Raw genomic sequence first — 72089 nt, 5'->3', positions numbered from 1 at the left:
AGCGAAGGACAGTAAAAACACTAGAGTATCACAGAACATAAAACTAGCATTGAAAGTTAAAACATTGGATTTAAAGAAGACAATACAACATAAAACCGGGGCTATAGATCGCCAACAACTGAAGTAGATCACCATACTAAGGTCCATGGGGACTTACATTACTTCTGCTACCTGCATGAAACCTAGCTGGATTTACACCACCCCTTCAGCTATTGGCGATTATCCTGAAATTTAGCCATGACTTAAAAACAACAAATATTCTACGATTAAAAACTAGTAGTAGATTTAAATTGACTATGAGAGTATTGGACTTACGTACACTCTCAGGAGGACAATAATTTTACAATACTTCAACCCCCGTTGAGGGTACAGCCACTAACAATCTAAGTTACTAATTTAAACTACCAATCATTAAAATACAACTATCTACAGAACATATCAATTACAATTCAATAAGAAAATCAATTTCTTTTAAAAATCCAAGAATTAAATGAGTACTAACTGTGCTAAAAAGATCCTTCATTGTTTTGACATTGAAATATATAGTTATCCCTTATGATGGAGAATTCAACAGTCAAGCAGGATATGCTTGACCGTGGTTCTCTCATCACAAGGGATACAAAACGGAGGATCATCACCTTTTAGTAAATAACTGTGGGTGTAACGCGTATGGCCAATGCGACCTCTTCAAATCTGGACTGACAGCCCAAGTGAGTGTAACCAATATAAGGTTTTATGGCATGTAATTTATTTATTCCAACTTGGGTGTCCCACTTCTTTTGCATCAGATCACGAATGTAAGTTCTAATGCTAGCTTTATAGTCACTGCATGGAATAAGTCGTGGTGTCACAGATTTGTTGAGTGCAGCCTTAGCAGCAAGATCGGCCATTGCATTCCCAGAAATACCGACATGGCTGGGTAACCAACAAAAGATGTCGCACTGCCAGTTGTAAGATCATTATACAATTCAATTATGTCAATTAAAAGTGGATGTTTACAAGACAAATTTTTAATAGCCTGAAGGCAAGAAAGAGAATCAGAAAAAATTATATACTGTACATGATTAGGATGTCTTTGAATATATTGAAGAGCCGTTAATATTGCGTTAGCTTCTGCAGTGAAAATGGAGCTGTTATCAGGTAATCGAGAAGATATTGTTCTGGATCCAATGACAGTGGCACAAGCAACTGTGCAACCATCCTTGGAACCATCTGTAAATAAGGATTTGTATGTACTATAATTATTTTTTAATTGCATAAACTCTTGTTTATATTGTAATTCGTTTGTGTCTGATTTTTTAAACTTTGTTAATGTGAGGTCAACTTGTGGCCTCACTAATTGCCAAGGAGGAGAAGACGAGAAGGCGCTATACTTTTCAGCTCAATGCCGGCAGCAGAAATGAATGGTTTAATTCTGTGCCCAAAAGGTGGAACAAGAGAAGACTTTTTGATGTATAAATGCTCATAAAGAGGATCGAAAACACAGTTAAAAGCAGGGTTGGATTCGTTAGAGTATAGTTTTGTAATATATTGTAGAGCTAATTTGATACGGCGCTGTGTAAGAGATGGTTCATCGGCTTCGACATAGAGACTGTCAATAGGAGAAGTTCGGAACGACCAAAGACAAAGTCTCAGACCTTGGTGGTGGATAGAATCAAGGAGTTTTAGATTGCTTTTACAGGCTCCACCATAAATGATGGAGCCATAATCAAGCTTCGAACGGACAAGTGCACGGTATAGGTGCAGGAGAGTAGCTTGATCCCCTCCCCATTTTGAATTTGACACAACTTTCAATAGATCAAGTGCCTTCAGGCATTTAGTTTTCAAGTATTTGATATGCGGAAGAAAAGTTAAATGAGAGTCGAAAATCAAACCTAAGAACTTGGCCTCCTTAACGACTTTGATAGGAGTGCCATTTAAAAATAATTCTGGGTCCTTATGTGGTTTATACTTACGGCAGAAATGGAAGCAATTAGTTTTTGTCTTAGAAAATTTAAAACCATTCTCAAGACACCATTTATTTATTTTGTTTAAACATAATTGCAGTTGCCGTTCAATAGTATGCATATTCTTACCGCGACAGGAAATATTAAAATCATCCACGAAAAGTGATCCATCTATTGAATCGTTTAAAACCTTGGATAAACTGTTGATCTTGATACTAAATAAGGTCACAGACAAAATGCTGCCTTGCGGAACACCCTGATGCTGATTGTAATGATCAGACAGGGTAGAACCTACTCGGACTTGAAATTGCCTGCCTTGTAAAAATTGCGATATAAACAGAGGTAAACGACCCCTTAAACCGAAACCATGTAAATCCTTTAAAATGCCATGCTTCCAGGTGGTATCGTATGCTTTCTCGAGATCAAAAAAAGATCGGTACAGCATGTTGCTTATTGATAAATGCATTTTTTACAAAGGATTCTAAACGTACCAAATGATCAATGGTACTACGATTCTTCCTGAAACCACACTGAATATTTGTGATAAGGTTGTTAGTTTCAAGAAACCATGTTAATCGACTGTTTACCATACGCTCCATGGTTTTACAGACACAACTCGTTTAAGAACTTGGTCTGTAATTCGACGGATCAGTATGATCCCGGCCAGGTTTTGGAATAGGATCTACAATAGCATTACGCCAAGAAGACGGGAATTTTCCCTAAGTCCATATTGAATCAAAAATATTGAGCATTGTTTCCAAACATGATTTGGGCAAATGTTTCAGGAGCTGATAGTGAATATAGTCAGCTCCTGACGCTGTATCATGAGCTTGCTCAAGGGCAGTGTGTAGCTCATGTAATGAAAATAATTCATTATAGTCTTCGCCATTGTCTGAGGTAAAATTTATTCTCTTCTTCTCCTGCTGTTTCTGGTAGTGTTTAAATTCAGGTACGTAATTGGACGAAGAAGAATGTTTGGCGAGAGTTTCACCAAGCTTGTTGGCAATATCAGATTTATCAGTTAATACCCGGTCACCATCCTTCAGATGATGAACAGTAGATCTGGAACCTTTGCCCGTAATTCTTTGTATCATATTCCACACCTTAGACATGGGTGTACGGGAATTAATTTTGGAGACATAGTTCCTCAAAGACAGGCGTTTACTCTGTTTAAAAGTGCGTCGAGCCTTGGCATTTAAAATTTTTACTCTATCTAAATTATGTACTGTAGGGTGGCGGCGAAAATACTTTTCCGCTTTCCTCCTACTCTTTCTGGCCTGTTAACAGTCATTAGTAAACCATGGTTTGCGAACATGTGGAATTGCAGAGGACTTGGGGATAGTTTGGTCAGCAATGTTATTGATTATATCTGAAAACAGCTGTATAGGATCTTCGCTGTTTACAAAAACATCAGGTTTTAAATGATCAATACAAAGTGTTTTATATAAGGACCAGTCAGCCTTCTTGAAGTTCCGTCTGGATAAGGGTGGATCATCCCCAGGGATAATGCCTTTAAGAATAGTTGGGAAGTGATCACTCCCACACAGGTCATCATGCACCTCCCATTCGAATTCATTACACAAATTTGAGTCGGCAAATGATATATCCAGGGAAGAATATGTTCCCGTAGCTGGATGTAGGTAAGTAGCTGAATCGTCATTGAAAATACATAAGTTATTATCAGATATGAAATCCTCGATGATTTACCCTTCCTATTTGTGTTGACACTTCCCCAAAGTGGGTTGTGTCCGTTAAGATCGCCCGTGATTAAACATGGCTTCGGGAGTTGATCATATAAATTTTGAAGATCTGATTTGTGAATATTTGAAGAGGGCGGTATGTACAAACTGCACAATGTCAGCGCCATGTGCAAAGTAATACGAACAGCTACAGTTTGCAATGGTGTATTTAGAGCGACAGGGCTATGGATGACGTTGTGATGTACTAAAATAGAAGCTCCTCCAGTTGCACGATCCCTCTGAGGAGAAAAAGAATGGTAAGCATCATACTGTCTCAATTTAAAATTATCTGTATCTTTAAGATATGTCTCTTGGATACAGAATGCCGACGGTTGATGATCTTGTACGAGTAACTGTAACTCGTTAAAGTTATTTTTAATCCCTCTGCAGTTCCATTGAATTATATTGGCCAGCTGAGTCATGGTGGCTCAATGGGCGATCTTTCGCGAGAACGTGACGGGGGTAAGCACCTCCGCTCGTCCTGTGAGTATGGGGTCACCTCCATGTCTAGAGGCCCAAAAGTATTTTGTAGAGGAACAACATGTGTTTCTGTCATATGTAATTTTTTACCTTTCTGCTTTTTCACTGGAATAGTGGGTGGTTGTGATGTGGCTAGTGGCGAAGCAGTCAATTGTGATGACTCAGACTGAATTTCTGTCTGAGACTCAGACGTTATTTGAGTGACTGGGGCAGTAGATTCTTTCGGTTCAGAAGCAGGTTTGTTAGATGAAAACACAGATTTTTCTGATTTGACCCAGGTCAAGTCAGTTTGACATGCAGCTGAGGACATTGCTAGAGAACGGGTAACTGCAGCAGAATATGTTATATTTGATGGGGTTGAGGACTGAGTGGTGAAAAGTTTTTTGGCTTCAAAATAAGAGAGATTTTTTTCACATTTTATTTTCATTATCTTCGATTCCCTTTGATATATAGGGCATGACCTTGAAGAAGCAGCATGAGTCTCTTTGCAGTTAACACACTTGAGATCATTCTCGCAACCTGTGCCATCATGAGGATCGCCACAGCGATAACATACTGCAGGATTACGACATGAGTAAGTCCCATGACCAAACTGTTGACATTTATAACACCGGAGTGGATTGGGGACAATACACATCCACCCCGATGTTAAGATATCCTGCCTTAATTGACTGTGGTAAAGAAGGTCTGGCAAATGTTAGAAGATATATATTTGTTTTAGTTACAATTCCATCCTTTTTAATGGTGAAACGTTTCACTGCTGTAACCCCCTGATCTTCAAGCTCAGCTGCAATATCCTCTTCACTCATATCATACAGAGAGCGTGCCCTGTCACGTATGATACCACGGCACGAATTAAGAGTTTTGTGCACGGACACGGCAACTTCTATATTGGCAAATGTTTTAACAGACATAAGATTTAGAGATTGCTGTCTCCGTGCGCACTCAACTAACAGTGAACCATTACGGAGACGGGTGACATTTTTCACCTCCCCACAGATCCCATAGATAGCTTTTGACACGGCAAATGGGTTGAGTTTGTTAGGCAGAAAATCAGTTGCTTCGATTAGCCCAGGAATCAGTGGTTGAATTTGTGTCGGATGGACGATCTAGTTCGTCCAGACGTCGTTTTTTGTCATGTCGAGTTGAACCAGCTTGTTGGAAAGTCATGGCGAAAGGAAAATCATTCACCATCCCTGCTCCCCACCCACCATGGAGTGTCAACAAGGACGGTGTCTATTAGCAACGGGTATCCAAGATGCTGACACCAGGGATACAGGGATAGTATACTCCAGCGAATATGACACGAATAGCTGTATTTGTCGACCAATTCAATGCCAGACTGGTTCGGCCCTAGACAAGAAATTAGAGACATACATCATTCGGAGGTCAACATCACTAGATTGGCCCATGAGCCACCGCCTTCTGGCATAGGACTCTAGGCAAATTATTATAGTATAGAGTATGATAATAACAAACGCTCATTGTCACAAATGTACAAACATGCACAATAATTGCTGAGGAAGTTTGTCCATGCACAGGGCATGGCGTGACCAGCCGATTGATAGAACCGGGCCAGTTCTACCACCCGTCTAGGTGAAGTCAGGGCCAAAGTGGTGTGTTGAGTAACAGGAACGTCGTTCGAGGCCCCCATTACCCTCAACCACCAGGATCCCCTCCTCCACCGACACAGGGACGCAACCCACGGCCAACGGATTGGTGGACCAAATATGCCCCCGGATCCACACGGGGGGTTGGCGAGCACTTAGCGTTACCCAGCACCCACCACGAGGAGGTGGCTCGCCATGGGTGCTTATTTTATAGAGACATTAAAATAGACTTTTCTCCCTACGACAAGGAAGTACTGGATTTGAGAGTACACTGGATTCATGGTGTAGTATCCAATGAATTCCTGGATTCCTACTTTAGGAGATTTGGGAAGGTGCTGAGCATAACTCCTGAAACTATGTTAATTGGGGGATCCCCTGTTCAGACTGGTGTGAGAACTGTCCAGTTGCAAGTTGACAGTGGAAAAGCTGAAGATATTCCATATATTGTTAGACTGGGTGACAGAATGTCCATGCTAGTCACTGCACCGGGTCGGTTGCCAGTGTGTCTAAGGTGTTATCACCTGGGCAAATCTACTGTGTGCAATGTCATGGCTTTGTCTAAATTTTGGTATCGAGGGGCTGTAACAATATTTTCAAAACATTATGTCGACCTTTTTCAGAGGGAGACTTTTCGTTTTATTTGACAGTCCACTGCTAAGCCTATTCGGAGGTCTGTGTGCTATAAACCTATTTTGGATGGGGGTTTGGGTGTAGTTCACATCCAATCAAAATTATATTCTTTTTATTTAAAGCACATTCAAAATCTTTTGCATAATTCTTCAACTAAGTGGACATTTTTTGCAAAATATTGGTTAGGAATGTCTTTACGTCACTATTGTCCTACTTTTGCTTCACTATTATTTCCTCATTCTGAGACGATGCCATTATTGTATCAGACGTGTTTATTGGCTTTAAGACAGTTTGAAGCTGTCAATTCAAATTATTTGATAGATATGTTTCGGTTTACATCAAAACAGTACTATGCTTGTTTATTACAAACTGTTGTGGAAAATAAAGTTGAAACGTTGTATCCACGTATTCCTTTTCAGCAGGTTTGGCTTAATCTACACAATTCCTTCGTGGATCCACTTTCGAAATCGGTCAATTATCGTCTCATCTATGATTCTCTCCCCTTGGGGTATACACTTTATACTCGGGGAATGTCTATCACTCCTAACTGTCCACTCTGTCGTATAGCAATAGAAACTTCTGACAATCTTTTCATCTATTGCTCGTGTGTTGATGTTTTGTGGGATATCGTTTTCCAGTGGTTAGATCAATTGTCTTTTGGCTTATTGGAAAGATCTAACGAAGTCATTCGGTTTAATTTGGTTCCTAAAATTCCAAATTCTTATAAAAAATCATTATGCATTTACCTTTTAACTTTGGCAAAATATACAATTTTGCTTATTCGGAATTCAAATAAATTTGAGCACAGAAAATTAAATGGAAATGATATCATGTTGCGTTTTCTATGTTTCCTTAGGACACGTGTCAAGGTTGACTTTTGTCGCTTTCCGCTATCTGTCTTTTCCTGGTACTGGCTTTCAACTTCAGTATTTGGTAAAATCAATCCCGATCATTTATTAGAATTACATATTTAACTTAATAGATAAATATATGCACATACTTTTGCTCTAACTGACTGACACTTTGTAGCCATAATGTGGCATAAAAGTTTGTGAATCTATCTATATATTATGTACGCTTCATTTGAGTTTATTGGTTTACGTACGCTTCATTTACCCTTGTTTCCTTTTCGAATGCTTCATTTATGCTCGCTTCATTCAGTTCATACTTCATTTGATCTTTATATTGTAAATATGTATTGTGCATGTAGCCAGGTTTTGGCATGTGTAGCATTTTACATAGTGATGTTGTGCATGTATATTGTTTGTATAGTGTGATGTATATAGTATGTGCATGTTGATGATTCTTTATATATATATATGGTTTGATTGGTTGTCAGTTAGAATATGGCATGTTTGTTTGTATTTCTCGTTTGTTAATATATATTATGTATGCTTCATTTACGTGTGTTTCATCTAGATCTATCTTCATTTGATGTATATAGTGTGAATGTGTATTGCATGTAGCCAGGTTTGGCAATTTCCTCTTTTAGTTCTTTAGTTGTTAGCGCTGCAGGGCAAAACTTCTTTTTTGTGATATACTTTTAGGCCGAGCTTGTAAATTTGTTATATGCATTAAATTTTATCAAAAAGAAAAAAAAAGTATCTGTTCTTATCAGCTTAATATCTGATACGTGTCCTATTGGAGACATCGATATTAAACTGATTTTTGCAACGGGATGAGGTGCCACGGAGCTTGCTCCGCCCTCATCACGGGTTGACCCGGTATTGCAGTACCTCCGGGAATGGCTCACCACTCATAATACAATTCAAAAAATAGAACGCTTAACTTAGCCCTCTCTTTTCCACATATCATTTCCCTTTTTTAATCTCACTTTGCCTACCTTTTCGCGCGTCCGTTTCACTGGAGGCACCATGCAACCACTTCCAAACTGAAGAAATGGACCCATCCACTCAACCACATTGTACTCCGACCAAACCAAGCCCCGGGAAGTTCCTCAAAGTGATTTATTTTCCACTTGCAGTTTGTCTGTCCCAGTATCCAAGGACGTTGGCCATGGTGTCGCACGCCGGTAATAACGTCGTAGATTCTCACACCCTCACAACCACATTCTGCCCGATAACACACGTCTTAAGAGCCAGCTAACCCCTAGTAAGTGTTTTCAAGTGGTAAGGAGATACCAGAAACTTCGGCGCGTTTCCCCTGGATCAGTTTACATTGAAATTTCAAAATGTCTTTAACTTTCATTATATTTTTTAAATAAAACAACATTTGTGACTAAAGTTCACGTATCCTACCATTGTTTTGATACTTGCACTGTATTTAAGTTTAGTGGATTTAGTCCACGCGGTCAGTTGCACTGTTTGTTTACGCTTGTCTGGGGGTGACTGCACAAACTCCTCCAAGTGCTGTGTCCCCGCGCCTCGTTAATTAAGCGCCAATCCACCGGCTCATGGCGCTAGCTGCAGGATGCTTTTCCTACGTCGCCCCGACGTTTTAGCGCCTGCACTCTGTGTATTCAAAGGAATAAATAAGGTTATTTTAACATTTTGTTGCCTTCACAAAAATTGTCATATTTCATGTGACCTCTGGGTCTACCCCCATTGTTCTTAAGGACCATGGCCTATCATGCTGCAGTTGTGGAACCTGCTGTGCCGACCCGTTTCCTGGATCGGAGGACGATACATCAGACGGTTCGTATGAAATCTGCAATTAGAAATTTTGACAGGGAAAATGTGTTTGATATTATTCAACATGCAACCAATTCTTTCAATATGGAAACCAAAGGCGAATGGCACTTGGTTTGTGACGTTTAAGAACGAAAATAGAGTGCGATTACTGCTTTCAGTGGGCTCAGTATTTTATAGAGTGAGTGAGTGAGTGAGTTAACATTTAACGTCACATCGGCAATATTGCAGCCATATCGTGACGAGAACAAAATAAGTTATAGTAATGTTAGGATGAGAAAAGAGAAAAAGTAAAACCTGTCAGCGAAGGACAGTAAAAACACTAGAGTATCACAGAACATAAAACTAGCATTGAAAGTTAAAACATTGGATTTAAAGAAGACAATACAACATAAAACCGGGGCTATAGATCGCCAACAACTGAAGTAGATCACCATACTAAGGTCCATGGGGACTTACATTACTTCTGCTACCTGCATGAAACCTAGCTGGATTTACACCACCCCTTCAGCTATTGGCGATTATCCTGAAATTTAGCCATGACTTAAAAACAACAAATATTCTACGATTAAAAACTAGTAGTAGATTTAAATTGACTATGAGAGTATTGGACTTACGTACCCTCTCAGGAGGACAATAATTTTACAATACTTCAACCCCCGTTGAGGGTACAGCCACTAACAATCTAAGTTACTAATTTAAACTACCAATCATTAAAATACAACTATCTACAGAACATATCAATTACAATTCAATAAGAAAATCAATTTCTTTTAAAAATCCAAGAATTAAATGAGTACTAACTGTGCTAAAAAGATCCTTCATTGTTTTGACATTGAAATATATAGTTATCCCTTATGATGGAGAATTCAACAGTCAAGCAGGATATGCTTGACCGTGGTTCTCTCATCACAAGGGATACAAAACGGAGGATCATCACCTTTTAGTAAATAACTGTGGGTGTAACGCGTATGGCCAATGCGACCTCTTCAAATCTGGACTGACAGCCCAAGTGAGTGTAACCAATATAAGGTTTTATGGCATGTAATTTATTTATTCCAACTTGGGTGTCCCACTTCTTTTGCATCAGATCACGAATGTAAGTTCTAATGCTAGCTTTATAGTCACTGCATGGAATAAGTCGTGGTGTCACAGATTTGTTGAGTGCAGCCTTAGCAGCAAGATCGGCCATTGCATTCCCAGAAATACCGACATGGCTGGGTAACCAACAAAAGATGTCGCACTGCCAGTTGTAAGATCATTATACAATTCAATTATGTCAATTAAAAGTGGATGTTTACAAGACAAATTTTTAATAGCCTGAAGGCAAGAAAGAGAATCAGAAAAAATTATATACTGTACATGATTAGGATGTCTTTGAATATATTGAAGAGCCGTTAATATTGCGTTAGCTTCTGCAGTGAAAATGGAGCTGTTATCAGGTAATCGAGAAGATATTGTTCTGGATCCAATGACAGTGGCACAAGCAACTGTGCAACCATCCTTGGAACCATCTGTAAATAAGGATTTGTATGTACTATAATTATTTTTTAATTGCATAAACTCTTGTTTATATTGTAATTCGTTTGTGTCTGATTTTTTAAACTTTGTTAATGTGAGGTCAACTTGTGGCCTCACTAATTGCCAAGGAGGAGAAGACGAGAAGGCGCTATACTTTTCAGCTCAATGCCGGCAGCAGAAATGAATGGTTTAATTCTGTGCCCAAAAGGTGGAACAAGAGAAGACTTTTTGATGTATAAATGCTCATAAAGAGGATCGAAAACACAGTTAAAAGCAGGGTTGGATTCGTTAGAGTATAGTTTTGTAATATATTGTAGAGCTAATTTGATACGGCGCTGTGTGAGAGATGGTTCATCGGCTTCGACATAGAGACTGTCAATAGGAGAAGTTCGGAACGACCAAAGACAAAGTCTCAGACCTTGGTGGTGGATAGAATCAAGGAGTTTTAGATTGCTTTTACAGGCTCCACCATAAATGATGGAGCCATAATCAAGCTTCGAACGGACAAGTGCACGGTATAGGTGCAGGAGAGTAGCTTGATCCCCTCCCCATTTTGAATTTGACACAACTTTCAATAGATCAAGTGCCTTCAGGCATTTAGTTTTCAAGTATTTGATATGCGGAAGAAAAGTTAAATGAGAGTCGAAAATCAAACCTAAGAACTTGGCCTCCTTAACGACTTTGATAGGAGTGCCATTTAAAAATAATTCTGGGTCCTTATGTGGTTTATACTTACGGCAGAAATGGAAGCAATTAGTTTTTGTCTTAGAAAATTTAAAACCATTCTCAAGACACCATTTATTTATTTTGTTTAAACATAATTGCAGTTGCCGTTCAATAGTATGCATATTCTTACCGCGACAGGAAATATTAAAATCATCCACGAAAAGTGATCCATCTATTGAATCGTTTAAAACCTTGGATAAACTGTTGATCTTGATACTAAATAAGGTCACAGACAAAATGCTGCCTTGCGGAACACCCTGATGCTGATTGTAATGATCAGACAGGGTAGAACCTACTCGGACTTGAAATTGCCTGCCTTGTAAAAATTGCGATATAAACAGAGGTAAACGACCCCTTAAACCGAAACCATGTAAATCCTTTAAAATGCCATGCTTCCAGGTGGTATCGTATGCTTTCTCGAGATCAAAAAAAGATCGGTACAGCATGTTGCTTATTGATAAATGCATTTTTTACAAAGGATTCTAAACGTACCAAATGATCAATGGTACTACGATTCTTCCTGAAACCACACTGAATATTTGTGATAAGGTTGTTAGTTTCAAGAAACCATGTTAATCGACTGTTTACCATACGCTCCATGGTTTTACAGACACAACTCGTTTAAGAACTTGGTCTGTAATTCGACGGATCAGTATGATCCCGGCCAGGTTTTGGAATAGGATCTACAATAGCATTACGCCAAGAAGACGGGAATTTTCCCTAAGTCCATATTGAATCAAAAATATTGAGCATTGTTTCCAAACATGATTTGGGCAAATGTTTCAGGAGCTGATAGTGAATATAGTCAGCTCCTGACGCTGTATCATGAGCTTGCTCAAGGGCAGTGTGTAGCTCATGTAATGAAAATAATTCATTATAGTCTTCGCCATTGTCTGAGGTAAAATTTATTCTCTTCTTCTCCTGCTGTTTCTGGTAGTGTTTAAATTCAGGTACGTAATTGGACGAAGAAGAATGTTTGGCGAGAGTTTCACCAAGCTTGTTGGCAATATCAGATTTATCAGTTAATACCCGGTCACCATCCTTCAGATGATGAACAGTAGATCTGGAACCTTTGCCCGTAATTCTTTGTATCATATTCCACACCTTAGACATGGGTGTACGGGAATTAATTTTGGAGACATAGTTCCTCAAAGACAGGCGTTTACTCTGTTTAAAAGTGCGTCGAGCCTTGGCATTTAAAATTTTTACTCTATCTAAATTATGTACTGTAGGGTGGCGGCGAAAATACTTTTCCGCTTTCCTCCTACTCTTTCTGGCCTGTTAACAGTCATTAGTAAACCATGGTTTGCGAACATGTGGAATTGCAGAGGACTTGGGGATAGTTTGGTCAGCAATGTTATTGATTATATCTGAAAACAGCTGTATAGGATCTTCGCTGTTTACAAAAACATCAGGTTTTAAATGATCAATACAAAGTGTTTTATATAAGGACCAGTCAGCCTTCTTGAAGTTCCGTCTGGATAAGGGTGGATCATCCCCAGGGATAATGCCTTTAAGAATAGTTGGGAAGTGATCACTCCCACACAGGTCATCATGCACCTCCCATTCGAATTCATTACACAAATTTGAGTCGGCAAATGATATATCCAGGGAAGAATATGTTCCCGTAGCTGGATGTAGGTAAGTAGCTGAATCGTCATTGAAAATACATAAGTTATTATCAGATATGAAATCCTCGATGATTTACCCTTCCTATTTGTGTTGACACTTCCCCAAAGTGGGTTGTGTCCGTTAAGATCGCCCGTGATTAAACATGGCTTCGGGAGTTGATCGTATAAATTTTGAAGATCTGATTTGTGAATATTTGAAGAGGGCGGTATGTACAAACTGCACAATGTCAGCGCCATGTGCAAAGTAATACGAACAGCTACAGTTTGCAATTGTGTATTTAGAGCGACAGGGCTATGGATGACGTTGTGATGTACTAAAATAGAAGCTCCTCCAGTTGCACGATCCCTCTGAGGAGAAAAAGAATGGTAAGCATCATACTGTCTCAATTTAAAATTATCTGTATCTTTAAGATATGTCTCTTGGATACAGAATGCCGACGGTTGATGATCTTGTACGAGTAACTGTAACTCGTTAAAGTTATTTTTAATCCCTCTGCAGTTCCATTGAATTATATTGGCCAGCTGAGTCATGGTGGCTCAATGGGCGATCTTTCGCGAGAACGTGACGGGGGTAAGCACCTCCGCTCGTCCTGTGAGTATGGGGTCACCTCCATGTCTAGAGGCCCAAAAGTATTTTGTAGAGGAACAACATGTGTTTCTGTCATATGTAATTTTTTACCTTTCTGCTTTTTCACTGGAATAGTGGGTGGTTGTGATGTGGCTAGTGGCGAAGCAGTCAATTGTGATGACTCAGACTGAATTTCTGTCTGAGACTCAGACGTTATTTGAGTGACTGGGGCAGTAGATTCTTTCGGTTCAGAAGCAGGTTTGTTAGATGAAAACACAGATTTTTCTGATTTGACCCAGGTCAAGTCAGTTTGACATGCAGCTGAGGACATTGCTACAGAACGGGTAACTGCAGCAGAATATGTTATATTTGATGGGGTTGAGGACTGAGTGGTGAAAAGTTTTTTGGCTTCAAAATAAGAGAGATTTTTTTCACATTTTATTTTCATTATCTTCGATTCCCTTTGATATATAGGGCATGACCTTGAAGAAGCAGCATGAGTCTCTTTGCAGTTAACACACTTGAGATCATTCTCGCAACCTGTGCCATCATGAGGATCGCCACAGCGATAACATACTGCAGGATTACGACATGAGTAAGTCCCATGACCAAACTGTTGACATTTATAACACCGGAGTGGATTGGGGACAATACACATCCACCCCGATGTTAAGATATCCTGCCTTAATTGACTGTGGTAAAGAAGGTCTGGCAAATGTTAGAAGATATATATTTGTTTTAGTTACAATTCCATCCTTTTTAATGGTGAAACGTTTCACTGCTGTAACCCCCTGATCTTCAAGCTCAGCTGCAATATCCTCTTCACTCATATCATACAGAGAGCGTGCCCTGTCACGTATGATACCACGGCACGAATTAAGAGTTTTGTGCACGGACACGGCAACTTCTATATTGGCAAATGTTTTAACAGACATAAGATTTAGAGATTGCTGTCTCCGTGCGCACTCAACTAACAGTGAACCATTACGGAGACGGGTGACATTTTTCACCTCCCCACAGATCCCATAGATAGCTTTTGACACGGCAAATGGGTTGAGTTTGTTAGGCAGAAAATCAGTTGCTTCGATTAGCCCAGGAATCAGTGGTTGAATTTGTGTCGGATGGACGATCTAGTTCGTCCAGACGTCGTTTTTTGTCATGTCGAGTTGAACCAGCTTGTTGGAAAGTCATGGCGAAAGGAAAATCATTCACCATCCCTGCTCCCCACCCACCATGGAGTGTCAACAAGGACGGTGTCTATTAGCAACGGGTATCCAAGATGCTGACACCAGGGATACAGGGATAGTATACTCCAGCGAATATGACACGAATAGCTGTATTTGTCGACCAATTCAATGCCAGACTGGTTCGGCCCTAGACAAGAAATTAGAGACATACATCATTCGGAGGTCAACATCACTAGATTGGCCCATGAGCCACCGCCTTCTGGCATAGGACTCTAGGCAAATTATTATAGTATAGAGTATGATAATAACAAACGCTCATTGTCACAAATGTACAAACATGCACAATAATTGCTGAGGAAGTTTGTCCATGCACAGGGCATGGCGTGACCAGCCGATTGATAGAACCGGGCCAGTTCTACCACCCGTCTAGGTGAAGTCAGGGCCAAAGTGGTGTGTTGAGTAACAGGAACGTCGTTCGAGGCCCCCATTACCCTCAACCACCAGGATCCCCTCCTCCACCGACACAGGGACGCAACCCACGGCCAACGGATTGGTGGACCAAATATGCCCCCGGATCCACACGGGGGGTTGGCGAGCACTTAGCGTTACCCAGCACCCACCACGAGGAGGTGGCTCGCCATGGGTGCTTATTTTATAGAGACATTAAAATAGACTTTTCTCCCTACGACAAGGAAGTACTGGATTTGAGAGTACACTGGATTCATGGTGTAGTATCCAATGAATTCCTGGATTCCTACTTTAGGAGATTTGGGAAGGTGCTGAGCATAACTCCTGAAACTATGTTAATTGGGGGATCCCCTGTTCAGACTGGTGTGAGAACTGTCCAGTTGCAAGTTGACAGTGGAAAAGCTGAAGATATTCCATATATTGTTAGACTGGGTGACAGAATGTCCATGCTAGTCACTGCCCCGGGTCGGTTGCCAGTGTGTCTAAGGTGTTATCACCTGGGCAAATCTACTGTGTGCAATGTCATGGCTTTGTCTAAATTTTGGTATCGAGGGGCTGTAACAATATTTTCAAAACATTATGTCGACCTTTTTCAGAGGGAGACTTTTCGTTTTATTTGACAGTCCACTGCTAAGCCTATTCGGAGGTCTGTGTGCTATAAACCTATTTTGGATGGGGGTTTGGGTGTAGTTCACATCCAATCAAAATTATATTCTTTTTATTTAAAGCACATTCAAAATCTTTTGCATAATTCTTCAACTAAGTGGACATTTTTTGCAAAATATTGGTTAGGAATGTCTTTACGTCACTATTGTCCTACTTTTGCTTCACTATTATTTCCTCATTCTGAGACGATGCCATTATTGTATCAGACGTGTTTATTGGCTTTAAGACAGTTTGAAGCTGTCAATTCAAATTATTTGATAGATATGTTTCGGTTTACATCAAAACAGTACTATGCTTGTTTATTACAAACTGTTGTGGAAAATAAAGTTGAAACGTTGTATCCACGTATTCCTTTTCAGCAGGTTTGGCTTAATCTACACAATTCCTTCGTGGATCCACTTTCGAAATCGGTCAATTATCGTCTCATCTATGATTCTCTCCCCTTAGGGTATACACTTTATACTCGGGGAATGTCTATCACTCCTAACTGTCCACTCTGTCGTATAGCAATAGAAACTTCTGACAATCTTTTCATCTATTGCTCGTGTGTTGATGTTTTGTGGGATATCGTTTTCCAGTGGTTAGATCAATTGTCTTTTGGCTTATTGGAAAGATCTAACGAAGTCATTCGGTTTAATTTGGTTCCTAAAATTCCAAATTCTTATAAAAAATCATTATGCATTTACCTTTTAACTTTGGCAAAATATACAATTTTGCTTATTCGGAATTCAAATAAATTTGAGCACAGAAAATTAAATGGAAATGATATCATGTTGCGTTTTCTATGTTTCCTTAGGACACGTGTCAAGGTTGACTTTTGTCGCTTTCCGCTATCTGTCTTTTCCTGGTACTGGCTTTCAACTTCAGTATTTGGTAAAATCAATCCCGATCATTTATTAGAATTACATATTTAACTTAATAGATAAATATATGCACATACTTTTGCTCTAACTGACTGACACTTTGTAGCCATAATGTGGCATAAAAGTTTGTGAATCTATCTATATATTATGTACGCTTCATTTGAGTTTATTGGTTTACGTACGCTTCATTTACCCTTGTTTCCTTTTCGAATGCTTCATTTATGCTCGCTTCATTCAGTTCATACTTCATTTGATCTTTATATTGTAAATATGTATTGTGCATGTAGCCAGGTTTTGGCATGTGTAGCATTTTACATAGTGATGTTGTGCATGTATATTGTTTGTATAGTGTGATGTATATAGTATGTGCATGTTGATGATTCTTTATATATATATATGGTTTGATTGGTTGTCAGTTAGAATATGGCATGTTTGTTTGTATTTCTCGTTTGTTAATATATATTATGTATGCTTCATTTACGTGTGTTTCATCTAGATCTATCTTCATTTGATGTATATAGTGTGAATGTGTATTGCATGTAGCCAGGTTTGGCAATTTCCTCTTTTAGTTCTTTAGTTGTTAGCGCTGCAGGGCAAAACTTCTTTTTTGTGATATACTTTTAGGCCGAGCTTGTAAATTTGTTATATGCATTAAATTTTATCAAAAAGAAAAAAAAAGTATCTGTTCTTATCAGCTTAATATCTGATACGTGTCCTATTGGAGACATCGATATTAAACTGATTTTTGCAACGGGATGAGGTGCCACGGAGCTTGCTCCGCCCTCATCACGGGTTGACCCGGTATTGCAGTACCTCCGGGAATGGCTCACCACTCATAATACAATTCAAAAAATAGAACGCTTAACTTAGCCCTCTCTTTTCCACATATCATTTCCCTTTTTTAATCTCACTTTGCCTACCTTTTCGCGCGTCCGTTTCACTGGAGGCACCATGCAACCACTTCCAAACTGAAGAAATGGACCCATCCACTCAACCACATTGTACTCCGACCAAACCAAGCCCCGGGAAGTTCCTCAAAGTGATTTATTTTCCACTTGCAGTTTGTCTGTCCCAGTATCCAAGGACGTTGGCCATGGTGTCGCACGCCGGTAATAACGTCGTAGATTCTCACACCCTCACAACCACATTCTGCCCGATAACACACGTCTTAAGAGCCAGCTAACCCCTAGTAAGTGTTTTCAAGTGGTAAGGAGATACCAGAAACTTCGGCGCGTTTCCCCTGGATCAGTTTACATTGAAATTTCAAAATGTCTTTAACTTTCATTATATTTTTTAAATAAAACAACATTTGTGACTAAAGTTCACGTATCCTACCATTGTTTTGATACTTGCACTGTATTTAAGTTTAGTGGATTTAGTCCACGCGGTCAGTTGCACTGTTTGTTTACGCTTGTCTGGGGGTGACTGCACAAACTCCTCCAAGTGCTGTGTCCCCGCGCCTCGTTAATTAAGCGCCAATCCACCGGCTCATGGCGCTAGCTGCAGGATGCTTTTCCTACGTCGCCCCGACGTTTTAGCGCCTGCACTCTGTGTATTCAAAGGAATAAATAAGGTTATTTTAACATTTTGTTGCCTTCACAAAAATTGTCATATTTCATGTGACCTCTGGGTCTACCCCCATTGTTCTTAAGGACCATGGCCTATCATGCTGCAGTTGTGGAACCTGCTGTGCCGACCCGTTTCCTGGATCGGAGGACGATACATCAGACGGTTCGTATGAAATCTGCAATTAGAAATTTTGACAGGGAAAATGTGTTTGATATTATTCAACATGCAACCAATTCTTTCAATATGGAAACCAAAGGCGAATGGCACTTGGTTTGTGACGTTTAAGAACGAAAATAGAGTGCGATTACTGCTTTCAGTGGGCTCAGTATTTTATAGAGTGAGTGAGTGAGTGAGTTAACATTTAACGTCACATCGGCAATATTGCAGCCATATCGTGACGAGAACAAAATAAGTTATAGTAATGTTAGGATGAGAAAAGAGAAAAAGTAAAACCTGTCAGCGAAGGACAGTAAAAACACTAGAGTATCACAGAACATAAAACTAGCATTGAAAGTTAAAACATTGGATTTAAAGAAGACAATACAACATAAAACCGGGGCTATAGATCGCCAACAACTGAAGTAGATCACCATACTAAGGTCCATGGGGACTTACATTACTTCTGCTACCTGCATGAAACCTAGCTGGATTTACACCACCCCTTCAGCTATTGGCGATTATCCTGAAATTTAGCCATGACTTAAAAACAACAAATATTCTACGATTAAAAACTAGTAGTAGATTTAAATTGACTATGAGAGTATTGGACTTACGTACCCTCTCAGGAGGACAATAATTTTACAATACTTCAACCCCCGTTGAGGGTACAGCCACTAACAATCTAAGTTACTAATTTAAACTACCAATCATTAAAATACAACTATCTACAGAACATATCAATTACAATTCAATAAGAAAATCAATTTCTTTTAAAAATCCAAGAATTAAATGAGTACTAACTGTGCTTAAAAGATCCTTCATTGTTTTGACATTGAAATATATAGTTATCCCTTATGATGGAGAATTCAACAGTCAAGCAGGATATGCTTGACCGTGGTTCTCTCATCACAAGGGATACAAAACGGAGGATCATCACCTTTTAGTAAATAACTGTGGGTGTAACGCGTATGGCCAATGCGACCTCTTCAAATCTGGACTGACAGCCCAAGTGAGTGTAACCAATATAAGGTTTTATGGCATGTAATTTATTTATTCCAACTTGGGTGTCCCACTTCTTTTGCATCAGATCACGAATGTAAGTTCTAATGCTAGCTTTATAGTCACTGCATGGAATAAGTCGTGGTGTCACAGATTTGTTGAGTGCAGCCTTAGCAGCAAGATCGGCCATTGCATTCCCAGAAATACCGACATGGCTGGGTAACCAACAAAAGATGTCGCACTGCCAGTTGTAAGATCATTATACAATTCAATTATGTCAATTAAAAGTGGATGTTTACAAGACAAATTTTTAATAGCCTGAAGGCAAGAAAGAGAATCAGAAAAAATTATATACTGTACATGATTAGGATGTCTTTGAATATATTGAAGAGCCGTTAATATTGCGTTAGCTTCTGCAGTGAAAATGGAGCTGTTATCAGGTAATCGAGAAGATATTGTTCTGGATCCAATGACAGTGGCACAAGCAACTGTGCAACCATCCTTGGAACCATCTGTAAATAAGGATTTGTATGTACTATAATTATTTTTTAATTGCATAAACTCTTGTTTATATTGTAATTCGTTTGTGTCTGATTTTTTAAACTTTGTTAATGTGAGGTCAACTTGTGGCCTCACTAATTGCCAAGGAGGAGAAGACGAGAAGGCGCTATACTTTTCAGCTCAATGCCGGCAGCAGAAATGAATGGTTTAATTCTGTGCCCAAAAGGTGGAACAAGAGAAGACTTTTTGATGTATAAATGCTCATAAAGAGGATCGAAAACACAGTTAAAAGCAGGGTTGGATTCGTTAGAGTATAGTTTTGTAATATATTGTAGAGCTAATTTGATACGGCGCTGTGTAAGAGATGGTTCATCGGCTTCGACATAGAGACTGTCAATAGGAGAAGTTCGGAACGACCAAAGACAAAGTCTCAGACCTTGGTGGTGGATAGAATCAAGGAGTTTTAGATTGCTTTTACAGGCTCCACCATAAATGATGGAGCCATAATCAAGCTTCGAACGGACAAGTGCACGGTATAGGTGCAGGAGAGTAGCTTGATCCCCTCCCCATTTTGAATTTGACACAACTTTCAATAGATCAAGTGCCTTCAGGCATTTAGTTTTCAAGTATTTGATATGCGGAAGAAAAGTTAAATGAGAGTCGAAAATCAAACCTAAGAACTTGGCCTCCTTAACGACTTTGATAGGAGTGCCATTTAAAAATAATTCTGGGTCCTTATGTGGTTTATACTTACGGCAGAAATGGAAGCAATTAGTTTTTGTCTTAGAAAATTTAAAACCATTCTCAAGACACCATTTATTTATTTTGTTTAAACATAATTGCAGTTGCCGTTCAATAGTATGCATATTCTTACCGCGACAGGAAATATTAAAATCATCCACGAAAAGTGATCCATCTATTGAATCGTTTAAAACCTTGGATAAACTGTTGATCTTGATACTAAATAAGGTCACAGACAAAATGCTGCCTTGCGGAACACCCTGATGCTGATTGTAATGATCAGACAGGGTAGAACCTACTCGGACTTGAAATTGCCTGCCTTGTAAAAATTGCGATATAAACAGAGGTAAACGACCCCTTAAACCGAAACCATGTAAATCCTTTAAAATGCCATGCTTCCAGGTGGTATCGTATGCTTTCTCGAGATCAAAAAAAGATCGGTACAGCATGTTGCTTATTGATAAATGCATTTTTTACAAAGGATTCTAAACGTACCAAATGATCAATGGTACTACGATTCTTCCTGAAACCACACTGAATATTTGTGATAAGGTTGTTAGTTTCAAGAAACCATGTTAATCGACTGTTTACCATACGCTCCATGGTTTTACAGACACAACTCGTTTAAGAACTTGGTCTGTAATTCGACGGATCAGTATGATCCCGGCCAGGTTTTGGAATAGGATCTACAATAGCATTACGCCAAGAAGACGGGAATTTTCCCTAAGTCCATATTGAATCAAAAATATTGAGCATTGTTTCCAAACATGATTTGGGCAAATGTTTCAGGAGCTGATAGTGAATATAGTCAGCTCCTGACGCTGTATCATGAGCTTGCTCAAGGGCAGTGTGTAGCTCATGTAATGAAAATAATTCATTATAGTCTTCGCCATTGTCTGAGGTAAAATTTATTCTCTTCTTCTCCTGCTGTTTCTGGTAGTGTTTAAATTCAGGTACGTAATTGGACGAAGAAGAATGTTTGGCGAGAGTTTCACCAAGCTTGTTGGCAATATCAGATTTATCAGTTAATACCCGGTCACCATCCTTCAGATGATGAACAGTAGATCTGGAACCTTTGCCCGTAATTCTTTGTATCATATTCCACACCTTAGACATGGGTGTACGGGAATTAATTTTGGAGACATAGTTCCTCAAAGACAGGCGTTTACTCTGTTTAAAAGTGCGTCGAGCCTTGGCATTTAAAATTTTTACTCTATCTAAATTATGTACTGTAGGGTGGCGGCGAAAATACTTTTCCGCTTTCCTCCTACTCTTTCTGGCCTGTTAACAGTCATTAGTAAACCATGGTTTGCGAACATGTGGAATTGCAGAGGACTTGGGGATAGTTTGGTCAGCAATGTTATTGATTATATCTGAAAACAGCTGTATAGGATCTTCGCTGTTTACAAAAACATCAGGTTTTAAATGATCAATACAAAGTGTTTTATATAAGGACCAGTCAGCCTTCTTGAAGTTCCGTCTGGATAAGGGTGGATCATCCCCAGGGATAATGCCTTTAAGAATAGTTGGGAAGTGATCACTCCCACACAGGTCATCATGCACCTCCCATTCGAATTCATTACACAAATTTGAGTCGGCAAATGATATATCCAGGGAAGAATATGTTCCCGTAGCTGGATGTAGGTAAGTAGCTGAATCGTCATTGAAAATACATAAGTTATTATCAGATATGAAATCCTCGATGATTTACCCTTCCTATTTGTGTTGACACTTCCCCAAAGTGGGTTGTGTCCGTTAAGATCGCCCGTGATTAAACATGGCTTCGGGAGTTGATCGTATAAATTTTGAAGATCTGATTTGTGAATATTTGAAGAGGGCGGTATGTACAAACTGCACAATGTCAGCGCCATGTGCAAAGTAATACGAACAGCTACAGTTTGCAATTGTGTATTTAGAGCGACAGGGCTATGGATGACGTTGTGATGTACTAAAATAGAAGCTCCTCCAGTTGCACGATCCCTCTGAGGAGAAAAAGAATGGTAAGCATCATACTGTCTCAATTTAAAATTATCTGTATCTTTAAGATATGTCTCTTGGATACAGAATGCCGACGGTTGATGATCTTGTACGAGTAACTGTAACTCGTTAAAGTTATTTTTAATCCCTCTGCAGTTCCATTGAATTATATTGGCCAGCTGAGTCATGGTGGCTCAATGGGCGATCTTTCGCGAGAACGTGACGGGGGTAAGCACCTCCGCTCGTCCTGTGAGTATGGGGTCACCTCCATGTCTAGAGGCCCAAAAGTATTTTGTAGAGGAACAACATGTGTTTCTGTCATATGTAATTTTTTACCTTTCTGCTTTTTCACTGGAATAGTGGGTGGTTGTGATGTGGCTAGTGGCGAAGCAGTCAATTGTGATGACTCAGACTGAATTTCTGTCTGAGACTCAGACGTTATTTGAGTGACTGGGGCAGTAGATTCTTTCGGTTCAGAAGCAGGTTTGTTAGATGAAAACACAGATTTTTCTGATTTGACCCAGGTCAAGTCAGTTTGACATGCAGCTGAGGACATTGCTACAGAACGGGTAACTGCAGCAGAATATGTTATATTTGATGGGGTTGAGGACTGAGTGGTGAAAAGTTTTTTGGCTTCAAAATAAGAGAGATTTTTTTCATATTTTATTTTCATTATCTTCGATTCCCTTTGATATATAGGGCATGACCTTGAAGAAGCAGCATGAGTCTCTTTGCAGTTAACACACTTGAGATCATTCTCGCAACCTGTGCCATCATGAGGATCGCCACAGCGATAACATACTGCAGGATTACGACATGAGTAAGTCCCATGACCAAACTGTTGACATTTATAACACCGGAGTGGATTGGGGACAATACACATCCACCCCGATGTTAAGATATCCTGCCTTAATTGACTGTGGTAAAGAAGGTCTGGCAAATGTTAGAAGATATATATTTGTTTTAGTTACAATTCCATCCTTTTTAATGGTGAAACGTTTCACTGCTGTAACCCCCTGATCTTCAAGCTCAGCTGCAATATCCTCTTCACTCATATCATACAGAGAGCGTGCCCTGTCACGTATGATACCACAGCACGAATTAAGAGTTTTGTGCACGGACACGGCAACTTCTATATTGGCAAATGTTTTAACAGACATAAGATTTAGAGATTGCTGTCTCCGTGCGCACTCAACTAACAGTGAACCATTACGGAGACGGGTGACATTTTTCACCTCCCCACAGATCCCATAGATAGCTTTTGACACGGCAAATGGGTTGAGTTTGTTAGGCAGAAAATCAGTTGCTTCGATTAGCCCAGGAATCAGTGGTTGAATTTGTGTCGGATGGACGATCTAGTTCGTCCAGACGTCGTTTTTTGTCATGTCGAGTTGAACCAGCTTGTTGGAAAGTCATGGCGAAAGGAAAATCATTCACCATCCCTGCTCCCCACCCACCATGGAGTGTCAACAAGGACGGTGTCTATTAGCAACGGGTATCCAAGATGCTGACACCAGGGATACAGGGATAGTATACTCCAGCGAATATGACACGAATAGCTGTATTTGTCGACCAATTCAATGCCAGACTGGTTCGGCCCTAGACAGGAAATTAGAGACATACATCATTCGGAGGTCAACATCACTAGATTGGCCCATGAGCCACCGCCTTCTGGCATAGGACTCTAGGCAAATTATTATAGTATAGAGTATGATAATAACAAACGCTCATTGTCACAAATGTACAAACATGCACAATAATTGCTGAGGAAGTTTGTCCATGCACAGGGCATGGCGTGACCAGCCGATTGATAGAACCGGGCCAGTTCTACCACCCGTCTAGGTGAAGTCAGGGCCAAAGTGGTGTGTTGAGTAACAGGAACGTCGTTCGAGGCCCCCATTACCCTCAACCACCAGGATCCCCTCCTCCACCGACACAGGGACGCAACCCACGGCCAACGGATTGGTGGACCAAATATGCCCCCGGATCCACACGGGGGGTTGGCGAGCACTTAGCGTTACCCAGCACCCACCACGAGGAGGTGGCTCGCCATGGGTGCTTATTTTATAGAGACATTAAAATAGACTTTTCTCCCTACGACAAGGAAGTACTGGATTTGAGAGTACACTGGATTCATGGTGTAGTATCCAATGAATTCCTGGATTCCTACTTTAGGAGATTTGGGAAGGTGCTGAGCATAACTCCTGAAACTATGTTAATTGGGGGATCCCCTGTTCAGACTGGTGTGAGAACTGTCCAGTTGCAAGTTGACAGTGGAAAAGCTGAAGATATTCCATATATTGTTAGACTGGGTGACAGAATGTCCATGCTAGTCACTGCCCCGGGTCGGTTGCCAGTGTGTCTAAGGTGTTATCACCTGGGCAAATCTACTGTGTGCAATGTCATGGCTTTGTCTAAATTTTGGTATCGAGGGGCTGTAACAATATTTTCAAAACATTATGTCGACCTTTTTCAGAGGGAGACTTTTCGTTTTATTTGACAGTCCACTGCTAAGCCTATTCGGAGGTCTGTGTGCTATAAACCTATTTTGGATGGGGGTTTGGGTGTAGTTCACATCCAATCAAAATTATATTCTTTTTATTTAAAGCACATTCAAAATCTTTTGCATAATTCTTCAACTAAGTGGACATTTTTTGCAAAATATTGGTTAGGAATGTCTTTACGTCACTATTGTCCTACTTTTGCTTCACTATTATTTCCTCATTCTGAGACGATGCCATTATTGTATCAGACGTGTTTATTGGCTTTAAGACAGTTTGAAGCTGTCAATTCAAATTATTTGATAGATATGTTTCGGTTTACATCAAAACAGTACTATGCTTGTTTATTACAAACTGTTGTGGAAAATAAAGTTGAAACGTTGTATCCACGTATTCCTTTTCAGCAGGTTTGGCTTAATCTACACAATTCCTTCGTGGATCCACTTTCGAAATCGGTCAATTATCGTCTCATCTATGATTCTCTCCCCTTAGGGTATACACTTTATACTCGGGGAATGTCTATCACTCCTAACTGTCCACTCTGTCGTATAGCAATAGAAACTTCTGACAATCTTTTCATCTATTGCTCGTGTGTTGATGTTTTGTGGGATATCGTTTTCCAGTGGTTAGATCAATTGTCTTTTGGCTTATTGGAAAGATCTAACGAAGTCATTCGGTTTAATTTGGTTCCTAAAATTCCAAATTCTTATAAAAAATCATTATGCATTTACCTTTTAACTTTGGCAAAATATACAATTTTGCTTATTCGGAATTCAAATAAATTTGAGCACAGAAAATTAAATGGAAATGATATCATGTTGCGTTTTCTATGTTTCCTTAGGACACGTGTCAAGGTTGACTTTTGTCGCTTTCCGCTATCTGTCTTTTCCTGGTACTGGCTTTCAACTTCAGTATTTGGTAAAATCAATCCCGATCATTTATTAGAATTACATATTTAACTTAATAGATAAATATATGCACATACTTTTGCTCTAACTGACTGACACTTTGTAGCCATAATGTGGCATAAAAGTTTGTGAATCTATCTATATATTATGTACGCTTCATTTGAGTTTATTGGTTTACGTACGCTTCATTTACCCTTGTTTCCTTTTCGAATGCTTCATTTATGCTCGCTTCATTCAGTTCATACTTCATTTGATCTTTATATTGTAAATATGTATTGTGCATGTAGCCAGGTTTTGGCATGTGTAGCATTTTACATAGTGATGTTGTGCATGTATATTGTTTGTATAGTGTGATGTATATAGTATGTGCATGTTGATGATTCTTTATATATATATATGGTTTGATTGGTTGTCAGTTAGAATATGGCATGTTTGTTTGTATTTCTCGTTTGTTAATATATATTATGTATGCTTCATTTACGTGTGTTTCATCTAGATCTATCTTCATTTGATGTATATAGTGTGAATGTGTATTGCATGTAGCCAGGTTTGGCAATTTCCTCTTTTAGTTCTTTAGTTGTTAGCGCTGCAGGGCAAAACTTCTTTTTTGTGATATACTTTTAGGCCGAGCTTGTAAATTTGTTATATGCATTAAATTTTATCAAAAAGAAAAAAAAAGTATCTGTTCTTATCAGCTTAATATCTGATACGTGTCCTATTGGAGACATCGATATTAAACTGATTTTTGCAACGGGATGAGGTGCCACGGAGCTTGCTCCGCCCTCATCACGGGTTGACCCGGTATTGCAGTACCTCCGGGAATGGCTCACCACTCATAATACAATTCAAAAAATAGAACGCTTAACTTAGCCCTCTCTTTTCCACATATCATTTCCCTTTTTTAATCTCACTTTGCCTACCTTTTCGCGCGTCCGTTTCACTGGAGGCACCATGCAACCACTTCCAAACTGAAGAAATGGACCCATCCACTCAACCACATTGTACTCCGACCAAACCAAGCCCCGGGAAGTTCCTCAAAGTGATTTATTTTCCACTTGCAGTTTGTCTGTCCCAGTATCCAAGGACGTTGGCCATGGTGTCGCACGCCGGTAATAACGTCGTAGATTCTCACACCCTCACAACCACATTCTGCCCGATAACACACGTCTTAAGAGCCAGCTAACCCCTAGTAAGTGTTTTCAAGTGGTAAGGAGATACCAGAAACTTCAGCGCGTTTCCCCTGGATCAGTTTACATTGAAATTTCAAAATGTCTTTAACTTTCATTATATTTTTTAAATAAAACAACATTTGTGACTAAAGTTCACGTATCCTACCATTGTTTTGATACTTGCACTGTATTTAAGTTTAGTGGATTTAGTCCACGCGGTCAGTTGCACTGTTTGTTTACGCTTGTCTGGGGGTGACTGCACAAACTCCTCCAAGTGCTGTGTCCCCGCGCCTCGTTAATTAAGCGCCAATCCACCGGCTCATGGCGCTAGCTGCAGGATGCTTTTCCTACGTCGCCCCGACGTTTTAGCGCCTGCACTCTGTGTATTCAAAGGAATAAATAAGGTTATTTTAACATTTTGTTGCCTTCACAAAAATTGTCATATTTCATGTGACCTCTGGGTCTACCCCCATTGTTCTTAAGGACCATGGCCTATCATGCTGCAGTTGTGGAACCTGCTGTGCCGACCCGTTTCCTGGATCGGAGGACGATACATCAGACGGTTCGTATGAAATCTGCAATTAGAAATTTTGACAGGGAAAATGTGTTTGATATTATTCAACATGCAACCAATTCTTTCAATATGGAAACCAAAGGCGAATGGCACTTGGTTTGTGACGTTTAAGAACGAAAATAGAGTGCGATTACTGCTTTCAGTGGGCTCAGTATTTTATAGAGTGAGTGAGTGAGTGAGTTAACATTTAACGTCACATCGGCAATATTGCAGCCATATCGTGACGAGAACAAAATAAGTTATAGTAATGTTAGGATGAGAAAAGAGAAAAAGTAAAACCTGTCAGCGAAGGACAGTAAAAACACTAGAGTATCACAGAACATAAAACTAGCATTGAAAGTTAAAACATTGGATTTAAAGAAGACAATACAACATAAAACCGGGGCTATAGATCGCCAACAACTGAAGTAGATCACCATACTAAGGTCCATGGGGACTTACATTACTTCTGCTACCTGCATGAAACCTAGCTGGATTTACACCACCCCTTCAGCTATTGGCGATTATCCTGAAATTTAGCCATGACTTAAAAACAACAAATATTCTACGATTAAAAACTAGTAGTAGATTTAAATTGACTATGAGAGTATTGGACTTACGTACCCTCTCAGGAGGACAATAATTTTACAATACTTCAACCCCCGTTGAGGGTACAGCCACTAACAATCTAAGTTACTAATTTAAACTACCAATCATTAAAATACAACTATTTACAGAACATATCAATTACAATTCAATAAGAAAATCAATTTCTTTTAAAAATCCAAGAATTAAATGAGTACTAACTGTGCTTAAAAGATCCTTCATTGTTTTGACATTGAAATATATAGTTATCCCTTATGATGGAGAATTCAACAGTCAAGCAGGATATGCTTGACCGTGGTTCTCTCATCACAAGGGATACAAAACGGAGGATCATCACCTTTTAGTAAATAACTGTGGGTGTAACGCGTATGGCCAATGCGACCTCTTCAAATCTGGACTGACAGCCCAAGTGAGTGTAACCAATATAAGGTTTTATGGCATGTAATTTATTTATTCCAACTTGGGTGTCCCACTTCTTTTGCATCAGATCACGAATGTAAGTTCTAATGCTAGCTTTATAGTCACTGCATGGAATAAGTCGTGGTGTCACAGATTTGTTGAGTGCAGCCTTAGCAGCAAGATCGGCCATTGCATTCCCAGAAATACCGACATGGCTGGGTAACCAACAAAAGATGTCGCACTGCCAGTTGTAAGATCATTATACAATTCAATTATGTCAATTAAAAGTGGATGTTTACAAGACAAATTTTTAATAGCCTGAAGGCAAGAAAGAGAATCAGAAAAAATTATATACTGTACATGATTAGGATGTCTTTGAATATATTGAAGAGCCGTTAATATTGCGTTAGCTTCTGCAGTGAAAATGGAGCTGTTATCAGGTAATCGAGAAGATATTGTTCTGGATCCAATGACAGTGGCACAAGCAACTGTGCAACCATCCTTGGAACCATCTGTAAATAAGGATTTGTATGTACTATAATTATTTTTTAATTGCATAAACTCTTGTTTATATTGTAATTCGTTTGTGTCTGATTTTTTAAACTTTGTTAATGTGAGGTCAACTTGTGGCCTCACTAATTGCCAAGGAGGAGAAGACGAGAAGGCGCTATACTTTTCAGCTCAATGCCGGCAGCAGAAATGAATGGTTTAATTCTGTGCCCAAAAGGTGGAACAAGAGAAGACTTTTTGATGTATAAATGCTCATAAAGAGGATCGAAAACACAGTTAAAAGCAGGGTTGGATTCGTTAGAGTATAGTTTTGTAATATATTGTAGAGCTAATTTGATACGGCGCTGTGTAAGAGATGGTTCATCGGCTTCGACATAGAGACTGTCAATAGGAGAAGTTCGGAACGACCAAAGACAAAGTCTCAGACCTTGGTGGTGGATAGAATCAAGGAGTTTTAGATTGCTTTTACAGGCTCCACCATAAATGATGGAGCCATAATCAAGCTTCGAACGGACAAGTGCACGGTATAGGTGCAGGAGAGTAGCTTGATCCCCTCCCCATTTTGAATTTGACACAACTTTCAATAGATCAAGTGCCTTCAGGCATTTAGTTTTCAAGTATTTGATATGCGGAAGAAAAGTTAAATGAGAGTCGAAAATCAAACCTAAGAACTTGGCCTCCTTAACGACTTTGATAGGAGTGCCATTTAAAAATAATTCTGGGTCCTTATGTGGTTTATACTTACGGCAGAAATGGAAGCAATTAGTTTTTGTCTTAGAAAATTTAAAACCATTCTCAAGACACCATTTATTTATTTTGTTTAAACATAATTGCAGTTGCCGTTCAATAGTATGCATATTCTTACCGCGACAGGAAATATTAAAATCATCCACGAAAAGTGATCCATCTATTGAATCGTTTAAAACCTTGGATAAACTGTTGATCTTGATACTAAATAAGGTCACAGACAAAATGCTGCCTTGCGGAACACCCTGATGCTGATTGTAATGATCAGACAGGGTAGAACCTACTCGGACTTGAAATTGCCTGCCTTGTAAAAATTGCGATATAAACAGAGGTAAACGACCCCTTAAACCGAAACCATGTAAATCCTTTAAAATGCCATGCTTCCAGGTGGTATCGTATGCTTTCTCGAGATCAAAAAAAGATCGGTACAGCATGTTGCTTATTGATAAATGCATTTTTTACAAAGGATTCTAAACGTACCAAATGATCAATGGTACTACGATTCTTCCTGAAACCACACTGAATATTTGTGATAAGGTTGTTAGTTTCAAGAAACCATGTTAATCGACTGTTTACCATACGCTCCATGGTTTTACAGACACAACTCGTTTAAGAACTTGGTCTGTAATTCGACGGATCAGTATGATCCCGGCCAGGTTTTGGAATAGGATCTACAATAGCATTACGCCAAGAAGACGGGAATTTTCCCTAAGTCCATATTGAATCAAAAATATTGAGCATTGTTTCCAAACATGATTTGGGCAAATGTTTCAGGAGCTGATAGTGAATATAGTCAACTCCTGACGCTGTATCATGAGCTTGCTCAAGGGCAGTGTGTAGCTCATGTAATGAAAATAATTCATTATAGTCTTCGCCATTGTCTGAGGTAAAATTTATTCTCTTCTTCTCCTGCTGTTTCTGGTAGTGTTTAAATTCAGGTACGTAATTGGACGAAGAAGAATGTTTGGCGAGAGTTTCACCAAGCTTGTTGGCAATATCAGATTTATCAGTTAATACCCGGTCACCATCCTTCAGATGATGAACAGTAGATCTGGAACCTTTGCCCGTAATTCTTTGTATCATATTCCACACCTTAGACATGGGTGTACGGGAATTAATTTTGGAGACATAGTTCCTCAAAGACAGGCGTTTACTCTGTTTAAAAGTGCGTCGAGCCTTGGCATTTAAAATTTTTACTCTATCTAAATTATGTACTGTAGGGTGGCGGCGAAAATACTTTTCCGCTTTCCTCCTACTCTTTCTGGCCTGTTAACAGTCATTAGTAAACCATGGTTTGCGAACATGTGGAATTGCAGAGGACTTGGGGATAGTTTGGTCAGCAATGTTATTGATTATATCTGAAAACAGCTGTATAGGATCTTCGCTGTTTACAAAAACATCAGGTTTTAAATGATCAATACAAAGTGTTTTATATAAGGACCAGTCAGCCTTCTTGAAGTTCCGTCTGGATAAGGGTGGATCATCCCCAGGGATAATGCCTTTAAGAATAGTTGGGAAGTGATCACTCCCACACAGGTCATCATGCACCTCTACAAAGTGTTTTATATAAGGACCAGTCAGCCTTCTTGAAGTTCCGTCTGGATAAGGGTGGATCATCCCCAGGGATAATGCCTTTAAGAATAGTTGGGAAGTGATCACTCCCACACAGGTCATCATGCACCTCCCATTCGAATTCATTACACAAATTTGAGTCGGCAAATGATATATCCAGGGAAGAATATGTTCCCGTAGCTGGATGTAGGTAAGTAGCTGAATCGTCATTGAAAATACATAAGTTATTATCAGATATGAAATCCTCGATGATTTACCCTTCCTATTTGTGTTGACACTTCCCCAAAGTGGGTTGTGTCCGTTAAGATCGCCCGTGATTAAACATGGCTTCGGGAGTTGATCGTATAAATTTTGAAGATCTGATTTGTGAATATTTGAAGAGGGCGGTATGTACAAACTGCACAATGTCAGCGCCATGTGCAAAGTAATACGAACAGCTACAGTTTGCAATTGTGTATTTAGAGCGACAGGGCTATGGATGACGTTGTGATGTACTAAAATAGAAGCTCCTCCAGTTGCACGATCCCTCTGAGGAGAAAAAGAATGGTAAGCATCATACTGTCTCAATTTAAAATTATCTGTATCTTTAAGATATGTCTCTTGGATACAGAATGCCGACGGTTGATGATCTTGTACGAGTAACTGTAACTCGTTAAAGTTATTTTTAATCCCTCTGCAGTTCCATTGAATTATATTGGCCAGCTGAGTCATGGTGGCTCAATGGGCGATCTTTCGCGAGAACGTGACGGGGGTAAGCACCTCCGCTCGTCCTGTGAGTATGGGGTCACCTCCATGTCTAGAGGCCCAAAAGTATTTTGTAGAGGAACAACATGTGTTTCTGTCATATGTAATTTTTTACCTTTCTGCTTTTTCACTGGAATAGTGGGTGGTTGTGATGTGGCTAGTGGCGAAGCAGTCAATTGTGATGACTCAGACTGAATTTCTGTCTGAGACTCAGACGTTATTTGAGTGACTGGGGCAGTAGATTCTTTCGGTTCAGAAGCAGGTTTGTTAGATGAAAACACAGATTTTTCTGATTTGACCCAGGTCAAGTCAGTTTGACATGCAGCTGAGGACATTGCTACAGAACGGGTAACTGCAGCAGAATATGTTATATTTGATGGGGTTGAGGACTGAGTGGTGAAAAGTTTTTTGGCTTCAAAATAAGAGAGATTTTTTTCACATTTTATTTTCATTATCTTCGATTCCCTTTGATATATAGGGCATGACCTTGAAGAAGCAGCATGAGTCTCTTTGCAGTTAACACACTTGAGATCATTCTCGCAACCTGTGCCATCATGAGGATCGCCACAGCGATAACATACTGCAGGATTACGACATGAGTAAGTCCCATGACCAAACTGTTGACATTTATAACACCGGAGTGGATTGGGGACAATACACATCCACCCCGATGTTAAGATATCCTGCCTTAATTGACTGTGGTAAAGAAGGTCTGGCAAATGTTAGAAGATATATATTTGTTTTAGTTACAATTCCATCCTTTTTAATGGTGAAACGTTTCACTGCTGTAACCCCCTGATCTTCAAGCTCAGCTGCAATATCCTCTTCACTCATATCATACAGAGAGCGTGCCCTGTCACGTATGATACCACGGCACGAATTAAGAGTTTTGTGCACGGACACGGCAACTTCTATATTGGCAAATGTTTTAACAGACATAAGATTTAGAGATTGCTGTCTCCGTGCGCACTCAACTAACAGTGAACCATTACGGAGACGGGTGACATTTTTCACCTCCCCACAGATCCCATAGATAGCTTTTGACACGGCAAATGGGTTGAGTTTGTTAGGCAGAAAATCAGTTGCTTCGATTAGCCCAGGAATCAGTGGTTGAATTTGTGTCGGATGGACGATCTAGTTCGTCCAGACGTCGTTTTTTGTCATGTCGAGTTGAACCAGCTTGTTGGAAAGTCATGGCGAAAGGAAAATCATTCACCATCCCTGCTCCCCACCCACCATGGAGTGTCAACAAGGACGGTGTCTATTAGCAACGGGTATCCAAGATGCTGACACCAGGGATACAGGGATAGTATACTCCAGCGAATATGACACGAATAGCTGTATTTGTCGACCAATTCAATGCCAGACTGGTTCGGCCCTAGACAAGAAATTAGAGACATACATCATTCGGAGGTCAACATCACTAGATTGGCCCATGAGCCACCGCCTTCTGGCATAGGACTCTAGGCAAATTATTATAGTATAGAGTATGATAATAACAAACGCTCATTGTCACAAATGTACAAACATGCACAATAATTGCTGAGGAAGTTTGTCCATGCACAGGGCATGGCGTGACCAGCCGATTGATAGAACCGGGCCAGTTCTACCACCCGTCTAGGTGAAGTCAGGGCCAAAGTGGTGTGTTGAGTAACAGGAACGTCGTTCGAGGCCCCCATTACCCTCAACCACCAGGATCCCCTCCTCCACCGACACAGGGACGCAACCCACGGCCAACGGATTGGTGGACCAAATATGCCCCCGGATCCACACGGGGGGTTGGCGAGCACTTAGCGTTACCCAGCACCCACCACGAGGAGGTGGCTCGCCATGGGTGCTTATTTTATAGAGACATTAAAATAGACTTTTCTCCCTACGACAAGGAAGTACTGGATTTGAGAGTACACTGGATTCATGGTGTAGTATCCAATGAATTCCTGGATTCCTACTTTAGGAGATTTGGGAAGGTGCTGAGCATAACTCCTGAAACTATGTTAATTGGGGGATCCCCTGTTCAGACTGGTGTGAGAACTGTCCAGTTGCAAGTTGACAGTGGAAAAGCTGAAGATATTCCATATATTGTTAGACTGGGTGACAGAATGTCCATGCTAGTCACTGCCCCGGGTCGGTTGCCAGTGTGTCTAAGGTGTTATCACCTGGGCAAATCTACTGTGTGCAATGTCATGGCTTTGTCTAAATTTTGGTATCGAGGGGCTGTAACAATATTTTCAAAACATTATGTCGACCTTTTTCAGAGGGAGACTTTTCGTTTTATTTGACAGTCCACTGCTAAGCCTATTCGGAGGTCTGTGTGCTATAAACCTATTTTGGATGGGGGTTTGGGTGTAGTTCACATCCAATCAAAATTATATTCTTTTTATTTAAAGCACATTCAAAATATTTTGCATAATTCTTCAACTAAGTGGACATTTTTTGCAAAATATTGGTTAGGAATGTCTTTACGTCACTATTGTCCTACTTTTGCTTCACTATTATTTCCTCATTCTGAGACGATGCCATTATTGTATCAGACGTGTTTATTGGCTTTAAGACAGTTTGAAGCTGTCAATTCAAATTATTTGATAGATATGTTTCGGTTTACATCAAAACAGTACTATGCTTGTTTATTACAAACTGTTGTGGAAAATAAAGTTGAAACGTTGTATCCACGTATTCCTTTTCAGCAGGTTTGGCTTAATCTACACAATTCCTTCGTGGATCCACTTTCGAAATCGGTCAATTATCGTCTCATCTATGATTCTCTCCCCTTAGGGTATACACTTTATACTCGGGGAATGTCTATCACTCCTAACTGTCCACTCTGTCGTATAGCAATAGAAACTTCTGACAATCTTTTCATCTATTGCTCGTGTGTTGATGTTTTGTGGGATATCGTTTTCCAGTGGTTAGATCAATTGTCTTTTGGCTTATTGGAAAGATCTAACGAAGTCATTCGGTTTAATTTGGTTCCTAAAATTCCAAATTCTTATAAAAAATCATTATGCATTTACCTTTTAACTTTGGCAAAATATACAATTTTGCTTATTCGGAATTCAAATAAATTTGAGCACAGAAAATTAAATGGAAATGATATCATGTTGCGTTTTCTATGTTTCCTTAGGACACGTGTCAAGGTTGACTTTTGTCGCTTTCCGCTATCTGTCTTTTCCTGGTACTGGCTTTCAACTTCAGTATTTGGTAAAATCAATCCCGATCATTTATTAGAATTACATATTTAACTTAATAGATAAATATATGCACATACTTTTGCTCTAACTGACTGACACTTTGTAGCCATAATGTGGCATAAAAGTTTGTGAATCTATCTATATATTATGTACGCTTCATTTGAGTTTATTGGTTTACGTACGCTTCATTTACCCTTGTTTCCTTTTCGAATGCTTCATTTATGCTCGCTTCATTCAGTTCATACTTCATTTGATCTTTATATTGTAAATATGTATTGTGCATGTAGCCAGGTTTTGGCATGTGTAGCATTTTACATAGTGATGTTGTGCATGTATATTGTTTGTATAGTGTGATGTATATAGTATGTGCATGTTGATGATTCTTTATATATATATATGGTTTGATTGGTTGTCAGTTAGAATATGGCATGTTTGTTTGTATTTCTCGTTTGTTAATATATATTATGTATGCTTCATTTACGTGTGTTTCATCTAGATCTATCTTCATTTGATGTATATAGTGTGAATGTGTATTGCATGTAGCCAGGTTTGGCAATTTCCTCTTTTAGTTCTTTAGTTGTTAGCGCTGCAGGGCAAAACTTCTTTTTTGTGATATACTTTTAGGCCGAGCTTGTAAATTTGTTATATGCATTAAATTTTATCAAAAAGAAAAAAAAAGTATCTGTTCTTATCAGCTTAATATCTGATACGTGTCCTATTGGAGACATCGATATTAAACTGATTTTTGCAACGGGATGAGGTGCCACGGAGCTTGCTCCGCCCTCATCACGGGTTGACCCGGTATTGCAGTACCTCCGGGAATGGCTCACCACTCATAATACAATTCAAAAAATAGAACGCTTAACTTAGCCCTCTCTTTTCCACATATCATTTCCCTTTTTTAATCTCACTTTGCCTACCTTTTCGCGCGTCCGTTTCACTGGAGGCACCATGCAACCACTTCCAAACTGAAGAAATGGACCCATCCACTCAACCACATTGTACTCCGACCAAACCAAGCCCCGGGAAGTTCCTCAAAGTGATTTATTTTCCACTTGCAGTTTGTCTGTCCCAGTATCCAAGGACGTTGGCCATGGTGTCGCACGCCGGTAATAACGTCGTAGATTCTCACACCCTCACAACCACATTCTGCCCGATAACACACGTCTTAAGAGCCAGCTAACCCCTAGTAAGTGTTTTCAAGTGGTAAGGAGATACCAGAAACTTCGGCGCGTTTCCCCTGGATCAGTTTACATTGAAATTTCAAAATGTCTTTAACTTTCATTATATTTTTTAAATAAAACAACATTTGTGACTAAAGTTCACGTATCCTACCATTGTTTTGATACTTGCACTGTATTTAAGTTTAGTGGATTTAGTCCACGCGGTCAGTTGCACTGTTTGTTTACGCTTGTCTGGGGGTGACTGCACAAACTCCTCCAAGTGCTGTGTCCCCGCGCCTCGTTAATTAAGCGCCAATCCACCGGCTCATGGCGCTAGCTGCAGGATGCTTTTCCTACGTCGCCCCGACGTTTTAGCGCCTGCACTCTGTGTATTCAAAGGAATAAATAAGGTTATTTTAACATTTTGTTGCCTTCACAAAAATTGTCATATTTCATGTGACCTCTGGGTCTACCCCCATTGTTCTTAAGGACCATGGCCTATCATGCTGCAGTTGTGGAACCTGCTGTGCCGACCCGTTTCCTGGATCGGAGGACGATACATCAGACGGTACGTATGAAATCTGCAATTAGAAATTTTGACAGGGAAAATGTGTTTGATATTATTCAACATGCAACCAATTCTTTCAATATGGAAACCAAAGGCGAATGGCACTTGGTTTGTGACGTTTAAGAACGAAAATAGAGTGCGATTACTGCTTTCAGTGGGCTCAGTATTTTATAGAGTGAGTGAGTGAGTGAGTTAACATTTAACGTCACATCGGCAATATTGCAGCCATATCGTGACGAGAACAAAATAAGTTATAGTAATGTTAGGATGAGAAAAGAGAAAAAGTAAAACCTGTCAGCGAAGGACAGTAAAAACACTAGAGTATCACAGAACATAAAACTAGCATTGAAAGTTAAAACATTGGATTTAAAGAAGACAATACAACATAAAACCGGGGCTATAGATCGCCAACAACTGAAGTAGATCACCATACTAAGGTCCATGGGGACTTACATTACTTCTGCTACCTGCATGAAACCTAGCTGGATTTACACCACCCCTTCAGCTATTGGCGATTATCCTGAAATTTAGCCATGACTTAAAAACAACAAATATTCTACGATTAAAAACTAGTAGTAGATTTAAATTGACTATGAGAGTATTGGACTTACGTACCCTCTCAGGAGGACAATAATTTTACAATACTTCAACCCCCGTTGAGGGTACAGCCACTAACAATCTAAGTTACTAATTTAAACTACCAATCATTAAAATACAACTATTTACAGAACATATCAATTACAATTCAATAAGAAAATCAATTTCTTTTAAAAATCCAAGAATTAAATGAGTACTAACTGTGCTTAAAAGATCCTTCATTGTTTTGACATTGAAATATATAGTTATCCCTTATGATGGAGAATTCAACAGTCAAGCAGGATATGCTTGACCGTGGTTCTCTCATCACAAGGGATACAAAACGGAGGATCATCACCTTTTAGTAAATAACTGTGGGTGTAACGCGTATGGCCAATGCGACCTCTTCAAATCTGGACTGACAGCCCAAGTGAGTGTAACCAATATAAGGTTTTATGGCATGTAATTTATTTATTCCAACTTGGGTGTCCCACTTCTTTTGCATCAGATCACGAATGTAAGTTCTAATGCTAGCTTTATAGTCACTGCATGGAATAAGTCGTGGTGTCACAGATTTGTTGAGTGCAGCCTTAGCAGCAAGATCGGCCATTGCATTCCCAGAAATACCGACATGGCTGGTAACCAACAAAAGATGTCGCACTGCCAGTTGTAAGATCATTATACAATTCAATTATGTCAATTAAAAGTGGATGTTTACAAGACAAATTTTTAATAGCCTGAAGGCAAGAAAGAGAATCAGAAAAAATTATATACTGTACATGATTAGGATGTCTTTGAATATATTGAAGAGCCGTTAATATTGCGTTAGCTTCTGCAGTGAAAATGGAGCTGTTATCAGGTAATCGAGAAGATATTGTTCTGGATCCAATGACAGTGGCACAAGCAACTGTGCAACCATCCTTGGAACCATCTGTAAATAAGGATTTGTATGTACTATAATTATTTTTTAATTGCATAAACTCTTGTTTATATTGTAATTCGTTTGTGTCTGATTTTTTAAACTTTGTTAATGTGAGGTCAACTTGTGGCCTCACTAATTGCCAAGGAGGAGAAGACGAGAAGGCGCTATACTTTTCAGCTCAATGCCGGCAGCAGAAATGAATGGTTTAATTCTGTGCCCAAAAGGTGGAACAAGAGAAGACTTTTTGATGTATAAATGCTCATAAAGAGGATCGAAAACACAGTTAAAAGCAGGGTTGGATTCGTTAGAGTATAGTTTTGTAATATATTGTAGAGCTAATTTGATACGGCGCTGTGTAAGAGATGGTTCATCGGCTTCGACATAGAGACTGTCAATAGGAGAAGTTCGGAACGACCAAAGACAAAGTCTCAGACCTTGGTGGTGGATAGAATCAAGGAGTTTTAGATTGCTTTTACAGGCTCCACCATAAATGATGGAGCCATAATCAAGCTTCGAACGGACAAGTGCACGGTATAGGTGCAGGAGAGTAGCTTGATCCCCTCCCCATTTTGAATTTGACACAACTTTCAATAGATCAAGTGCCTTCAGGCATTTAGTTTTCAAGTATTTGATATGCGGAAGAAAAGTTAAATGAGAGTCGAAAATCAAACCTAAGAACTTGGCCTCCTTAACGACTTTGATAGGAGTGCCATTTAAAAATAATTCTGGGTCCTTATGTGGTTTATACTTACGGCAGAAATGGAAGCAATTAGTTTTTGTCTTAGAAAATTTAAAACCATTCTCAAGACACCATTTATTTATTTTGTTTAAACATAATTGCAGTTGCCGTTCAATAGTATGCATATTCTTACCGCGACAGGAAATATTAAAATCATCCACGAAAAGTGATCCATCTATTGAATCGTTTAAAACCTTGGATAAACTGTTGATCTTGATACTAAATAAGGTCACAGACAAAATGCTGCCTTGCGGAACACCCTGATGCTGATTGTAATGATCAGACAGGGTAGAACCTACTCGGACTTGAAATTGCCTGCCTTGTAAAAATTGCGATATAAACAGAGGTAAACGACCCCTTAAACCGAAACCATGTAAATCCTTTAAAATGCCATGCTTCCAGGTGGTATCGTATGCTTTCTCGAGATCAAAAAAAGATCGGTACAGCATGTTGCTTATTGATAAATGCATTTTTTACAAAGGATTCTAAACGTACCAAATGATCAATGGTACTACGATTCTTCCTGAAACCACACTGAATATTTGTGATAAGGTTGTTAGTTTCAAGAAACCATGTTAATCGACTGTTTACCATACGCTCCATGGTTTTACAGACACAACTCGTTTAAGAACTTGGTCTGTAATTCGACGGATCAGTATGATCCCGGCCAGGTTTTGGAATAGGATCTACAATAGCATTACGCCAAGAAGACGGGAATTTTCCCTAAGTCCATATTGAATCAAAAATATTGAGCATTGTTTCCAAACATGATTTGGGCAAATGTTTCAGGAGCTGATAGTGAATATAGTCAGCTCCTGACGCTGTATCATGAGCTTGCTCAAGGGCAGTGTGTAGCTCATGTAATGAAAATAATTCATTATAGTCTTCGCCATTGTCTGAGGTAAAATTTATTCTCTTCTTCTCCTGCTGTTTCTGGTAGTGTTTAAATTCAGGTACGTAATTGGACGAAGAAGAATGTTTGGCGAGAGTTTCACCAAGCTTGTTGGCAATATCAGATTTATCAGTTAATACCCGGTCACCATCCTTCAGATGATGAACAGTAGATCTGGAACCTTTGCCCGTAATTCTTTGTATCATATTCCACACCTTAGACATGGGTGTACGGGAATTAATTTTGGAGACATAGTTCCTCAAAGACAGGCGTTTACTCTGTTTAAAAGTGCGTCGAGCCTTGGCATTTAAAATTTTTACTCTATCTAAATTATGTACTGTAGGGTGGCGGCGAAAATACTTTTCCGCTTTCCTCCTACTCTTTCTGGCCTGTTAACAGTCATTAGTAAACCATGGTTTGCGAACATGTGGAATTGCAGAGGACTTGGGGATAGTTTGGTCAGCAATGTTATTGATTATATCTGAAAACAGCTGTATAGGATCTTCGCTGTTTACAAAAACATCAGGTTTTAAATGATCAATACAAAGTGTTTTATATAAGGACCAGTCAGCCTTCTTGAAGTTCCGTCTGGATAAGGGTGGATCATCCCCAGGGATAATGCCTTTAAGAATAGTTGGGAAGTGATCACTCCCACACAGGTCATCATGCACCTCCCATTCGAATTCATTACACAAATTTGAGTCGGCAAATGATATATCCAGGGAAGAATATGTTCCCGTAGCTGGATGTAGGTAAGTAGCTGAATCGTCATTGAAAATACATAAGTTATTATCAGATATGAAATCCTCGATGATTTACCCTTCCTATTTGTGTTGACACTTCCCCAAAGTGGGTTGTGTCCGTTAAGATCGCCCGTGATTAAACATGGCTTCGGGAGTTGATCGTATAAATTTTGAAGATCTGATTTGTGAATATTTGAAGAGGGCGGTATGTACAAACTGCACAATGTCAGCGCCATGTGCAAAGTAATACGAACAGCTACAGTTTGCAATTGTGTATTTAGAGCGACAGGGCTATGGATGACGTTGTGATGTACTAAAATAGAAGCTCCTCCAGTTGCACGATCCCTCTGAGGAGAAAAAGAATGGTAAGCATCATACTGTCTCAATTTAAAATTATCTGTATCTTTAAGATATGTCTCTTGGATACAGAATGCCGACGGTTGATGATCTTGTACGAGTAACTGTAACTCGTTAAAGTTATTTTTAATCCCTCTGCAGTTCCATTGAATTATATTGGCCAGCTGAGTCATGGTGGCTCAATGGGCGATCTTTCGCGAGAACGTGACGGGGGTAAGCACCTCCGCTCGTCCTGTGAGTATGGGGTCACCTCCATGTCTAGAGGCCCAAAAGTATTTTGTAGAGGAACAACATGTGTTTCTGTCATATGTAATTTTTTACCTTTCTGCTTTTTCACTGGAATAGTGGGTGGTTGTGATGTGGCTAGTGGCGAAGCAGTCAATTGTGATGACTCAGACTGAATTTCTGTCTGAGACTCAGACGTTATTTGAGTGACTGGGGCAGTAGATTCTTTCGGTTCAGAAGCAGGTTTGTTAGATGAAAACACAGATTTTTCTGATTTGACCCAGGTCAAGTCAGTTTGACATGCAGCTGAGGACATTGCTACAGAACGGGTAACTGCAGCAGAATATGTTATATTTGATGGGGTTGAGGACTGAGTGGTGAAAAGTTTTTTGGCTTCAAAATAAGAGAGATTTTTTTCACATTTTATTTTCATTATCTTCGATTCCCTTTGATATATAGGGCATGACCTTGAAGAAGCAGCATGAGTCTCTTTGCAGTTAACACACTTGAGATCATTCTCGCAACCTGTGCCATCATGAGGATCGCCACAGCGATAACATACTGCAGGATTACGACATGAGTAAGTCCCATGACCAAACTGTTGACATTTATAACACCGGAGTGGATTGGGGACAATACACATCCACCCCGATGTTAAGATATCCTGCCTTAATTGACTGTGGTAAAGAAGGTCTGGCAAATGTTAGAAGATATATATTTGTTTTAGTTACAATTCCATCCTTTTTAATGGTGAAACGTTTCACTGCTGTAACCCCCTGATCTTCAAGCTCAGCTGCAATATCCTCTTCACTCATATCATACAGAGAGCGTGCCCTGTCACGTATGATACCACGGCACGAATTAAGAGTTTTGTGCACGGACACGGCAACTTCTATATTGGCAAATGTTTTAACAGACATAAGATTTAGAGATTGCTGTCTCCGTGCGCACTCAACTAACAGTGAACCATTACGGAGACGGGTGACATTTTTCACCTCCCCACAGATCCCATAGATAGCTTTTGACACGGCAAATGGGTTGAGTTTGTTAGGCAGAAAATCAGTTGCTTCGATTAGCCCAGGAATCAGTGGTTGAATTTGTGTCGGATGGACGATCTAGTTCGTCCAGACGTCGTTTTTTGTCATGTCGAGTTGAACCAGCTTGTTGGAAAGTCATGGCGAAAGGAAAATCATTCACCATCCCTGCTCCCCACCCACCATGGAGTGTCAACAAGGACGGTGTCTATTAGCAACGGGTATCCAAGATGCTGACACCAGGGATACAGGGATAGTATACTCCAGCGAATATGACACGAATAGCTGTATTTGTCGACCAATTCAATGCCAGACTGGTTCGGCCCTAGACAAGAAATTAGAGACATACATCATTCGGAGGTCAACATCACTAGATTGGCCCATGAGCCACCGCCTTCTGGCATAGGACTCTAGGCAAATTATTATAGTATAGAGTATGATAATAACAAACGCTCATTGTCACAAATGTACAAACATGCACAATAATTGCTGAGGAAGTTTGTCCATGCACAGGGCATGGCGTGACCAGCCGATTGATAGAACCGGGCCAGTTCTACCACCCGTCTAGGTGAAGTCAGGGCCAAAGTGGTGTGTTGAGTAACAGGAACGTCGTTCGAGGCCCCCATTACCCTCAACCACCAGGATCCCCTCCTCCACCGACACAGGGACGCAACCCACGGCCAACGGATTGGTGGACCAAATATGCCCCCGGATCCACACGGGGGGTTGGCGAGCACTTAGCGTTACCCAGCACCCACCACGAGGAGGTGGCTCGCCATGGGTGCTTATTTTATAGAGACATTAAAATAGACTTTTCTCCCTACGACAAGGAAGTACTGGATTTGAGAGTACACTGGATTCATGGTGTAGTATCCAATGAATTCCTGGATTCCTACTTTAGGAGATTTGGGAAGGTGCTGAGCATAACTCCTGAAACTATGTTAATTGGGGGATCCCCTGTTCAGACTGGTGTGAGAACTGTCCAGTTGCAAGTTGACAGTGGAAAAGCTGAAGATATTCCATATATTGTTAGACTGGGTGACAGAATGTCCATGCTAGTCACTGCCCCGGGTCGGTTGCCAGTGTGTCTAAGGTGTTATCACCTGGGCAAATCTACTGTGTGCAATGTCATGGCTTTGTCTAAATTTTGGTATCGAGGGGCTGTAACAATATTTTCAAAACATTATGTCGACCTTTTTCAGAGGGAGACTTTTCGTTTTATTTGACAGTCCACTGCTAAGCCTATTCGGAGGTCTGTGTGCTATAAACCTATTTTGGATGGGGGTTTGGGTGTAGTTCACATCCAATCAAAATTATATTCTTTTTATTTAAAGCACATTCAAAATCTTTTGCATAATTCTTCAACTAAGTGGACATTTTTTGCAAAATATTGGTTAGGAATGTCTTTACGTCACTATTGTCCTACTTTTGCTTCACTATTATTTCCTCATTCTGAGACGATGCCATTATTGTATCAGACGTGTTTATTGGCTTTAAGACAGTTTGAAGCTGTCAATTCAAATTATTTGATAGATATGTTTCGGTTTACATCAAAACAGTACTATGCTTGTTTATTACAAACTGTTGTGGAAAATAAAGTTGAAACGTTGTATCCACGTATTCCTTTTCAGCAGGTTTGGCTTAATCTACACAATTCCTTCGTGGATCCACTTTCGAAATCGGTCAATTATCGTCTCATCTATGATTCTCTCCCCTTAGGGTATACACTTTATACTCGGGGAATGTCTATCACTCCTAACTGTCCACTCTGTCGTATAGCAATAGAAACTTCTGACAATCTTTTCATCTATTGCTCGTGTGTTGATGTTTTGTGGGATATCGTTTTCCAGTGGTTAGATCAATTGTCTTTTGGCTTATTGGAAAGATCTAACGAAGTCATTCGGTTTAATTTGGTTCCTAAAATTCCAAATTCTTATAAAAAATCATTATGCATTTACCTTTTAACTTTGGCAAAATATACAATTTTGCTTATTCGGAATTCAAATAAATTTGAGCACAGAAAATTAAATGGAAATGATATCATGTTGCGTTTTCTATGTTTCCTTAGGACACGTGTCAAGGTTGACTTTTGTCGCTTTCCGCTATCTGTCTTTTCCTGGTACTGGCTTTCAACTTCAGTATTTGGTAAAATCAATCCCGATCATTTATTAGAATTACATATTTAACTTAATAGATAAATATATGCACATACTTTTGCTCTAACTGACTGACACTTTGTAGCCATAATGTGGCATAAAAGTTTGTGAATCTATCTATATATTATGTACGCTTCATTTGAGTTTATTGGTTTACGTACGCTTCATTTACCCTTGTTTCCTTTTCGAATGCTTCATTTATGCTCGCTTCATTCAGTTCATACTTCATTTGATCTTTATATTGTAAATATGTATTGTGCATGTAGCCAGGTTTTGGCATGTGTAGCATTTTACATAGTGATGTTGTGCATGTATATTGTTTGTATAGTGTGATGTATATAGTATGTGCATGTTGATGATTCTTTATATATATATATGGTTTGATTGGTTGTCAGTTAGAATATGGCATGTTTGTTTGTATTTCTCGTTTGTTAATATATATTATGTATGCTTCATTTACGTGTGTTTCATCTAGATCTATCTTCATTTGATGTATATAGTGTGAATGTGTATTGCATGTAGCCAGGTTTGGCAATTTCCTCTTTTAGTTCTTTAGTTGTTAGCGCTGCAGGGCAAAACTTCTTTTTTGTGATATACTTTTAGGCCGAGCTTGTAAATTTGTTATATGCATTAAATTTTATCAAAAAGAAAAAAAAAGTATCTGTTCTTATCAGCTTAATATCTGATACGTGTCCTATTGGAGACATCGATATTAAACTGATTTTTGCAACGGGATGAGGTGCCACGGAGCTTGCTCCGCCCTCATCACGGGTTGACCCGGTATTGCAGTACCTCCGGGAATGGCTCACCACTCATAATACAATTCAAAAAATAGAACGCTTAACTTAGCCCTCTCTTTTCCACATATCATTTCCCTTTTTTAATCTCACTTTGCCTACCTTTTCGCGCGTCCGTTTCACTGGAGGCACCATGCAACCACTTCCAAACTGAAGAAATGGACCCATCCACTCAACCACATTGTACTCCGACCAAACCAAGCCCCGGGAAGTTCCTCAAAGTGATTTATTTTCCACTTGCAGTTTGTCTGTCCCAGTATCCAAGGACGTTGGCCATGGTGTCGCACGCCGGTAATAACGTCGTAGATTCTCACACCCTCACAACCACATTCTGCCCGATAACACACGTCTTAAGAGCCAGCTAACCCCTAGTAAGTGTTTTCAAGTGGTAAGGAGATACCAGAAACTTCGGCGCGTTTCCCCTGGATCAGTTTACATTGAAATTTCAAAATGTCTTTAACTTTCATTATATTTTTTAAATAAAACAACATTTGTGACTAAAGTTCACGTATCCTACCATTGTTTTGATACTTGCACTGTATTTAAGTTTAGTGGATTTAGTCCACGCGGTCAGTTGCACTGTTTGTTTACGCTTGTCTGGGGGTGACTGCACAAACTCCTCCAAGTGCTGTGTCCCCGCGCCTCGTTAATTAAGCGCCAATCCACCGGCTCATGGCGCTAGCTGCAGGATGCTTTTCCTACGTCGCCCCGACGTTTTAGCGCCTGCACTCTGTGTATTCAAAGGAATAAATAAGGTTATTTTAACATTTTGTTGCCTTCACAAAAATTGTCATATTTCATGTGACCTCTGGGTCTACCCCCATTGTTCTTAAGGACCATGGCCTATCATGCTGCAGTTGTGGAACCTGCTGTGCCGACCCGTTTCCTGGATCGGAGGACGATACATCAGACGGTACGTATGAAATCTGCAATTAGAAATTTTGACAGGGAAAATGTGTTTGATATTATTCAACATGCAACCAATTCTTTCAATATGGAAACCAAAGGCGAATGGCACTTGGTTTGTGACGTTTAAGAACGAAAATAGAGTGCGATTACTGCTTTCAGTGGGCTCAGTATTTTATAGAGTGAGTGAGTGAGTGAGTTAACATTTAACGTCACATCGGCAATATTGCAGCCATATCGTGACGAGAACAAAATAAGTTATAGTAATGTTAGGATGAGAAAAGAGAAAAAGTAAAACCTGTCAGCGAAGGACAGTAAAAACACTAGAGTATCACAGAACATAAAACTAGCATTGAAAGTTAAAACATTGGATTTAAAGAAGACAATACAACATAAAACCGGGGCTATAGATCGCCAACAACTGAAGTAGATCACCATACTAAGGTCCATGGGGACTTACATTACTTCTGCTACCTGCATGAAACCTAGCTGGATTTACACCACCCCTTCAGCTATTGGCGATTATCCTGAAATTTAGCCATGACTTAAAAACAACAAATATTCTACGATTAAAAACTAGTAGTAGATTTAAATTGACTATGAGAGTATTGGACTTACGTACCCTCTCAGGAGGACAATAATTTTACAACACTTCAACCCCCGTTGAGGGTACAGCCACTAACAATCTAAGTTACTAATTTAAACTACCAATCATTAAAATACAACTATTTACAGAACATATCAATTACAATTCAATAAGAAAATCAATTTCTTTTAAAAATCCAAGAATTAAATGAGTACTAACTGTGCTTAAAAGATCCTTCATTGTTTTGACATTGAAATATATAGTTATCCCTTATGATGGAGAATTCAACAGTCAAGCAGGATATGCTTGACCGTGGTTCTCTCATCACAAGGGATACAAAACGGAGGATCATCACCTTTTAGTAAATAACTGTGGGTGTAACGCGTATGGCCAATGCGACCTCTTCAAATCTGGACTGACAGCCCAAGTGAGTGTAACCAATATAAGGTTTTATGGCATGTAATTTATTTATTCCAACTTGGGTGTCCCACTTCTTTTGCATCAGATCACGAATGTAAGTTCTAATGCTAGCTTTATAGTCACTGCATGGAATAAGTCGTGGTGTCACAGATTTGTTGAGTGCAGCCTTAGCAGCAAGATCGGCCATTGCATTCCCAGAAATACCGACATGGCTGGGTAACCAACAAAAGATGTCGCACTGCCAGTTGTAAGATCATTATACAATTCAATTATGTCAATTAAAAGTGGATGTTTACAAGACAAATTTTTAATAGCCTGAAGGCAAGAAAGAGAATCAGAAAAAATTATATACTGTACATGATTAGGATGTCTTTGAATATATTGAAGAGCCGTTAATATTGCGTTAGCTTCTGCAGTGAAAATGGAGCTGTTATCAGGTAATCGAGAAGATATTGTTCTGGATCCAATGACAGTGGCACAAGCAACTGTGCAACCATCCTTGGAACCATCTGTAAATAAGGATTTGTATGTACTATAATTATTTTTTAATTGCATAAACTCTTGTTTATATTGTAATTCGTTTGTGTCTGATTTTTTAAACTTTGTTAATGTGAGGTCAACTTGTGGCCTCACTAATTGCCAAGGAGGAGAAGACGAGAAGGCGCTATACTTTTCAGCTCAATGCCGGCAGCAGAAATGAATGGTTTAATTCTGTGCCCAAAAGGTGGAACAAGAGAAGACTTTTTGATGTATAAATGCTCATAAAGAGGATCGAAAACACAGTTAAAAGCAGGGTTGGATTCGTTAGAGTATAGTTTTGTAATATATTGTAGAGCTAATTTGATACGGCGCTGTGTAAGAGATGGTTCATCGGCTTCGACATAGAGACTGTCAATAGGAGAAGTTCGGAACGACCAAAGACAAAGTCTCAGACCTTGGTGGTGGATAGAATCAAGGAGTTTTAGATTGCTTTTACAGGCTCCACCATAAATGATGGAGCCATAATCAAGCTTCGAACGGACAAGTGCACGGTATAGGTGCAGGAGAGTAGCTTGATCCCCTCCCCATTTTGAATTTGACACAACTTTCAATAGATCAAGTGCCTTCAGGCATTTAGTTTTCAAGTATTTGATATGCGGAAGAAAAGTTAAATGAGAGTCGAAAATCAAACCTAAGAACTTGGCCTCCTTAACGACTTTGATAGGAGTGCCATTTAAAAATAATTCTGGGTCCTTATGTGGTTTATACTTACGGCAGAAATGGAAGCAATTAGTTTTTGTCTTAGAAAATTTAAAACCATTCTCAAGACACCATTTATTTATTTTGTTTAAACATAATTGCAGTTGCCGTTCAATAGTATGCATATTCTTACCGCGACAGGAAATATTAAAATCATCCACGAAAAGTGATCCATCTATTGAATCGTTTAAAACCTTGGATAAACTGTTGATCTTGATACTAAATAAGGTCACAGACAAAATGCTGCCTTGCGGAACACCCTGATGCTGATTGTAATGATCAGACAGGGTAGAACCTACTCGGACTTGAAATTGCCTGCCTTGTAAAAACTGCGATATAAACAGAGGTAAACGACCCCTTAAACCGAAACCATGTAAATCCTTTAAAATGCCATGCTTCCAGGTGGTATCGTATGCTTTCTCGAGATCAAAAAAAGATCGGTACAGCATGTTGCTTATTGATAAATGCATTTTTTACAAAGGATTCTAAACGTACCAAATGATCAATGGTACTACGATTCTTCCTGAAACCACACTGAATATTTGTGATAAGGTTGTTAGTTTCAAGAAACCATGTTAATCGACTGTTTACCATACGCTCCATGGTTTTACAGACACAACTCGTTTAAGAACTTGGTCTGTAATTCGACGGATCAGTATGATCCCGGCCAGGTTTTGGAATAGGATCTACAATAGCATTACGCCAAGAAGACGGGAATTTTCCCTAAGTCCATATTGAATCAAAAATATTGAGCATTGTTTCCAAACATGATTTGGGCAAATGTTTCAGGAGCTGATAGTGAATATAGTCAGCTCCTGACGCTGTATCATGAGCTTGCTCAAGGGCAGTGTGTAGCTCATGTAATGAAAATAATTCATTATAGTCTTCGCCATTGTCTGAGGTAAAATTTATTCTCTTCTTCTCCTGCTGTTTCTGGTAGTGTTTAAATTCAGGTACGTAATTGGACGAAGAAGAATGTTTGGCGAGAGTTTCACCAAGCTTGTTGGCAATATCAGATTTATCAGTTAATACCCGGTCACCATCCTTCAGATGATGAACAGTAGATCTGGAACCTTTGCCCGTAATTCTTTGTATCATATTCCACACCTTAGACATGGGTGTACGGGAATTAATTTTGGAGACATAGTTCCTCAAAGACAGGCGTTTACTCTGTTTAAAAGTGCGTCGAGCCTTGGCATTTAAAATTTTTACTCTATCTAAATTATGTACTGTAGGGTGGCGGCGAAAATACTTTTCCGCTTTCCTCCTACTCTTTCTGGCCTGTTAACAGTCATTAGTAAACCATGGTTTGCGAACATGTGGAATTGCAGAGGACTTGGGGATAGTTTGGTCAGCAATGTTATTGATTATATCTGAAAACAGCTGTATAGGATCTTCGCTGTTTACAAAAACATCAGGTTTTAAATGATCAATACAAAGTGTTTTATATAAGGACCAGTCAGCCTTCTTGAAGTTCCGTCTGGATAAGGGTGGATCATCCCCAGGGATAATGCCTTTAAGAATAGTTGGGAAGTGATCACTCCCACACAGGTCATCATGCACCTCCCATTCGAATTCATTACACAAATTTGAGTCGGCAAATGATATATCCAGGGAAGAATATGTTCCCGTAGCTGGATGTAGGTAAGTAGCTGAATCGTCATTGAAAATACATAAGTTATTATCAGATATGAAATCCTCGATGATTTACCCTTCCTATTTGTGTTGACACTTCCCCAAAGTGGGTTGTGTCCGTTAAGATCGCCCGTGATTAAACATGGCTTCGGGAGTTGATCGTATAAATTTTGAAGATCTGATTTGTGAATATTTGAAGAGGGCGGTATGTACAAACTGCACAATGTCAGCGCCATGTGCAAAGTAATACGAACAGCTACAGTTTGCAATTGTGTATTTAGAGCGACAGGGCTATGGATGACGTTGTGATGTACTAAAATAGAAGCTCCTCCAGTTGCACGATCCCTCTGAGGAGAAAAAGAATGGTAAGCATCATACTGTCTCAATTTAAAATTATCTGTATCTTTAAGATATGTCTCTTGGATACAGAATGCCGACGGTTGATGATCTTGTACGAGTAACTGTAACTCGTTAAAGTTATTTTTAATCCCTCTGCAGTTCCATTGAATTATATTGGCCAGCTGAGTCATGGTGGCTCAATGGGCGATCTTTCGCGAGAACGTGACGGGGGTAAGCACCTCCGCTCGTCCTGTGAGTATGGGGTCACCTCCATGTCTAGAGGCCCAAAAGTATTTTGTAGAGGAACAACATGTGTTTCTGTCATATGTAATTTTTTACCTTTCTGCTTTTTCACTGGAATAGTGGGTGGTTGTGATGTGGCTAGTGGCGAAGCAGTCAATTGTGATGACTCAGACTGAATTTCTGTCTGAGACTCAGACGTTATTTGAGTGACTGGGGCAGTAGATTCTTTCGGTTCAGAAGCAGGTTTGTTAGATGAAAACACAGATTTTTCTGATTTGACCCAGGTCAAGTCAGTTTGACATGCAGCTGAGGACATTGCTACAGAACGGGTAACTGCAGCAGAATATGTTATATTTGATGGGGTTGAGGACTGAGTGGTGAAAAGTTTTTTGGCTTCAAAATAAGAGAGATTTTTTTCACATTTTATTTTCATTATCTTCGATTCCCTTTGATATATAGGGCATGACCTTGAAGAAGCAGCATGAGTCTCTTTGCAGTTAACACACTTGAGATCATTCTCGCAACCTGTGCCATCATGAGGATCGCCACAGCGATAACATACTGCAGGATTACGACATGAGTAAGTCCCATGACCAAACTGTTGACATTTATAACACCGGAGTGGATTGGGGACAATACACATCCACCCCGATGTTAAGATATCCTGCCTTAATTGACTGTGGTAAAGAAGGTCTGGCAAATGTTAGAAGATATATATTTGTTTTAGTTACAATTCCATCCTTTTTAATGGTGAAACGTTTCACTGCTGTAACCCCCTGATCTTCAAGCTCAGCTGCAATATCCTCTTCACTCATATCATACAGAGAGCGTGCCCTGTCACGTATGATACCACGGCACGAATTAAGAGTTTTGTGCACGGACACGGCAACTTCTATATTGGCAAATGTTTTAACAGACATAAGATTTAGAGACTGCTGTCTCCGTGCGCACTCAACTAACAGTGAACCATTACGGAGACGGGTGACATTTTTCACCTCCCCACAGATCCCATAGATAGCTTTTGACACGGCAAATGGGTTGAGTTTGTTAGGCAGAAAATCAGTTGCTTCGATTAGCCCAGGAATCAGTGGTTGAATTTGTGTCGGATGGACGATCTAGTTCGTCCAGACGTCGTTTTTTGTCATGTCGAGTTGAACCAGCTTGTTGGAAAGTCATGGCGAAAGGAAAATCATTCACCATCCCTGCTCCCCACCCACCATGGAGTGTCAACAAGGACGGTGTCTATTAGCAACGGGTATCCAAGATGCTGACACCAGGGATACAGGGATAGTATACTCCAGCGAATATGACACGAATAGCTGTATTTGTCGACCAATTCAATGCCAGACTGGTTCGGCCCTAGACAGGAAATTAGAGACATACATCATTCGGAGGTCAACATCACTAGATTGGCCCATGAGCCACCGCCTTCTGGCATAGGACTCTAGGCAAATTATTATAGTATAGAGTATGATAATAACAAACGCTCATTGTCACAAATGTACAAACATGCACAATAATTGCTGAGGAAGTTTGTCCATGCACAGGGCATGGCGTGACCAGCCGATTGATAGAACCGGGCCAGTTCTACCACCCGTCTAGGTGAAGTCAGGGCCAAAGTGGTGTGTTGAGTAACAGGAACGTCGTTCGAGGCCCCCATTACCCTCAACCACCAGGATCCCCTCCTCCACCGACACAGGGACGCAACCCACGGCCAACGGATTGGTGGACCAAATATGCCCCCGGATCCACACGGGGGGTTGGCGAGCACTTAGCGTTACCCAGCACCCACCACGAGGAGGTGGCTCGCCATGGGTGCTTATTTTATAGAGACATTAAAATAGACTTTTCTCCCTACGACAAGGAAGTACTGGATTTGAGAGTACACTGGATTCATGGTGTAGTATCCAATGAATTCCTGGATTCCTACTTTAGGAGATTTGGGAAGGTGCTGAGCATAACTCCTGAAACTATGTTAATTGGGGGATCCCCTGTTCAGACTGGTGTGAGAACTGTCCAGTTGCAAGTTGACAGTGGAAAAGCTGAAGATATTCCATATATTGTTAGACTGGGTGACAGAATGTCCATGCTAGTCACTGCCCCGGGTCGGTTGCCAGTGTGTCTAAGGTGTTATCACCTGGGCAAATCTACTGTGTGCAATGTCATGGCTTTGTCTAAATTTTGGTATCGAGGGGCTGTAACAATATTTTCAAAACATTATGTCGACCTTTTTCAGAGGGAGACTTTTCGTTTTATTTGACAGTCCACTGCTAAGCCTATTCGGAGGTCTGTGTGCTATAAACCTATTTTGGATGGGGGTTTGGGTGTAGTTCACATCCAATCAAAATTATATTCTTTTTATTTAAAGCACATTCAAAATCTTTTGCATAATTCTTCAACTAAGTGGACATTTTTTGCAAAATATTGGTTAGGAATGTCTTTACGTCACTATTGTCCTACTTTTGCTTCACTATTATTTCCTCATTCTGAGACGATGCCATTATTGTATCAGACGTGTTTATTGGCTTTAAGACAGTTTGAAGCTGTCAATTCAAATTATTTGATAGATATGTTTCGGTTTACATCAAAACAGTACTATGCTTGTTTATTACAAACTGTTGTGGAAAATAAAGTTGAAACGTTGTATCCACGTATTCCTTTTCAGCAGGTTTGGCTTAATCTACACAATTCCTTCGTGGATCTACTTTCGAAATCGGTCAATTATCGTCTCATCTATGATTCTCTCCCCTTGGGGTATACACTTTATACTCGGGGAATGTCTATCACTCCTAACTGTCCACTCTGTCGTATAGCAATAGAAACTTCTGACAATCTTTTCATCTATTGCTCGTGTGTTGATGTTTTGTGGGATATCGTTTTCCAGTGGTTAGATCAATTGTCTTTTGGCTTATTGGAAAGATCTAACGAAGTCATTCGGTTTAATTTGGTTCCTAAAATTCCAAATTCTTATAAAAAATCATTATGCATTTACCTTTTAACTTTGGCAAAATATACAATTTTGCTTATTCGGAATTCAAATAAATTTGAGCACAGAAAATTAAATGGAAATGATATCATGTTGCGTTTTCTATGTTTCCTTAGGACACGTGTCAAGGTTGACTTTTGTCGCTTTCCGCTATCTGTCTTTTCCTGGTACTGGCTTTCAACTTCAGTATTTGGTAAAATCAATCCCGATCATTTATTAGAATTACATATTTAACTTAATAGATAAATATATGCACATACTTTTGCTCTAACTGACTGACACTTTGTAGCCATAATGTGGCATAAAAGTTTGTGAATCTATCTATATATTATGTACGCTTCATTTGAGTTTATTGGTTTACGTACGCTTCATTTACCCTTGTTTCCTTTTCGAATGCTTCATTTATGCTCGCTTCATTCAGTTCATACTTCATTTGATCTTTATATTGTAAATATGTATTGTGCATGTAGCCAGGTTTTGGCATGTGTAGCATTTTACATAGTGATGTTGTGCATGTATATTGTTTGTATAGTGTGATGTATATAGTATGTGCATGTTGATGATTCTTTATATATATATATGGTTTGATTGGTTGTCAGTTAGAATATGGCATGTTTGTTTGTATTTCTCGTTTGTTAATATATATTATGTATGCTTCATTTACGTGTGTTTCATCTAGATCTATCTTCATTTGATGTATATAGTGTGAATGTGTATTGCATGTAGCCAGGTTTGGCAATTTCCTCTTTTAGTTCTTTAGTTGTTAGCGCTGCAGGGCAAAACTTCTTTTTTGTGATATACTTTTAGGCCGAGCTTGTAAATTTGTTATATGCATTAAATTTTATCAAAAAGAAAAAAAAAGTATCTGTTCTTATCAGCTTAATATCTGATACGTGTCCTATTGGAGACATCGATATTAAACTGATTTTTGCAACGGGATGAGGTGCCACGGAGCTTGCTCCGCCCTCATCACGGGTTGACCCGGTATTGCAGTACCTCCGGGAATGGCTCACCACTCATAATACAATTCAAAAAATAGAACGCTTAACTTAGCCCTCTCTTTTCCACATATCATTTCCCTTTTTTAATCTCACTTTGCCTACCTTTTCGCGCGTCCGTTTCACTGGAGGCACCATGCAACCACTTCCAAACTGAAGAAATGGACCCATCCACTCAACCACATTGTACTCCGACCAAACCAAGCCCCGGGAAGTTCCTCAAAGTGATTTATTTTCCACTTGCAGTTTGTCTGTCCCAGTATCCAAGGACGTTGGCCATGGTGTCGCACGCCGGTAATAACGTCGTAGATTCTCACACCCTCACAACCACATTCTGCCCGATAACACACGTCTTAAGAGCCAGCTAACCCCTAGTAAGTGTTTTCAAGTGGTAAGGAGATACCAGAAACTTCGGCGCGTTTCCCCTGGATCAGTTTACATTGAAATTTCAAAATGTCTTTAACTTTCATTATATTTTTTAAATAAAACAACATTTGTGACTAAAGTTCACGTATCCTACCATTGTTTTGATACTTGCACTGTATTTAAGTTTAGTGGATTTAGTCCACGCGGTCAGTTGCACTGTTTGTTTACGCTTGTCTGGGGGTGACTGCACAAACTCCTCCAAGTGCTGTGTCCCCGCGCCTCGTTAATTAAGCGCCAATCCACCGGCTCATGGCGCTAGCTGCAGGATGCTTTTCCTACGTCGCCCCGACGTTTTAGCGCCTGCACTCTGTGTATTCAAAGGAATAAATAAGGTTATTTTAACATTTTGTTGCCTTCACAAAAATTGTCATATTTCATGTGACCTCTGGGTCTACCCCCATTGTTCTTAAGGACCATGGCCTATCATGCTGCAGTTGTGGAACCTGCTGTGCCGACCCGTTTCCTGGATCGGAGGACGATACATCAGACGGTACGTATGAAATCTGCAATTAGAAATTTTGACAGGGAAAATGTGTTTGATATTATTCAACATGCAACCAATTCTTTCAATATGGAAACCAAAGGCGAATGGCACTTGGTTTGTGACGTTTAAGAACGAAAATAGAGTGCGATTACTGCTTTCAGTGGGCTCAGTATTTTATAGAGTGAGTGAGTGAGTGAGTTAACATTTAACGTCACATCGGCAATATTGCAGCCATATCGTGACGAGAACAAAATAAGTTATAGTAATGTTAGGATGAGAAAAGAGAAAAAGTAAAACCTGTCAGCGAAGGACAGTAAAAACACTAGAGTATCACAGAACATAAAACTAGCATTGAAAGTTAAAACATTGGATTTAAAGAAGACAATACAACATAAAACCGGGGCTATAGATCGCCAACAACTGAAGTAGATCACCATACTAAGGTCCATGGGGACTTACATTACTTCTGCTACCTGCATGAAACCTAGCTGGATTTACACCACCCCTTCAGCTATTGGCGATTATCCTGAAATTTAGCCATGACTTAAAAACAACAAATATTCTACGATTAAAAACTAGTAGTAGATTTAAATTGACTATGAGAGTATTGGACTTACGTACCCTCTCAGGAGGACAATAATTTTACAATACTTCAACCCCCGTTGAGGGTACAGCCACTAACAATCTAAGTTACTAATTTAAACTACCAATCATTAAAATACAACTATTTACAGAACATATCAATTACAATTCAATAAGAAAATCAATTTCTTTTAAAAATCCAAGAATTAAATGAGTACTAACTGTGCTTAAAAGATCCTTCATTGTTTTGACATTGAAATATATAGTTATCCCTTATGATGGAGAATTCAACAGTCAAGCAGGATATGCTTGACCGTGGTTCTCTCATCACAAGGGATACAAAACGGAGGATCATCACCTTTTAGTAAATAACTGTGGGTGTAACGCGTATGGCCAATGCGACCTCTTCAAATCTGGACTGACAGCCCAAGTGAGTGTAACCAATATAAGGTTTTATGGCATGTAATTTATTTATTCCAACTTGGGTGTCCCACTTCTTTTGCATCAGATCACGAATGTAAGTTCTAATGCTAGCTTTATAGTCACTGCATGGAATAAGTCGTGGTGTCACAGATTTGTTGAGTGCAGCCTTAGCAGCAAGATCGGCCATTGCATTCCCAGAAATACCGACATGGCTGGGTAACCAACAAAAGATGTCGCACTGCCAGTTGTAAGATCATTATACAATTCAATTATGTCAATTAAAAGTGGATGTTTACAAGACAAATTTTTAATAGCCTGAAGGCAAGAAAGAGAATCAGAAAAAATTATATACTGTACATGATTAGGATGTCTTTGAATATATTGAAGAGCCGTTAATATTGCGTTAGCTTCTGCAGTGAAAATGGAGCTGTTATCAGGTAATCGAGAAGATATTGTTCTGGATCCAATGACAGTGGCACAAGCAACTGTGCAACCATCCTTGGAACCATCTGTAAATAAGGATTTGTATGTACTATAATTATTTTTTAATTGCATAAACTCTTGTTTATATTGTAATTCGTTTGTGTCTGATTTTTTAAACTTTGTTAATGTGAGGTCAACTTGTGGCCTCACTAATTGCCAAGGAGGAGAAGACGAGAAGGCGCTATACTTTTCAGCTCAATGCCGGCAGCAGAAATGAATGGTTTAATTCTGTGCCCAAAAGGTGGAACAAGAGAAGACTTTTTGATGTATAAATGCTCATAAAGAGGATCGAAAACACAGTTAAAAGCAGGGTTGGATTCGTTAGAGTATAGTTTTGTAATATATTGTAGAGCTAATTTGATACGGCGCTGTGTAAGAGATGGTTCATCGGCTTCGACATAGAGACTGTCAATAGGAGAAGTTCGGAACGACCAAAGACAAAGTCTCAGACCTTGGTGGTGGATAGAATCAAGGAGTTTTAGATTGCTTTTACAGGCTCCACCATAAATGATGGAGCCATAATCAAGCTTCGAACGGACAAGTGCACGGTATAGGTGCAGGAGAGTAGCTTGATCCCCTCCCCATTTTGAATTTGACACAACTTTCAATAGATCAAGTGCCTTCAGGCATTTAGTTTTCAAGTATTTGATATGCGGAAGAAAAGTTAAATGAGAGTCGAAAATCAAACCTAAGAACTTGGCCTCCTTAACGACTTTGATAGGAGTGCCATTTAAAAATAATTCTGGGTCCTTATGTGGTTTATACTTACGGCAGAAATGGAAGCAATTAGTTTTTGTCTTAGAAAATTTAAAACCATTCTCAAGACACCATTTATTTATTTTGTTTAAACATAATTGCAGTTGCCGTTCAATAGTATGCATATTCTTACCGCGACAGGAAATATTAAAATCATCCACGAAAAGTGATCCATCTATTGAATCGTTTAAAACCTTGGATAAACTGTTGATCTTGATACTAAATAAGGTCACAGACAAAATGCTGCCTTGCGGAACACCCTGATGCTGATTGTAATGATCAGACAGGGTAGAACCTACTCGGACTTGAAATTGCCTGCCTTGTAAAAATTGCGATATAAACAGAGGTAAACGACCCCTTAAACCGAAACCATGTAAATCCTTTAAAATGCCATGCTTCCAGGTGGTATCGTATGCTTTCTCGAGATCAAAAAAAGATCGGTACAGCATGTTGCTTATTGATAAATGCATTTTTTACAAAGGATTCTAAACGTACCAAATGATCAATGGTACTACGATTCTTCCTGAAACCACACTGAATATTTGTGATAAGGTTGTTAGTTTCAAGAAACCATGTTAATCGACTGTTTACCATACGCTCCATGGTTTTACAGACACAACTCGTTTAAGAACTTGGTCTGTAATTCGACGGATCAGTATGATCCCGGCCAGGTTTTGGAATAGGATCTACAATAGCATTACGCCAAGAAGACGGGAATTTTCCCTAAGTCCATATTGAATCAAAAATATTGAGCATTGTTTCCAAACATGATTTGGGCAAATGTTTCAGGAGCTGATAGTGAATATAGTCAGCTCCTGACGCTGTATCATGAGCTTGCTCAAGGGCAGTGTGTAGCTCATGTAATGAAAATAATTCATTATAGTCTTCGCCATTGTCTGAGGTAAAATTTATTCTCTTCTTCTCCTGCTGTTTCTGGTAGTGTTTAAATTCAGGTACGTAATTGGACGAAGAAGAATGTTTGGCGAGAGTTTCACCAAGCTTGTTGGCAATATCAGATTTATCAGTTAATACCCGGTCACCATCCTTCAGATGATGAACAGTAGATCTGGAACCTTTGCCCGTAATTCTTTGTATCATATTCCACACCTTAGACATGGGTGTACGGGAATTAATTTTGGAGACATAGTTCCTCAAAGACAGGCGTTTACTCTGTTTAAAAGTGCGTCGAGCCTTGGCATTTAAAATTTTTACTCTATCTAAATTATGTACTGTAGGGTGGCGGCGAAAATACTTTTCCGCTTTCCTCCTACTCTTTCTGGCCTGTTAACAGTCATTAGTAAACCATGGTTTGCGAACATGTGGAATTGCAGAGGACTTGGGGATAGTTTGGTCAGCAATGTTATTGATTATATCTGAAAACAGCTGTATAGGATCTTCGCTGTTTACAAAAACATCAGGTTTTAAATGATCAATACAAAGTGTTTTATATAAGGACCAGTCAGCCTTCTTGAAGTTCCGTCTGGATAAGGGTGGATCATCCCCAGGGATAATGCCTTTAAGAATAGTTGGGAAGTGATCACTCCCACACAGGTCATCATGCACCTCCCATTCGAATTCATTACACAAATTTGAGTCGGCAAATGATATATCCAGGGAAGAATATGTTCCCGTAGCTGGATGTAGGTAAGTAGCTGAATCGTCATTGAAAATACATAAGTTATTATCAGATATGAAATCCTCGATGATTTACCCTTCCTATTTGTGTTGACACTTCCCCAAAGTGGGTTGTGTCCGTTAAGATCGCCCGTGATTAAACATGGCTTCGGGAGTTGATCGTATAAATTTTGAAGATCTGATTTGTGAATATTTGAAGAGGGCGGTATGTACAAACTGCACAATGTCAGCGCCATGTGCAAAGTAATACGAACAGCTACAGTTTGCAATTGTGTATTTAGAGCGACAGGGCTATGGATGACGTTGTGATGTACTAAAATAGAAGCTCCTCCAGTTGCACGATCCCTCTGAGGAGAAAAAGAATGGTAAGCATCATACTGTCTCAATTTAAAATTATCTGTATCTTTAAGATATGTCTCTTGGATACAGAATGCCGACGGTTGATGATCTTGTACGAGTAACTGTAACTCGTTAAAGTTATTTTTAATCCCTCTGCAGTTCCATTGAATTATATTGGCCAGCTGAGTCATGGTGGCTCAATGGGCGATCTTTCTCGAGAACGTGACGGGGGTAAGCACCTCCGCTCGTCCTGTGAGTATGGGGTCACCTCCATGTCTAGAGGCCCAAAAGTATTTTGTAGAGGAACAACATGTGTTTCTGTCATATGTAATTTTTTACCTTTCTGCTTTTTCACTGGAATAGTGGGTGGTTGTGATGTGGCTAGTGGCGAAGCAGTCAATTGTGATGACTCAGACTGAATTTCTGTCTGAGACTCAGACGTTATTTGAGTGACTGGGGCAGTAGATTCTTTCGGTTCAGAAGCAGGTTTGTTAGATGAAAACACAGATTTTTCTGATTTGACCCAGGTCAAGTCAGTTTGACATGCAGCTGAGGACATTGCTACAGAACGGGTAACTGCAGCAGAATATGTTATATTTGATGGGGTTGAGGACTGAGTGGTGAAAAGTTTTTTGGCTTCAAAATAAGAGAGATTTTTTTCACATTTTATTTTCATTATCTTCGATTCCCTTTGATATATAGGGCATGACCTTGAAGAAGCAGCATGAGTCTCTTTGCAGTTAACACACTTGAGATCATTCTCGCAACCTGTGCCATCATGAGGATCGCCACAGCGATAACATACTGCAGGATTACGACATGAGTAAGTCCCATGACCAAACTGTTGACATTTATAACACCGGAGTGGATTGGGGACAATACACATCCACCCCGATGTTAAGATATCCTGCCTTAATTGACTGTGGTAAAGAAGGTCTGGCAAATGTTAGAAGATATATATTTGTTTTAGTTACAATTCCATCCTTTTTAATGGTGAAACGTTTCACTGCTGTAACCCCCTGATCTTCAAGCTCAGCTGCAATATCCTCTTCACTCATATCATACAGAGAGCGTGCCCTGTCACGTATGATACCACGGCACGAATTAAGAGTTTTGTGCACGGACACGGCAACTTCTATATTGGCAAATGTTTTAACAGACATAAGATTTAGAGATTGCTGTCTCCGTGCGCACTCAACTAACAGTGAACCATTACGGAGACGGGTGACATTTTTCACCTCCCCACAGATCCCATAGATAGCTTTTGACACGGCAAATGGGTTGAGTTTGTTAGGCAGAAAATCAGTTGCTTCGATTAGCCCAGGAATCAGTGGTTGAATTTGTGTCGGATGGACGATCTAGTTCGTCCAGACGTCGTTTTTTGTCATGTCGAGTTGAACCAGCTTGTTGGAAAGTCATGGCGAAAGGAAAATCATTCACCATCCCTGCTCCCCACCCACCATGGAGTGTCAACAAGGACGGTGTCTGTTAGCAACGGGTATCCAAGATGCTGACACCAGGGATACAGGGATAGTATACTCCAGCGAATATGACACGAATAGCTGTATTTGTCGACCAATTCAATGCCAGACTGGTTCGGCCCTAGACAAGAAATTAGAGACATACATCATTCGGAGGTCAACATCACTAGATTGGCCCATGAGCCACCGCCTTCTGGCATAGGACTCTAGGCAAATTATTATAGTATAGAGTATGATAATAACAAACGCTCATTGTCACAAATGTACAAACATGCACAATAATTGCTGAGGAAGTTTGTCCATGCACAGGGCATGGCGTGACCAGCCGATTGATAGAACCGGGCCAGTTCTACCACCCGTCTAGGTGAAGTCAGGGCCAAAGTGGTGTGTTGAGTAACAGGAACGTCGTTCGAGGCCCCCATTACCCTCAACCACCAGGATCCCCTCCTCCACCGACACAGGGACGCAACCCACGGCCAACGGATTGGTGGACCAAATATGCCCCCGGATCCACACGGGGGGTTGGCGAGCACTTAGCGTTACCCAGCACCCACCACGAGGAGGTGGCTCGCCATGGGTGCTTATTTTATAGAGACATTAAAATAGACTTTTCTCCCTACGACAAGGAAGTACTGGATTTGAGAGTACACTGGATTCATGGTGTAGTATCCAATGAATTCCTGGATTCCTACTTTAGGAGATTTGGGAAGGTGCTGAGCATAACTCCTGAAACTATGTTAATTGGGGGATCCCCTGTTCAGACTGGTGTGAGAACTGTCCAGTTGCAAGTTGACAGTGGAAAAGCCGAAGATATTCCATATATTGTTAGACTGGGTGACAGAATGTCCATGCTAGTCACTGCCCCGGGTCGGTTGCCAGTGTGTCTAAGGTGTTATCACCTGGGCAAATCTACTGTGTGCAATGTCATGGCTTTGTCTAAATTTTGGTATCGAGGGGCTGTAACAATATTTTCAAAACATTATGTCGACCTTTTTCAGAGGGAGACTTTTCGTTTTATTTGACAGTCCACTGCTAAGCCTATTCGGAGGTCTGTGTGCTATAAACCTATTTTGGATGGGGGTTTGGGTGTAGTTCACATCCAATCAAAATTATATTCTTTTTATTTAAAGCACATTCAAAATCTTTTGCATAATTCTTCAACTAAGTGGACATTTTTTGCAAAATATTGGTTAGGAATGTCTTTACGTCACTATTGTCCTACTTTTGCTTCACTATTATTTCCTCATTCTGAGACGATGCCATTATTGTATCAGACGTGTTTATTGGCTTTAAGACAGTTTGAAGCTGTCAATTCAAATTATTTGATAGATATGTTTCGGTTTACATCAAAACAGTACTATGCTTGTTTATTACAAACTGTTGTGGAAAATAAAGTTGAAACGTTGTATCCACGTATTCCTTTTCAGCAGGTTTGGCTTAATCTACACAATTCCTTCGTGGATCCACTTTCGAAATCGGTCAATTATCGTCTCATCTATGATTCTCTCCCCTTGGGGTATACACTTTATACTCGGGGAATGTCTATCACTCCTAACTGTCCACTCTGTCGTATAGCAATAGAAACTTCTGACAATCTTTTCATCTATTGCTCGTGTGTTGATGTTTTGTGGGATATCGTTTTCCAGTGGTTAGATCAATTGTCTTTTGGCTTATTGGAAAGATCTAACGAAGTCATTCGGTTTAATTTGGTTCCTAAAATTCCAAATTCTTATAAAAAATCATTATGCATTTACCTTTTAACTTTGGCAAAATATACAATTTTGCTTATTCGGAATTCAAATAAATTTGAGCACAGAAAATTAAATGGAAATGATATCATGTTGCGTTTTCTATGTTTCCTTAGGACACGTGTCAAGGTTGACTTTTGTCGCTTTCCGCTATCTGTCTTTTCCTGGTACTGGCTTTCAACTTCAGTATTTGGTAAAATCAATCCCGATCATTTATTAGAATTACATATTTAACTTAATAGATAAATATATGCACATACTTTTGCTCTAACTGACTGACACTTTGTAGCCATAATGTGGCATAAAAGTTTGTGAATCTATCTATATATTATGTACGCTTCATTTGAGTTTATTGGTTTACGTACGCTTCATTTACCCTTGTTTCCTTTTCGAATGCTTCATTTATGCTCGCTTCATTCAGTTCATACTTCATTTGATCTTTATATTGTAAATATGTATTGTGCATGTAGCCAGGTTTTGGCATGTGTAGCATTTTACATAGTGATGTTGTGCATGTATATTGTTTGTATAGTGTGATGTATATAGTATGTGCATGTTGATGATTCTTTATATATATATATGGTTTGATTGGTTGTCAGTTAGAATATGGCATGTTTGTTTGTATTTCTCGTTTGTTAATATATATTATGTATGCTTCATTTACGTGTGTTTCATCTAGATCTATCTTCATTTGATGTATATAGTGTGAATGTGTATTGCATGTAGCCAGGTTTGGCAATTTCCTCTTTTAGTTCTTTAGTTGTTAGCGCTGCAGGGCAAAACTTCTTTTTTGTGATATACTTTTAGGCCGAGCTTGTAAATTTGTTATATGCATTAAATTTTATCAAAAAGAAAAAAAAAGTATCTGTTCTTATCAGCTTAATATCTGATACGTGTCCTATTGGAGACATCGATATTAAACTGATTTTTGCAACGGGATGAGGTGCCACGGAGCTTGCTCCGCCCTCATCACGGGTTGACCCGGTATTGCAGTACCTCCGGGAATGGCTCACCACTCATAATACAATTCAAAAAATAGAACGCTTAACTTAGCCCTCTCTTTTCCACATATCATTTCCCTTTTTTAATCTCACTTTGCCTACCTTTTCGCGCGTCCGTTTCACTGGAGGCACCATGCAACCACTTCCAAACTGAAGAAATGGACCCATCCACTCAACCACATTGTACTCCGACCAAACCAAGCCCCGGGAAGTTCCTCAAAGTGATTTATTTTCCACTTGCAGTTTGTCTGTCCCAGTATCCAAGGACGTTGGCCATGGTGTCGCACGCCGGTAATAACGTCGTAGATTCTCACACCCTCACATCCACATTCTGCCCGATAACACACGTCTTAAGAGCCAGCTAACCCCTAGTAAGTGTTTTCAAGTGGTAAGGAGATACCAGAAACTTCGGCGCGTTTCCCCTGGATCAGTTTACATTGAAATTTCAAAATGTCTTTAACTTTCATTATATTTTTTAAATAAAACAACATTTGTGACTAAAGTTCACGTATCCTACCATTGTTTTGATACTTGCACTGTATTTAAGTTTAGTGGATTTAGTCCACGCGGTCAGTTGCACTGTTTGTTTACGCTTATCTGGGGGTGACTGCACAAACTCCTCCAAGTGCTGTGTCCCCGCGCCTCGTTAATTAAGCGCCAATCCACCGGCTCATGGCGCTAGCTGCAGGATGCTTTTCCTACGTCGCCCCGACGTTTTAGCGCCTGCACTCTGTGTATTCAAAGGAATAAATAAGGTTATTTTAACATTTTGTTGCCTTCACAAAAATTGTCATATTTCATGTGACCTCTGGGTCTACCCCCATTGTTCTTAAGGACCATGGCCTATCATGCTGCAGTTGTGGAACCTGCTGTGCCGACCCGTTTCCTGGATCGGAGGACGATACATCAGACGGTTCGTATGAAATCTGCAATTAGAAATTTTGACAGGGAAAATGTGTTTGATATTATTCAACATGCAACCAATTCTTTCAATATGGAAACCAAAGGCGAATGGCACTTGGTTTGTGACGTTTAAGAACGAAAATAGAGTGCGATTACTGCTTTCAGTGGGCTCAGTATTTTATAGAGTGAGTGAGTGAGTGAGTTAACATTTAACGTCACATCGGCAATATTGCAGCCATATCGTGACGAGAACAAAATAAGTTATAGTAATGTTAGGATGAGAAAAGAGAAAAAGTAAAACCTGTCAGCGAAGGACAGTAAAAACACTAGAGTATCACAGAACATAAAACTAGCATTGAAAGTTAAAACATTGGATTTAAAGAAGACAATACAACATAAAACCGGGGCTATAGATCGCCAACAACTGAAGTAGATCACCATACTAAGGTCCATGGGGACTTACATTACTTCTGCTACCTGCATGAAACCTAGCTGGATTTACACCACCCCTTCAGCTATTGGCGATTATCCTGAAATTTAGCCATGACTTAAAAACAACAAATATTCTACGATTAAAAACTAGTAGTAGATTTAAATTGACTATGAGAGTATTGGACTTACGTACCCTCTCAGGAGGACAATAATTTTACAATACTTCAACCCCCGTTGAGGGTACAGCCACTAACAATCTAAGTTACTAATTTAAACTACCAATCATTAAAATACAACTATCTACAGAACATATCAATTACAATTCAATAAGAAAATCAATTTCTTTTAAAAATCCAAGAATTAAATGAGTACTAACTGTGCTTAAAAGATCCTTCATTGTTTTGACATTGAAATATATAGTTATCCCTTATGATGGAGAATTCAACAGTCAAGCAGGATATGCTTGACCGTGGTTCTCTCATCACAAGGGATACAAAACGGAGGATCATCACCTTTTAGTAAATAACTGTGGGTGTAACGCGTATGGCCAATGCGACCTCTTCAAATCTGGACTGACAGCCCAAGTGAGTGTAACCAATATAAGGTTTTATGGCATGTAATTTATTTATTCCAACTTGGGTGTCCCACTTCTTTTGCATCAGATCACGAATGTAAGTTCTAATGCTAGCTTTATAGTCACTGCATGGAATAAGTCGTGGTGTCACAGATTTGTTGAGTGCAGCCTTAGCAGCAAGATCGGCCATTGCATTCCCAGAAATACCGACATGGCTGGGTAACCAACAAAAGATGTCGCACTGCCAGTTGTAAGATCATTATACAATTCAATTATGTCAATTAAAAGTGGATGTTTACAAGACAAATTTTTAATAGCCTGAAGGCAAGAAAGAGAATCAGAAAAAATTATATACTGTACATGATTAGGATGTCTTTGAATATATTGAAGAGCCGTTAATATTGCGTTAGCTTCTGCAGTGAAAATGGAGCTGTTATCAGGTAATCGAGAAGATATTGTTCTGGATCCAATGACAGTGGCACAAGCAACTGTGCAACCATCCTTGGAACCATCTGTAAATAAGGATTTGTATGTACTATAATTATTTTTTAATTGCATAAACTCTTGTTTATATTGTAATTCGTTTGTGTCTGATTTTTTAAACTTTGTTAATGTGAGGTCAACTTGTGGCCTCACTAATTGCCAAGGAGGAGAAGACGAGAAGGCGCTATACTTTTCAGCTCAATGCCGGCAGCAGAAATGAATGGTTTAATTCTGTGCCCAAAAGGTGGAACAAGAGAAGACTTTTTGATGTATAAATGCTCATAAAGAGGATCGAAAACACAGTTAAAAGCAGGGTTGGATTCGTTAGAGTATAGTTTTGTAATATATTGTAGAGCTAATTTGATACGGCGCTGTGTAAGAGATGGTTCATCGGCTTCGACATAGAGACTGTCAATAGGAGAAGTTCGGAACGACCAAAGACAAAGTCTCAGACCTTGGTGGTGGATAGAATCAAGGAGTTTTAGATTGCTTTTACAGGCTCCACCATAAATGATGGAGCCATAATCAAGCTTCGAACGGACAAGTGCACGGTATAGGTGCAGGAGAGTAGCTTGATCCCCTCCCCATTTTGAATTTGACACAACTTTCAATAGATCAAGTGCCTTCAGGCATTTAGTTTTCAAGTATTTGATATGCGGAAGAAAAGTTAAATGAGAGTCGAAAATCAAACCTAAGAACTTGGCCTCCTTAACGACTTTGATAGGAGTGCCATTTAAAAATAATTCTGGGTCCTTATGTGGTTTATACTTACGGCAGAAATGGAAGCAATTAGTTTTTGTCTTAGAAAATTTAAAACCATTCTCAAGACACCATTTATTTATTTTGTTTAAACATAATTGCAGTTGCCGTTCAATAGTATGCATATTCTTACCGCGACAGGAAATATTAAAATCATCCACGAAAAGTGATCCATCTATTGAATCGTTTAAAACCTTGGATAAACTGTTGATCTTGATACTAAATAAGGTCACAGACAAAATGCTGCCTTGCGGAACACCCTGATGCTGATTGTAATGATCAGACAGGGTAGAACCTACTCGGACTTGAAATTGCCTGCCTTGTAAAAATTGCGATATAAACAGAGGTAAACGACCCCTTAAACCGAAACCATGTAAATCCTTTAAAATGCCATGCTTCCAGGTGGTATCGTATGCTTTCTCGAGATCAAAAAAAGATCGGTACAGCATGTTGCTTATTGATAAATGCATTTTTTACAAAGGATTCTAAACGTACCAAATGATCAATGGTACTACGATTCTTCCTGAAACCACACTGAATATTTGTGATAAGGTTGTTAGTTTCAAGAAACCATGTTAATCGACTGTTTACCATACGCTCCATGGTTTTACAGACACAACTCGTTTAAGAACTTGGTCTGTAATTCGACGGATCAGTATGATCCCGGCCAGGTTTTGGAATAGGATCTACAATAGCATTACGCCAAGAAGACGGGAATTTTCCCTAAGTCCATATTGAATCAAAAATATTGAGCATTGTTTCCAAACATGATTTGGGCAAATGTTTCAGGAGCTGATAGTGAATATAGTCAGCTCCTGACGCTGTATCATGAGCTTGCTCAAGGGCAGTGTGTAGCTCATGTAATGAAAATAATTCATTATAGTCTTCGCCATTGTCTGAGGTAAAATTTATTCTCTTCTTCTCCTGCTGTTTCTGGTAGTGTTTAAATTCAGGTACGTAATTGGACGAAGAAGAATGTTTGGCGAGAGTTTCACCAAGCTTGTTGGCAATATCAGATTTATCAGTTAATACCCGGTCACCATCCTTCAGATGATGAACAGTAGATCTGGAACCTTTGCCCGTAATTCTTTGTATCATATTCCACACCTTAGACATGGGTGTACGGGAATTAATTTTGGAGACATAGTTCCTCAAAGACAGGCGTTTACTCTGTTTAAAAGTGCGTCGAGCCTTGGCATTTAAAATTTTTACTCTATCTAAATTATGTACTGTAGGGTGGCGGCGAAAATACTTTTCCGCTTTCCTCCTACTCTTTCTGGCCTGTTAACAGTCATTAGTAAACCATGGTTTGCGAACATGTGGAATTGCAGAGGACTTGGGGATAGTTTGGTCAGCAATGTTATTGATTATATCTGAAAACAGCTGTATAGGATCTTCGCTGTTTACAAAAACATCAGGTTTTAAATGATCAATACAAAGTGTTTTATATAAGGACCAGTCAGCCTTCTTGAAGTTCCGTCTGGATAAGGGTGGATCATCCCCAGGGATAATGCCTTTAAGAATAGTTGGGAAGTGATCACTCCCACACAGGTCATCATGCACCTCCCATTCGAATTCATTACACAAATTTGAGTCGGCAAATGATATATCCAGGGAAGAATATGTTCCCGTAGCTGGATGTAGGTAAGTAGCTGAATCGTCATTGAAAATACACAAGTTATTATCAGATATGAAATCCTCGATGATTTACCCTTCCTATTTGTGTTGACACTTCCCCAAAGTGGGTTGTGTCCGTTAAGATCGCCCGTGATTAAACATGGCTTCGGGAGTTGATCATATAAATTTTGAAGATCTGATTTGTGAATATTTGAAGAGGGCGGTATGTACAAACTGCACAATGTCAGCGCCATGTGCAAAGTAATACGAACAGCTACAGTTTGCAATTGTGTATTTAGAGCGACAGGGCTATGGATGACGTTGTGATGTACTAAAATAGAAGCTCCTCCAGTTGCACGATCCCTCTGAGGAGAAAAAGAATGGTAAGCATCATACTGTCTCAATTTAAAATTATCTGTATCTTTAAGATATGTCTCTTGGATACAGAATGCCGACGGTTGATGATCTTGTACGAGTAACTGTAACTCGTTAAAGTTATTTTTAATCCCTCTGCAGTTCCATTGAATTATATTGGCCAGCTGAGTCATGGTGGCTCAATGGGCGATCTTTCGCGAGAACGTGACGGGGGTAAGCACCTCCGCTCGTCCTGTGAGTATGGGGTCACCTCCATGTCTAGAGGCCCAAAAGTATTTTGTAGAGGAACAACATGTGTTTCTGTCATATGTAATTTTTTACCTTTCTGCTTTTTCACTGGAATAGTGGGTGGTTGTGATGTGGCTAGTGGCGAAGCAGTCAATTGTGATGACTCAGACTGAATTTCTGTCTGAGACTCAGACGTTATTTGAGTGACTGGGGCAGTAGATTCTTTCGGTTCAGAAGCAGGTTTGTTAGATGAAAACACAGATTTTTCTGATTTGACCCAGGTCAAGTCAGTTTGACATGCAGCTGAGGACATTGCTACAGAACGGGTAACTGCAGCAGAATATGTTATATTTGATGGGGTTGAGGACTGAGTGGTGAAAAGTTTTTTGGCTTCAAAATAAGAGAGATTTTTTTCACATTTTATTTTCATTATCTTCGATTCCCTTTGATATATAGGGCATGACCTTGAAGAAGCAGCATGAGTCTCTTTGCAGTTAACACACTTGAGATCATTCTCGCAACCTGTGCCATCATGAGGATCGCCACAGCGATAACATACTGCAGGATTACGACATGAGTAAGTCCCATGACCAAACTGTTGACATTTATAACACCGGAGTGGATTGGGGACAATACACATCCACCCCGATGTTAAGATATCCTGCCTTAATTGACTGTGGTAAAGAAGGTCTGGCAAATGTTAGAAGATATATATTTGTTTTAGTTACAATTCCATCCTTTTTAATGGTGAAACGTTTCACTGCTGTAACCCCCTGATCTTCAAGCTCAGCTGCAATATCCTCTTCACTCATATCATACAGAGAGCGTGCCCTGTCACGTATGATACCACGGCACGAATTAAGAGTTTTGTGCACGGACACGGCAACTTCTATATTGGCAAATGTTTTAACAGACATAAGATTTAGAGATTGCTGTCTCCGTGCGCACTCAACTAACAGTGAACCATTACGGAGACGGGTGACATTTTTCACCTCCCCACAGATCCCATAGATAGCTTTTGACACGGCAAATGGGTTGAGTTTGTTAGGCAGAAAATCAGTTGCTTCGATTAGCCCAGGAATCAGTGGTTGAATTTGTGTCGGATGGACGATCTAGTTCGTCCAGACGTCGTTTTTTGTCATGTCGAGTTGAACCAGCTTGTTGGAAAGTCATGGCGAAAGGAAAATCATTCACCATCCCTGCTCCCCACCCACCATGGAGTGTCAACAAGGACGGTGTCTATTAGCAACGGGTATCCAAGATGCTGACACCAGGGATACAGGGATAGTATACTCCAGCGAATATGACACGAATAGCTGTATTTGTCGACCAATTCAATGCCAGACTGGTTCGGCCCTAGACAAGAAATTAGAGACATACATCATTCGGAGGTCAACATCACTAGATTGGCCCATGAGCCACCGCCTTCTGGCATAGGACTCTAGGCAAATTATTATAGTATAGAGTATGATAATAACAAACGCTCATTGTCACAAATGTACAAACATGCACAATAATTGCTGAGGAAGTTTGTCCATGCACAGGGCATGGCGTGACCAGCCGATTGATAGAACCGGGCCAGTTCTACCACCCGTCTAGGTGAAGTCAGGGCCAAAGTGGTGTGTTGAGTAACAGGAACGTCGTTCGAGGCCCCCATTACCCTCAACCACCAGGATCCCCTCCTCCACCGACACAGGGACGCAACCCACGGCCAACGGATTGGTGGACCAAATATGCCCCCGGATCCACACGGGGGGTTGGCGAGCACTTAGCGTTACCCAGCACCCACCACGAGGAGGTGGCTCGCCATGGGTGCTTATTTTATAGAGACATTAAAATAGACTTTTCTCCCTACGACAAGGAAGTACTGGATTTGAGAGTACACTGGATTCATGGTGTAGTATCCAATGAATTCCTGGATTCCTACTTTAGGAGATTTGGGAAGGTGCTGAGCATAACTCCTGAAACTATGTTAATTGGGGGATCCCCTGTTCAGACTGGTGTGAGAACTGTCCAGTTGCAAGTTGACAGTGGAAAAGCTGAAGATATTCCATATATTGTTAGACTGGGTGACAGAATGTCCATGCTAGTCACTGCCCCGGGTCGGTTGCCAGTGTGTCTAAGGTGTTATCACCTGGGCAAATCTACTGTGTGCAATGTCATGGCTTTGTCTAAATTTTGGTATCGAGGGGCTGTAACAATATTTTCAAAACATAATGTCGACCTTTTTCAGAGGGAGACTTTTCGTTTTATTTGACAGTCCACTGCTAAGCCTATTCGGAGGTCTGTGTGCTATAAACCTATTTTGGA

The 72089-nt window shown here is 39.7% G+C and overlaps 7 non-coding genes across 7 annotated transcripts; all 7 read left to right on the top strand.

Annotated features, from left to right (window-relative positions):
• The first annotated feature begins 7979 nt into the window (after window positions 1-7979).
• On the top strand, window positions 7980-8163 carry LOC137270348 (U2 spliceosomal RNA). Its single transcript, XR_010955279.1, has one exon. It is a non-coding gene; the product is annotated as a U2 spliceosomal RNA (small nuclear RNA).
• A 9171-nt stretch (window positions 8164-17334) lies between these two features.
• On the top strand, window positions 17335-17518 carry LOC137270347 (U2 spliceosomal RNA). The gene has a single exon (XR_010955278.1). It is a non-coding gene; the product is annotated as a U2 spliceosomal RNA (small nuclear RNA).
• A 9171-nt stretch (window positions 17519-26689) lies between these two features.
• On the top strand, window positions 26690-26873 carry LOC137270356 (U2 spliceosomal RNA). The gene has a single exon (XR_010955286.1). It is a non-coding gene; the product is annotated as a U2 spliceosomal RNA (small nuclear RNA).
• Window positions 26874-36177: 9304 nt separating this feature from the next.
• LOC137270355 (U2 spliceosomal RNA) lies at window positions 36178-36361 on the top strand. Its single transcript, XR_010955285.1, has one exon. It is a non-coding gene; the product is annotated as a U2 spliceosomal RNA (small nuclear RNA).
• A 9170-nt stretch (window positions 36362-45531) lies between these two features.
• LOC137270354 (U2 spliceosomal RNA) lies at window positions 45532-45715 on the top strand. Its single transcript, XR_010955284.1, has one exon. It is a non-coding gene; the product is annotated as a U2 spliceosomal RNA (small nuclear RNA).
• A 9171-nt stretch (window positions 45716-54886) lies between these two features.
• Window positions 54887-55070, top strand: LOC137270353 (U2 spliceosomal RNA). Its single transcript, XR_010955283.1, has one exon. It is a non-coding gene; the product is annotated as a U2 spliceosomal RNA (small nuclear RNA).
• Window positions 55071-64241: 9171 nt separating this feature from the next.
• LOC137270346 (U2 spliceosomal RNA) lies at window positions 64242-64425 on the top strand. The gene has a single exon (XR_010955277.1). It is a non-coding gene; the product is annotated as a U2 spliceosomal RNA (small nuclear RNA).
• The last annotated feature ends 7664 nt before the right edge of the window (window positions 64426-72089 follow it).

Source organism: Haliotis asinina, unplaced genomic scaffold (genome assembly GCF_037392515.1).
Source record: "Haliotis asinina isolate JCU_RB_2024 unplaced genomic scaffold, JCU_Hal_asi_v2 scaffold_55, whole genome shotgun sequence".
In the NCBI taxonomy this organism is placed as follows: domain Eukaryota; kingdom Metazoa; phylum Mollusca; class Gastropoda; order Lepetellida; family Haliotidae; genus Haliotis; species Haliotis asinina.
Note: the sequence above shows the minus strand (reverse complement) of the source record. Positions and strands in the feature narration are given on the sequence as shown.